At 42.1% G+C, this 71,782-nt stretch overlaps 3 protein-coding genes and 3 long non-coding RNA genes across 12 annotated transcripts in view; 4 read left to right on the top strand and 2 right to left on the bottom strand.

Annotated features, from left to right (window-relative positions):
- The first annotated feature begins 3,007 nt into the window (after positions 1 to 3,007).
- Positions 3,008 to 7,008, top strand: LOC124002764. Of its 2 annotated transcripts, none has more exons than XM_046310490.1 (4): positions 3,008 to 3,295; positions 4,320 to 4,405; positions 5,407 to 5,615; positions 5,935 to 7,008. In XM_046310490.1, the coding sequence occupies exons 1-4, from the start codon at positions 3,270 to 3,272 to the stop codon at positions 6,613 to 6,615; spliced, it is 1,002 nt and encodes a 333-aa protein (XP_046166446.1). In that variant the 5' UTR covers positions 3,008 to 3,269; the 3' UTR covers positions 6,616 to 7,008. The 2 variants fall into 2 exon arrangements, with proteins under 2 accessions (XP_046166446.1, XP_046166445.1); XM_046310489.1 differs by having other exon boundaries at positions 4,224 to 4,405.
- Positions 7,009 to 13,707: 6,699 nt separating this feature from the next.
- On the top strand, positions 13,708 to 20,656 carry LOC124002783 (G-protein coupled receptor 4-like). The gene is made up of 4 exons (XM_046310517.1): positions 13,708 to 15,103; positions 15,771 to 15,983; positions 16,988 to 17,205; positions 19,035 to 20,656. The coding sequence occupies exons 2-4, from the start codon at positions 15,806 to 15,808 to the stop codon at positions 19,575 to 19,577; spliced, it is 939 nt and encodes a 312-aa protein (XP_046166473.1). The 5' UTR covers positions 13,708 to 15,103; positions 15,771 to 15,805; the 3' UTR covers positions 19,578 to 20,656.
- Positions 20,657 to 32,754: 12,098 nt separating this feature from the next.
- Positions 32,755 to 42,164, top strand: LOC124002698 (zinc finger protein 883-like). 5 transcript variants are annotated; one of them, XM_046310361.1, is made up of 4 exons: positions 32,755 to 32,826; positions 33,707 to 33,765; positions 37,467 to 37,629; positions 39,611 to 42,164. In XM_046310361.1, exons 2-4 carry the CDS (start codon positions 33,757 to 33,759, stop codon positions 41,554 to 41,556), a joined length of 2,118 nt encoding a protein of 705 aa, XP_046166317.1. In that variant the 5' UTR covers positions 32,755 to 32,826; positions 33,707 to 33,756; the 3' UTR covers positions 41,557 to 42,164. The 5 variants fall into 5 exon arrangements, with proteins under 5 accessions (XP_046166317.1, XP_046166316.1, XP_046166315.1 ...); XM_046310360.1 differs by having other exon boundaries at positions 32,763 to 32,830; XM_046310359.1 differs by having other exon boundaries at positions 32,776 to 33,018.
- Positions 42,165 to 46,084: 3,920 nt separating this feature from the next.
- Positions 46,085 to 47,486, top strand: LOC124002837. Its single transcript, XR_006833133.1, has 2 exons — positions 46,085 to 47,044; positions 47,255 to 47,486. It is a non-coding gene; the product is annotated as an uncharacterized LOC124002837 (long non-coding RNA).
- A 2,095-nt stretch (positions 47,487 to 49,581) lies between these two features.
- On the bottom strand, positions 49,582 to 52,893 carry LOC124002826. Of its 2 annotated transcripts, none has more exons than XR_006833118.1 (4): positions 52,739 to 52,893; positions 51,783 to 51,842; positions 51,428 to 51,620; positions 49,582 to 49,753 (listed from the first exon to the last, which is right to left on the bottom strand). It is a non-coding gene; the product is annotated as an uncharacterized LOC124002826 (long non-coding RNA). The 2 variants fall into 2 exon arrangements; XR_006833119.1 differs by lacking the exon at positions 49,582 to 49,753 and adding an exon at positions 50,480 to 50,536.
- Positions 52,894 to 69,472: 16,579 nt separating this feature from the next.
- Positions 69,473 to 71,782, bottom strand: part of LOC124002844 — a 6,137-nt gene continuing 3,827 nt past the window's right edge. Inside the window, exon 3 of the long non-coding RNA XR_006833140.1 lies at positions 69,473 to 69,606. This is a non-coding gene — a long non-coding RNA (uncharacterized LOC124002844). The remainder of the gene's footprint in view (positions 69,607 to 71,782) is intronic.

Here is a 71,782-nt window from a genome sequence, read left to right as displayed (position 1 = left end):
GGTTTGCGTACCAAATGGCACCCTATTCCCCATGGGACCTGGTCAAAAGGAGTGTACTACATAGGGAATAGGGTGCCATTTTGGGATGCAGCCTACCAACCACAATGGGCTTCATTCATTAATGGCTTGGGTTGGCTTGTCAGTATGCTTTTGGTGTTTTGAGCCATTCACAATAACAGGGATTCCGACTGGCGTGTGTGTTTCATGATTCACTGGCCCTAAACTAAGGTTTGATCAGGCCACAGCCACATAGCAGTTACTGGTGGTATCTAGTGTTAATTATAACTCTTGGCTAGAGCCCAGGTAGAGGCCTCATTGGTTAACAAAGGCAAAGAAGGTCTGAGTAAGGAATAGTATAGATGTATCTGTCCACCACTGAGTAGATTCAAAGAGGGACTACAGTACCATGAAACTGAGACTGCATCCCAATGGCACCTGGGTTCTGGTCAAAAGTAGCGCACTGTATAGGGAATAGTGCTAATTGGGACGTGACCTCTAGCAGTCCATTGCTACTTCCCACAGACTTGTCAAAATGTTATTTTAGGCACTTGCCTTTCAAAGCACAAAATACTATACCCAACAAAAATGATGGGGAAGCAACTTTGATTCAACCAGCGTGTGCCCAGTGGGGATCATCTCTTTCTACCCCTCTCTCCTCTTCCCTTCTTTCTCTTTCCAACCCCCTCTCTTCTGGCTCTCTCTCCCTCTCTCTCACTCACTACTGTATGTAGGAGTCTAAAACCAGATGACTGGTAGGTCTATTTTCAAGTAGGTCTATTTTAGGCTAACTTTAATCTGAAGCAGGACTTAACCCAGCAACTCTTCAACGCAGTCAGTCACAGGACAAGTGCACTGGTCTGCGTCATAAAGATGGTTGAGTAAACTGAGTTGACTGAGGGGTAACAGAGAAGTGGTAGTGACAGCGTTAGCATTGGCCCTACTTCCCTGAGAGTATATATAGTTCCCTAATCCCCAGCCATCAGCCTGGTAATGAGCTCAGATAATGTCACTGTGACCAGATAATTACAATGTGTGTGTGTGAGAGAGAGAGTGAGCGAGAGAGAGAGAGAGAGAGAGAGAGAGAGAGAGAGAGGGAGAGAGAGACAGAGAGAGACAGAGAGAGAGAGAGAGAGAGAGAGAGAGAGAGAGAGAGAGAGAGAGAGAGAGAGAGAGAGAGAGAGAGATCAGGTAATTAGCCTGAAGGCTCAGGATCAGAGTGAGTCATCTAGGGACATGTCAGTCAGTATACAGACATGTGAGAGAGGAAGAAAGGGGTAGAGCTTAAATAATTAGTTAAATCAAATACAGGTTCCACTGAATGACAACAAAGACAGAATACAATATGTAATTTTATTGAATAGTTTGGGGTAGCCTCATCTCCGTGGAATGTTCCTCAGAGCCAGATGCTGATGACAAGTTGCCCTATGCTGGAAGAACGGGGACGCGATGACAGGCCTTCCGTTGGTGGTGGGGAGGTGGAAGGTTGTTGAAAGGCTGTTGCTGCAAAACAGCAAGTGGGAGACAAAGTTTGAGTTGACATAAATACTCCCCTAGATTCGTGCTCATTGGTTGAAAGAAAGGAAAGTGATTACTGCACGAGTGAGCCCATAGGTTAATCAGCAAGCGGGGTGGGATTGCCTTAGTGTGCCATGCTCATAGGCTGAAGTGAATAGGCGAATGACATTCTGCATTCTTGCTAATAGTAAAGGAGGAGGAGAGACGTGCACTATGCTGATGAGGTAACATTATAGACACTACCATACCTGCTATGCTGATGAGGTAACATTATAGGCACTACCATACTTGCTATGCTGATGAGGTAACATTATAGACACTACCATACCTGCTATGCTGATGAGGTAACATTATAGACACTACCATACCTGCTATGCTGATGAGGTAACATTATAGACACTACCATACCTGCTATGCTGATGAGGTAACATTATAGACACTACCATACTTGCTATGCTGATGAGGTAACATTATAGGCACTACCATACCTGCTATGCTGATGAGGTAACATTATAGACACTACCATACCTGCTATGCTGATGAGGTAACATTATAGACACTACCATACCTGCTATGCTGATGAGGTAACATTATAGACACTACCATACCTGCTATGTTAATGGAGTAAAATGATACGCTCTACCATAGATACCTGTTATTCTTGTGAGGTAACATTATAGTCATTACCAAATGCCTGCTATGCTAATGAGGCAACATTATAAACACTAGCCTTTATACCGGTTGTCTTTATGAGGTAACGTTATAGACACCACCATATGAATAAAAGCGATGTGAATTATATGCGTTTATGAATAAAAAGTAACCATAGACTAGAGTCACTAGAGTCTCTAAAGTGTGTGTGTGTGTGTGTGTGTGTGTGTGTGTGTGTGTGTGTGTGTGTGTGTGTGTGTGTGTGTGTGTGTGTGTGTGTGTGTGTGTGTGTGTGTGTGTGTGTGTGTGTGTGTGTGTGTGTGTGTGCGAGAGGTGTGTAATAAGGAACATATGAGTCACTGTGAAAGAACCAGTGGTATGGTGCCATTCTACACTTCTAGAGAATTGGGGAGGAAGGACGTGAGGTACTGTAATAATATTTTCAAACCTCGACTCAATCAGCAATAAAGATAAACAAAGTAAACTTGTCACGGATAATGTGAACATTTTGGATAATATGATGAATATAAACAAAAGCATCAAAGACCAACAATTGCATTGCCAAATATGTGTGCCTTCCTAGGGTACTCCTCTTTTGTAAACTTTAAAAGTTTTTCTCTCCGTCCATTGTCTGATTTGTGTTGTGCTTTTTAAGTTATGTTAGCAAACATATAGAAATGCACACGTGATCAAAGTAGGCCTCCAAGTCTTTATTTCATAAATGTACACTACCTTCCCGCCTTTTACCTCTAATGCTAGAGTGCCACCTGGCGTCCTTACTGAAAACTACACTTCCCCATTTTTATGAAAACATAATCCCCGTAGACTGTCATGTGACCAGCAAACACGGGGATTGTTCCGACATTGCAGCCGACTGACTGATCTACAAATCACCTTGCATCATAAATAACGATATTATTATTTGTAGATCAGTCAGTCAGCATTTGCTTCACGGTTTTGATGCTCCCGAACAACGGCTTTTGAGAGAAACAGAAAGTTGACCGAACTACGGTTGTTGTTACGGTAGAAACGACGCTGTTACCCAGCGCTCACCTCCATCACTCTTTTGACTGAACACCGTTTTGAACCCACGTTCTTGCTGCATGCTGCTTGCACGGTTTCTACGAAGGTACCGTAAGTCGGTTGACAAACATTTTTGAGATCCATTACTGGGAGTTACAGGCTAGGTACTGTTTGTAGCACAGATCATTTTCGACCAACCTTTACTTGAATGTCCAGTTTCAGGTGGTGGGTTTGAATTTAGAAAATGCTCCGTTATCAAAATAAATACATGTTTTGCTCCATTAAGTAATTCAACAATGTGTATGGCGCCATCTTGTCTATTTAAAATATCTAATTGATTGAGACAGGTCCACCCTAAAGTGCAGGATGTCATGATGACACTTAAAAAAAAGATTTGTATTTTATTAACAACAAATCAATACATAAAGCACATGAGTGAACACAAGCATAGATTACAAACAATGGACAATCGAGCTAGGGGCGGGGCTAGGGGCGGGGCCAGGGGTAAAATATCACATTACAATTACACAAGGACCTTAAGGGACATACATATACTTACAAGTCTAACAGCTTTTTTGTTAGTAGAGCATTTAACTGTCTTAAAATACAGTTACATTTCTTTTTGTAGGGTATGAAAATGTGGTTTTCTGTTTGTAAATTTACATTTGTATATTACATTTGGCCAAAAGAATAATGAAATGAATTACATAAATGTTTCAGCTTATTTCCATTGTATGTAAAGAATCCAAGCAGTACATCTCTCCACAATAGTGTAAAATCTTCATAAATGTGTTCAATTATAAATCTACTGAGGTCTTGCCACAGTTTTCTTACATGCATACAATGCCAAAAAAGATGCAACACTGTTTCTGGGTGGTCATTACAAAAAGAGCAATTTGAGTTGATGTTTTCCTTAAACTTCTTCATATAGTGGTTGGCAGGATAATATTTATGAATAATTTTAAAGGAAACTTCCTTAATTTTGTTAACAAGTAGGTATGTGTGTATCTCTCCTTACCATCCTTGTATTACAGACTTCCCATCTTTCTGTCTCTCTATTTCCCTCTTTCTCCTCCCTCTCCTGACCTCACTCTCTTCCTCCCCCTCTGTCTTTTCCCTTCCTCAATCAGGATGTCATCTCTTCCCCGACCTCGTCATGTGATCTGGGAGACAGAGGAGCTGGTGGCCTACCTCCACCCCCAGCCCTGGACCCCAGGTAGATGCATCTTATTTCCCACAATACCTAACTCTGGTCCAGGGCCCGGTTTCCCAAAAGCATCTTAAGGCTAAGTTAATCGTTAGAACATTCGTAGAAGCGTTGTTAAATATCCAAGCTGTTTCCCTAAACCATCACTATTAACACTGCACTTAAACGCTCGTAATCTAAAGCCTGCCTCAGACCACTCGTAGAACAGCGTCGTTAGATGCTTTGTTTGCCCTCCTGTGTCACTTAACATACAGAAAATCTAAACTAAACATGGATCAACCATGTGATTCTGTCTCTACGACCACTGAGAACAAAAGTTGACTACTAAGAGGAAGTTGCCAATGTCTTTGCAGTTGATACAAACAAGCCACGTAGACAAAGATAGCCTACTGTTTATAGCATATGTGTTTTCAATCAATATGTGACAATATACCCACAGGAAAGTACAATTCCATCATCCTTTCAGAGCGCATGTAGTGCATTCAGATTCCTATCACCTGAAGCATGCATGTAAACATGTGCAAGAACTCGGCAAGTATGCATGTGGCTCATGCATGTATTTTTTTATCTCGTGCGCATGCTTCAGGTGATAGGAATCTAAATGCACTACCTGCGCTTTGAATGGTTGCTGGAATGATACTTTCCTGTGGGTATATTGTCTCATATACCGATCAAAAAGACCAACCACACAGACAACAAGTAAAGTACATAAAAATATAATTGTAATTTTATTCAACATTCTGTCTTGTCAAAGTTGTGAGAGGAAACTGTCCTGATTCAAATGCTAATTTCTGCCCAACGTAGAATTCAATGTAATTCATCGTCAGGATCCCAGCCAAGTAACACACCTCACATCAATCCATTGCCTTTACATTTTATAATAGTCAGTTGCTACGCAACCACTGAACATGTACAGTGAACTGGGCAATCCTTCTATAGTATACTATCATCCTCTATAGTGAACTGAATAGGGACAATCTTTATCTTCATATATGGAATATCAATCACAGGCACTACCATCCTGGAGCCGAAGACCCCCAGGGGCCCAGACGAGGAACCAAGCCCAGCGCAGGGCAGTCTCTTCAGGCTGGGTGAGGGAGCCTACCTGAGGTTGCTGCTGGGGGCCAGGGAGGTGGGGGCCCTGCTGTGTGAGAGGCTGGGGGTGAAGAGATGTGCCCTGGTCTGCAGGCCCCACCCAGACAGTAACAGTCCACCCCAGGTCTGTTGTGTTTGTACCCTACACTCTTTACTATTATTCAACTCCATTCTACTTTACTCTTTTCTGTTTTATTCTACTCTTTTAAATCCTGCTTTCTTCTACTTTACTCCTATTCTGCTATTTTCTATTTTACTCTTCTATTCATTTACATTTAAGTCATTTAGCAGACGCTCTTATCCAGAGTTTTTGAATAAAAACTGACAATGTAATATTTTTGTTCATCAACATAAATTATATTTGTTTAGCTAGCACCATAATTCTGTCCTCCTTTTTAGTATGAACCGGTAGCCTGGTAATAGTCCCTGTTATTGACTCACAGATCCGGGTGCTGCCGCTACACGGCCTTGACAGCAAGTGGCGCCCCCACCTGGCGGGAGATGAGCACTACACCCACCACGACCCCGGCTACGTCACCTCTAAAAGCGGCCCTCGCTGGACTGACACGTCCCTCCAGGAGATCCAGGCCGAGATCCGGGCCCAGCTCCCTTCCCCCAATGCCCTACCAAACCTCACCTTCCTGGGGGAAGACCCATCGCACCCCGGCCTTTTCTCCCGGATCGTCCGTGGAGAGGAGCAGCAGTGGAGGGTGTGGGAGGATGAGGGACACGTGGCATTCCTCACCCCCTTCCCCAACGCCCCCGGCCTCACCGTACTGGTCCCCCGTCGACCGCTGACCTCGGATATATTTAGACTTGAAGAGGCAGATTATACGAGTTTGGTACTGGCAGCCCAGAAGGTGGCCAGGGTTTTGGAAGATGGTCTTGGAGCGTGGGGGGTGGGGTTGATATTCGAGGGGTTTGAGATTGACTATGCTCATGCTAAATTGATACCTCTGCTCTCTCCGCCCTCCTCTCACCAGGTTGATGGAGGCTCCACCACTGGCTCTCTACCTCCTCAGGCCCAGTTTAGTGCCACCTATCCTGGGTTTGTGAGCTCTGAGGATGGCCCTGAGGCAAGCCTGGAGTGTTTGAAGGAGTTACAGGCCAAAATCACACAGTAATGATAATGTAATGTATTGACATGTTATGAAATATGTATGTTATTGCATATTATGAAGGATCTGAAACTGGGTGATTATAGTATTGATCTATTGCACTTGACTCCATACATTCCAATTGGTTGACTTGGTCATGTGATTCATGTACATACTGATTTGGTACCAAATTCTGTAGATGTGACTGTTTCTGTCATGTTATTATGAACTTGAAATAGGACAACAATCAAGAGATTTATTTGATAAACATGTAACGGTTTTAGATATATCCTTTGAGAAGTACTTAAAGAGCACAACAGGCTGAGAAAGAGAAATTGTAACATTGTCAAATGTTACAATACATATGTCATTACTCGTTATCCCTCTAATTGTATTAAATGAGTACAAACAACCATGAAACCAAGCACCTTCATATAGGGCTAGTTCACTCAAATGACAAAATGAAGTACTGGATTCCTTCAAAGGTTTACATTTGAAGCAGGGGCCAGATAGACATACCTTGTACAGACAGTTTATTTATTTTCTTACCCGGTAAGCAATGTAATGTAGTGAACTATCCCTTTAATCATTATATTTCATATGCTTCAGTCATCATTGAATCATCACCCAGCGTTCAATTATGTTTTGCGGGATCTATTTACAGGGTTCAGCACTGGCAACACATCTGCATATTCCCCTAACGAGGTCTTAAGATCTCTGCCTAACAAGGCTTCTAATTGGTCCCTCAGTGTTTCAATTAAGATGTTGAATTAATGAGCAGTTAAGTGGTTAATTAGTGGGTTATAAACAGGGCATTACCCGAGGCTATTGTTATACAAAGACTGGGGCTTCATCTCAATACTATTTCCATGGTTACTAGAGCAACAGACTGGGGCTTCATCTAAATACTATTTCCATGGTTACTAGAGCAACAGACTGGGGCTTCATCTCAATACTATTTCCATGGTTAAGGATAGGATTGAGGGAGGGGAAGCTGATCCTAGATCTTTAACTAGGGGAAGCTTCAACCCGGAGCACGACTTCATTTCGATACTGTCATGGCTTCATTTCGATACTGTCATGGCTTCCTTTCTTTCAGTGCCCCAAACAGGTGAAAGGGCTTAAAAGACATGTCATCCTTTGACAACAAACACGATCTTGAAGGCAATATTATTTGGGTCTCGTTCATTAATGAACACGTATCTAAACTTTTTGCAACTGAAAACTTAAGAAAGCGTTTCTTATTGGACAAGTTCATGATAGTCGTTTGTTTGTCCTCTTTCTTCCGTTTGGTGCTTAATAAACATGACACTGGTCTACCTCCCGATAACAACCCAGGATTGTAAAGAGACAGGATTTCTCTGCACTTCTATCACAGTCTTAGGAAGGGAAGATGGCGTGTAACTCTGAGCAGCGGGGAAACGCTGACACGGCAGCCGGGCAGTTTCCTGGTCCGGATGAGATAACACAGAGGCTGAATGAAACTGCTCATAGAGAGCACCGTGTAGACCACACAGGTCAGTGGTGAGTAGGCCTGCAACGTTTTGATATAGAACCTTAACACAAAGTCAACCAGGGGTTGAATGTAGTGAATGCTAATCAACACAAAAACAGCACTTTTTAAAGGCCTGCTTTTTTGATTGGGTGGAGCTCCTGTCTGCCTGGACCTGATTGGCTCAGGTCTTAAGGACCAGTATGTTGCAGTTTGAGGTGATCGCCATGGCAATGAGGAGGCTCATGAAGACCATCCACTTGCTTTAGGCATTCGCGAACTTCAGCGAGAGGCAGTATGAAGCGCCTAGGGAACACGGCGAAAAACAGACAGATGAAACTTGGGCTTCTTGATTTTCAGAAAGAACAGTGGGTGAAACACGGAGAGCTAGCTGTCCACACATAGACAACATAGCAACAGAGGCCCGCTGAGGTCAGGTGATCAGGTCATTTCACATGCCATGGAATGTATTCATCTTTGGTGAAAGTTCCGGTAGGGTGTATAGAGAGACAAGAGCGTGTGTGTGTGTCTCCTAGTGTGTGTGTGTTTACCCAGGAGGGAGCATAGAAACAGAGCGTGGCCTGGGAGACCCAGGACGGGAACCATGGCGACAGAGAGGAGGATGTAGAGGGTGTAATGGTCGAAGGCAAATTCTTCTGTGGTGTTGTAGGAGGAATGGCTAGAATTGAGGGTCAGGATGTCCATGATGGTGATGAGGACTCCTTATAATGCTGTCTCTGGGAGTAGAGATGGGTCAGGTTGTCCTTGGTGATGATGAGGACTCCTTATAATGCTGTCTCTGGGAGTAGAGATGGGTCAGGTTGTCCATGGTGATGATGAGGACTCCTTATAATGCTGTCTCTGGGAGTAGAGATGGGTCAGGTTGTCCTTGGTGATGGTGCTGATGCTGATGGTGATGAGGACTCCTTATAATGCTGTCTCTGGGAGTAGAGATGGGTCAGGTTGTCCTTGGCGATGATGGTGATGCTGATGATGAGGACTCCTTATAATGCTGTCTCTGGGAGTAGAGATGGGTCAGGTTGTCCATGGTGATGATGAGGACTCCTTATAATGCTGTCTCTGGGAGTAGAGATGGATCAGGTTGTCCTTGGTGATGATGAGGACTCCTTATAATGCTGTCTCTGGGAGTAGAGATGGGTCAGGTTGTCCTTGGTGATGATGAGGACTCCTCTGTCTCTGGGAGTAGAGATGGGTCTGTATGATGAGGACTGGTCTCTGGGAGTAGAGATGGGTCAGGTTGTCCTTGGTGATGATGAGGACTCCTTATAATGCTGTCTCTGGGAGTAGAGATGGGTCAGGTTGTCCATGGTGATGGTGATGATGATGACTCCTTATAATGTTGTCTCTGGGAGTAGAGATGGGTCAGGTTGTCCTTGGTGGTGATGCTGATGGTGATGAGGACTCCTAATAATGCTGTCTCTGGGAGTAGAGATGGGAATAGGTTTTGATGAAATAGAGTTTGAGCAGGGCTGGAGCAAAAGCCTGCACACCCAGGAGCTGCCCTGCTTTTTATGTACACAGACCTATAGACCTACATCTGGTCATACCCAATGCCACCCCTGGCATTTTAATGATGTTCCGATGTTCCATAACATTAGATTCTATCTATTTCAATCAGCGATGAATCAGTTAGTTCCAAGAACTGGCGGAATTCAAATGACCCTCAAACAAATCAAATTGTATTGGTTACATACACATATTTAGCAGATGTCATGGCAGGTGTAGCTCATGCTTGTGTTCCTCATGTTTAGTATGATGTAACTTCCAAACCTGGATAAAACATGTCATAATGTATATATATACAGTTGATGTCGGAAGTTTACATACACTTAGGTTGGAATCATTAAAACTCATTTTTCAACCACTCCACAAATTTCTTGTCAACGAACTATAGTTTTGGCAAGTCGGTTAGAACATTTACCTTGTGCACGACACAAGTCAGTTTTCCAACCATTGTTTACAGATTATTTCACTTATAATTCAAATCCAGTGGGTCAGAAGTTTACATACACTGAGTTGACTGTGCCTTTAAACAGCTTGGAAAATTCCAGAAAATTATGTCATGGCTTTAGAAGCCATGACATAAGGCAAATTTGGCAAATTGGCAAATTGGCAAATTTGCAAATTTAGGCAAATTGGCAAATTTAGGCAAATTGGCATTTTATGTGTCAATTGGTGGTGTACCTGTAGATGTATTTCAAGGCCTATCTTTAAACTCAGTGCCTCTTTGCTTGACATCATGGGAAAATCAAAAGAAATCAGCTAAGACCTCAGATAAAAAATTGTAGACCTCCACAATTCTGGTTCATCCTTGGGAGCAATTTCCAAACGTCTGAAGGTACCACGTTCATCTGTACAAACAATAGTACGCAAGTATAAACACCATGGGATCACGCAGCCATCATACTGCTCAGGAAGGAGACATATTCTGTCTCCTAGAGATGAACGTACTTTGGTGCGAAAGGTGCAAATCAATCCCAGAACAACAGCAAAGGACCTTGTGAAGATGCTGGAGGAAATGGGTACCAAAGTATCTATATCCACAGTAAAACGAGTCCTATATCGACATAACCTGAAAGGGCGCTCAGCAAGGAGGAAGCCACTGCTCCAAAACTGCCATAAAAAGCCAGACTATGGTTTGCAACTACACATGGGGACAAAGATCGTACTTTTTGGAGAAATGTCCTCTTGTCTGATGAAACAAAAACAGAACTGTTTGGCCATAATGACTATCGTTATGTTTGGAGGAAAAAATGGGAGGCTTGCAAGCTGAAGAACACCATCCCAACCGTGAAGCACGTGGGTGGCAGCATCATGTTGTGGGGCTGCTTTGCTGCAGGAGGGATTGGTGCACTTCACAAAATAGATGGCATCATGAGGTAAGAAAATTATTTTGATATATTGATGCAACATCTCAAGACATCAGTCAGGAAGTTAAAGCTTGGTCGCAAATGGGTCTTCCAAATGGACAATGACCCCAAGCATACTTCCAAAGTTGTGGCAAAATGGCTTAAGGACAACAGACTCAAGGTATTGCATCGGCCATCACAAAGCCCTGACCTCAACCCTATAGAAAATGTGTGGGCAGAACTGAAAAAGCTTTTGTGAGCAAGGAGGCCTACAAACTTGACTCAGTTACACCAGCTCTGTCAGGAGGAATGGGCCAAAATTCACTCAACTTATTGTGGGAAGCTAGTGGAAGGCTACCCAAAACGTTTGACCCAAGATAAACAATTTAAAGGCAATGCTACCAAATACTAATTTACTGTATGTAAACTTCTGACCCACTGGGAATGTGATGAAATAAATAAAAGCTGAAATAAATCATTATCTCTACTATTTTTCTGACATTTCACATTCTTAAAATGAAGTGGTGATCCTAACTGACCTAAAACAGGGAATTTCTACAAGGATTAAATGTCAGGAATTGTGAAAAACTTAGTTTAAATGTATTTTGCAAAGGTGTATGTAAACTTATGACTTCAACTGTCCAAATTTTGGACACACCTATATTGTAAAAATAATAGTGAAGTGATTTTACATGGTAGAATCATAGTGAAGACATTAAAACTATGAAATGACACATATGGAATCATGTAGTAACCAAAAAAGTGTTTAACAAATCTAAATATATTTTATATCTGAGATTCTACAAAGTAGCCACCCTTTGCCTTGATGACAGTTTTGCACTCTCTTGGCATTCTCTCAAAAAATGTAACCTTTATTTAACTAGGCAAGTCAGTTAAGAACAAATTCTAATTTAAAATTACAGCCTACCGGGGAACAGTGGGTTAACTGCCTTGTTCAGGGGCAGAATGCCAGATTTTTACCTTGGGGATTCGATCCAGCAACCTTTCGGTTACTGGCCCAACTCTCTAACCACTAGGTTTCCTGCCCCTACGATTGTTCCGTTTGGCCGGGCGGCCAGCTCTTGGAGGTGATCTTCAGTGCTGCAGAAATGTTTTGGTCTGTGCCTCGACACAATCCTGTCTCTGAGCTCTACGGACAATTTCTTTGACCTCATGGCTTGGTTTTTGCTCTGACATGCACTGTCAATTGTGGGACCTTATATAGACAGGTGTGTGCCTTTCCAAATCATGTCCAATCAATTGATTTTACCATAGGAGGACTCCAATCAAGTTGTGGATACATCTCAAGGATGATCAGTAGAATGAGGATGCACCTGAACTCAATTTCGAGTCTCACAGCAAAGGGTCTGAATACTTATGTAAATAAGGTATTTCTGTTTTTCTTTTTTATACATTTGCAAAGATTTGTCATTATGGGGTATTGTGTGTAGACTGCTGAGGATTATATATTTTGTAATCCATTTTAGAATACGGCTGTAATATAACAAAATGTGGAAAAAGTCAAGGGGTCTGAATACCTTCCGAAGGCTATGTGTGTGTGTATATATATATATATATATAAGAATAACTGAGAATCAATATGTAGCCATAGTCTAGTGACTGTAAAAAGTAAATGGATCAATACCCAATAACCCATTCAGGCCACACACTTCACAGTACACGACAGGCCCTGTTCCAGAGTGTAGAACGGTGAGTAAACATCATGTGAAGTGTAGCTGCCTGTAATATGCCACTGTAAGGGACAGATCAAAATGCACTCGCGGAGTGTCGTCAAACCTTTTAAAAAATATAGATTTTTACAAATCTATTTTACTGGGCACAAGGGAGGGTAGTACATTTTGCCCCTGGTTTACATTTGCTCATCTCCTTGTATTTTCTCTATAAACAATCGGTTGACTTACTTTTGATATTAACCTAATACAGTTAAGAAATGTTTGTGAAGGTTTGCTATGGTGTGGCTATTATTAAGCTTTAGCTACTGCAGGTCAATTTGAGGTGAGGTGTGTGTGTGTGTGTTTTGTGTGTGTTGACTGGTTGAGAACTAAATGCCCTAAAGGCATCATTCTTCTGCTAACCTGTGTCTACCCTACAAGACAACCCGAGCCTTGTCTGCAAGATCTTGCGTTGTATTTCTCATGTCTCTGGTGCTACTGTTGACTTGCATCACCTGTTGACAGTGTGGAGGGCCTAGTCTACTTGGCCCTCTAAGTTGCATCAGAGAGAGAACATATTACATTGTAAGACAGCCAAGACGCGTCCCTACTCACTATATAGTCCACTAGTTTTGACCAGAGCCATATGGCCCTATGTAGGGAATAGGGTGCCATTTCGGACACAGGCTTAGTGTATGGACACCATGTTGTTCATCACATCTATCCAACTCTACACCCCACCCCTACCTTTGAGTCATTTCCCGAAACATAATCACGATACCCCTTTCATAGGCACCGCCCATCCTGTTCAGTGCCATCAACCAATCACGACCTTCCGTTGCGGCTGCGCCAAAGAGAGGCCATAATGTTGAGGTCGTCGAGGTTCCCCAGATTGGTCGTATCCATAAGTGTCATCCTCCTACTGTCTCTCTCTCCCTCCCTACCTCTCTCTCTCCCAGGAGACTGTCTTTATTAAGCATTGGCCCCTGTGAGACGGTGCCATATGGAGTAAGGGTCCGGTTTGGCATACAGCTTGGCTTCTGGGGGCCAACGGAGAGATAAAGAGCTCTGCTACGGAGGATAGGGAAGAGCTGTGGCTTTGCTACTTGGAGTCAATTGGCGTGCTCGACTCGATAGTTTCTAATCAACAGTCATTGAGTCCAGGGTTAACTAGACATATAGATTGTAAACGGAAAACACACACTCACTGAAATTGTTTGTGTGAAGGAAAAGTGTGGAGGAGGACCAGTGAAATAGTTTGTTCTACTGAGGGACTGAGACTGAAGGAGAAGATTGGAGGAGGACCAGTGAAATAGTTTGTTCTACTGAGACTGAAGGAAAAGATTGGAGGAGGACCAGTGAAATAGTTTGTTCTACTGAGGGACTGAGACTGAAGGAAAAGATTGGAGGAGGACCAGTGAAATAGTTTGTTCTACTGAGGGACAGAGACTGAAGGAGAAGATTGGAGGAGGACCAGTGAAATAGTTTGTTCTACTGAGGGACAGAGACTGAAGGAGAAGATTGGAGGAGGACCAGTGAAATAGTTTGTTCTACTGAGGGACAGAGACTGAAGGAGAAGATTGGAGGAGGACCAGTGAAATAGTTTGTTCTACTGAGGGACAGAGACTGAAGGAGAAGATTGGAGGAGGACCAGTGAAATAGTTTGTTCTACTGAGGGACAGAGACTGAAGGAGAAGATTGGAGGAGGACCAGTGAAATAGTTTGTTCTACTGAGGGACTGAGACTGAAGGAAAAGATTGGAGGAGGACCAGTGAAATAGTTTGTTCTACTGAGGGACAGAGACTGAAGGAGAAGATTGGAGGAGGACCAGTGAAATAGTTTGTTCTACTGAGGGACAGAGACTGAAGGAGAAGATTGGAGGAGGACCAGTGAAATAGTTTGTTCTACTGAGGGACAGAGACTGAAGGAGAAGATTGGAGGAGGACCAGTGAAATAGTTTGTTCTACTGAGGGACTGAGACTGAAGGAAAAGATTGGAGGAGGACCAGTGAAATAGTTTGTTTTACTGAGGGACTGAGACTGAAGGAGAGTGGAGGAGGACCAGTGAAATAGTTTGTTCTACTGAGGGACTGAGACTGAAGGAGAGTGGAGGAGGACCAGTGAAATAGTTTGTTCTACTGAGACTGAAGGAGAAGATTGGAGGAGGACCAGTGAAATAGTTTGTTCTACTGAGGGACTGAGACTGAAGGAGAGTGGAGGAGGACCAGTGAAATAGTTTGTTCTACTGAGGGACTGAGACTGAAGGAGAGTGGAGGAGGACCAGTGAAATAGTTTGTTTTACTGAGGGACAGAGACTGAAGGAGAGTGGAGGAGGACCAGTGAAATAGTTTGTTCTACTGAGGGACAGAGACTGAAGGAGAAGATTGGAGGAGGACCAGTGAAATAGTTTGTTCTACTGAGGGACAGAGACTGAAGGAGAGTGGAGGAGGACCAGTAGAGGGACGTATCATCTCTATTGAGGTAGGTGAGACTTTGACTTTTTACTGTATTTGATAGCAATTTGTCAGTTTTATAAGTCATAATATTGCTCAGAAGAAATGTAAGTGGCTATCTATTAGATTTGAACGAGTAATGCATTATGATAACAGATTTTTAAGCATCAATTTTAATCGGTGCAGCAAAGCGCAGTGAAATTATAGAAGTGATTTTCTGACATCAGCCAACAATATGGAGGGATTTTTGTGGCAATTTATTTTGGTATGAAAATCCATTCATACAATAAACTGAACAGATCCGTAAATTATATAAAATACTTTTTATGACAACATGCAAAAGTTAATGTAGTGGAATATAATCGCTTGATGATAGCAGGCAGCAGGTCAAAGTCTGTTGGTCCTCAACTCTGTCATACACAATACAGATAATATAATAATAATAATATATGCCATTTAGCAGACGCTTTTATCCAAAGCGACTTACAGTCATGTGTGCATACATTCTACGTATGGGTGGTCCCGGGAATCGAACCCACTACCCTGGCGTTACAAGCGCCATGCTCTACCAACTGAGCTACAGAAGGACCAGAGAAAATGATATACACTACAATTATATACAGCTATACAGTATATATTATATGCAATTATACATTTGTAACTCATGTCAATTGTTCCCTTTTCCTCCTGTTTAGATCCAAATCTCTTCTCCACTTTGACCCTACCTTCCATGGCGATGATTGCTAACTCCACGGGGATGACCTCCAATGACCTCTCCCTGAACTCAACGTCGACCCTTAGTCCGGAACCTTGGACCCCGCCTCCTTGGTACCAATTCCACGTCTGCTCCGTGGCCCCTTACGGATTCATCTTCTACTTTGGAGTCAAAGTCTTCAACCTGGCCATAGGTGTAGTAGCATGATATACTACATTACCCACAATGCTGTGGTAGTAGGTGTAGTAGAATGAAATACTACATTAAACATAATGCTCTGGTTGTATTTGTAGTAGGACAAATGTATTACATTACCCATAATGCTCTGGGAGTAGGTGTAGTAGAATGATATACTACATTACCCATAATGCTCTGAGAGTAGGTGTAGTAGAATGATATACTACGTTACCCATAATGCTCTGGGAGTAGGTGTAGTAGAATGTTGTTTATGATGAAAATGAAAATGTTACAGTTTGACACTTTCACGTAGTTGGATTAATAACTTGTTCAACTACTTAAGACATTGGCTGGAATCTAGGTTGTGCCTTTTAGATTTAGCAACAATGAACAACTAAGAAAGAGTTTCCCTTCTCTCATTGATTTCTCATATCCCAAACCCTGGCCTGATCTGCTTGGTCTGCTTCCCGGAAGTCTTTCAATCTTCCGCCTTTTGGTTGAGAAACTATGTGGCAGCATGATGTACTACAGTACCCATAATGCTGTGGTAGTAAGTGTCGTAGCATGATGTACTACAGTACCCATAATGCTGTGGTAATAGGTGGAGTAGCATGATGTACTTCAGTACCCATAATGATGTGGTAGTAGGTGGAGTAGCATGATGTACTACAGTACCCATAATGATGTGGTAATAGGTGGAGTAGCATGATGTACTTCAGTACCCATAATGATGTGGTAGTAGGTGTAGTAACATGATGTATCTTTTCACCAGAACCCTATGAAGTAGTGCTCTGTATAGAGGGCTCTGATCAAAAGTAGTGCACTATACATGGAATAGGGAAAGTAGGACACTATATAGGGAATGGGTGCCATTTTGGACTCAGCCTTGGTAAAGATATTCCTGTCACTAACACAGTGGTGTCCCTACTGTCTATGGGGTCTGGTCAAAAGTAGTGCACGACATAGGGAATAGGGTGCCATTTGGGATGCATCCTAACACAGTCCTTATTGATGCAACAGGCACACCCTGCAATATACTGGTCCTGTGGCACATCTCCAGCAGGAAAAGTGACTCGTCCACGTCTGACATCTTCATCTTTAATCTGGCTTTAATGGACACCTACTTCTGCCTCATGGGGCCCATAGACATGGTCAACAGGCTGGTCCTGGACCACCAAGGCATCTGGTACTTCCAACGCTTTGCCTACGGGGTCAAAGACACAGGACCCCTCTTCCTGGTGGGTATATAATAAGGCCTAGGTAGTTATGTTATATAGACCTGGGTTATGTTATAATCTGGATTATGTTATAATCTGGATTATGTTATCTTGTCCTGGGTTATATTATACTGTGGGTTATGTTATATAGACCTGGGTTATGTTCTAATCTTAGTTATGTTATATAGACCTGGATTATATTATGGGTTATGTTGTAATCTGGGTTATGTTATATAGACCTGGGTCATATTATAATTTTGGTTATTATATAATCTGGGTTATGTTATATAGACCTTGGTTATGTTATATAGACCTGGGTTATATTATAATGTGGGTTATGTTATATAGACCTGGGTTATATTATAATGTGGGTTACATTATAATCTGAGTTATGTTATATAGACCTGGGTTATATTATACTGTGAGTTATGTTATATAGACCTGGGTTATATTATAATATGGGTTATGTTATATAGACCTGGGTTATATTATAATGTGGGTTATGTTATATAGACCTGGGTTATATTATAATGTGGGTTATGTTATATAGACCTGGGTTATATTATAATGTGGGTTATGTTATATAGACCTGGGTTATATTATAATGTGGGTTATGTTATATAGACCTGGGTTATATTATACTGTGGGTTATGTTACACAGACCTGGGTTATATTATAATATGGGCTATGTTTAAACCTGGATAGTTCATCCAATGCTTTGCCTACAGGGTCAAATCACCGCACCACTATTCTTGGTGGGTAGAAAATCTCAAATCTAAACATGACTGTGTAGATCTGAAAAGATTGGTTTGTGAATGAAATGACCTTACAACTGTAGGTTTTGATGAGGGAACTTGTGACATTAGGGTCTTTAAAATACATTGTATGGAACATTATATATTTTTTCTTGGTGTAACGGCTTTCGTCTGTGGAAGAAGGAGAGGACCAAAGCGCAGCGTGGTTAGTGTTCATCATGTTTAATAAAGACGATAAAACGTGAACACTACAAAATAGAAAACAACAAATGTGAAAAAAACCAAAACAGTTCTGTCTGGAGCAGACAAACGAAGACAGAGACAACCACCCACAAAACCCAACACAAAACAGGCTACCTAAATATGGTTCCCAATCAGAGATAATGACTAACACCTGCCTCTGATTGAGAACCATATCAGGCCAAACATAGAAACGGGAAAACTAGACACACAACATAGAATGCCCACTCAGCTTACATCCTGACCAACACTAAAACAAAGAAAACACAAAAGAACTATGGTCAGAACGTGACACTTGGGTCACGTTATAATCTGGGTTATGTTATATAGACCTGGTTTATTATGTTATATTATATATTATTATGTTATATTATAATGTGGGTTAGACCTAATCCCTCTCCATCTCTCCCCTCCCAGATGTGTATTTGTCTAGACCTGGGTGGTTATGTTATAATAATCTGCGTCAGGTAGCCTAGCAGTTAAGAGCAATGGACCAGTAACCAAAAGATCGCTGGTTTGAATCCCTGAGCAGACTAGGTGAAAAATCTGTCAGTGTCCTTGAGCAAGGCACTTAACCCTAAATGATCCTGCAAGTCTCTCTGGATAAGAGCATCTGCTAAATTACTCAAATGTAAATGTAAAAAACTGTTATAATTTGGGTCATATTTGAATCTGGGTTATGTTATAATCTGGGTTATGTTATAATCTGGGTTATGTTATAATCTGGGTTATGTTATAATCTGGGTTATGTTATAATCTGGGTCATGTTATAATCATAATTATGTTATAATCTGGGTTATATATTGAACTGGGTTATATTATAATCTGAGTTATATTCCATCTCTCTCCTCCCAGGTGTGTATCTGTCTGGACCGCTACGTGGCCGTGGTCCATCCGGTGCTGTTCACCGGTATCCGTGACAACAAGATCCGCATTGGCGTCTCCGTGGTAACCTGGGCCCTCATCCTGGCCTACAGCCTCACAAAGAGCATCCTGGGAGTCATGTCTGTCAACGAGGTGTTCAGCGGCCTCATCCTCTTCGCCTTCGCCGTCATGATCTACTGTAACCTCTCCATCATATGGGTCCTACGCCGCTCCGTAGCCGGGAAGGAGGTGATGCACCCCGTGAAGAAGAAGGCCTTCAAAATGGTGCTGGTCATCTTGGGTATAATCTTCGTCAACTACCTTCCTCCTGTGGCTCTTGTTCCGTTCTTCTCCTACTACACGTTCGTCCAGTTCCGCTGTCAGGTGACTATCAGTGTGTTCGCCATCATGGATCTGAGTTGTAGTATGGAGCCACTTCTGTATATGACCAAGATGGACAGGCCTGCGTGTGTACCTGGCTGGTGCTGTGCGGGGGAGAGCTCGGCCAAGAAACCCTACGAGGTTAAAGTGTGATGGGGCTCATCACTATCCTGCCAAGTTACAAAGTCAGAAGGCCAAATCATTTCTACGATTCCTCTTCTTAAACTCCGATTTTAAACCTTAACTTTAACCGAACCTTAACCACACTGCTAACCGTATACCTAACCCTAACCTTAAATTAAGACCAAAAATAACATTTCTGTTGGCAGACATTTTTACGATAAAGCCAATTCTGACTTTGCAGCTTGGCCATCTACTGGGAACCATGTGATGAGGGAGAGAAGAAGAGGCTGGTGGGTGGAGCTATACGAGGATGGGTTCATTGTAATGGCTGGAATAAATGGAATGGACCATGTGTTTCATGTGCGTGATTCTGTTCCATTTATTCTATTCCAACCATTACAATGAGCCTGTCCTCCTATATCTCTGCCCACCAGCCTCCAGTGGGGTGACCATCTACCAACTACCAACTCCTGTCCTGGAGAGCCACTGCTGTGCAGGCTTTAGGTCCAGCCCTGCAGTACACATTATATTCAGCCTGCACAGTCCTGGCATGTCTTAAATTAGGTAGGCCGCAATACACACATTTAGATATATCACAGGGTAAATGTATTGTGTGTGGACATGTATACTGCTGTATTGCCAGTTAATATTATTAATATGTATTATTATTATTATCATTAATAATGAATAATCATTTGTGATTTCCTAGAATGTGTTTATTTATTTCTACTTCATTTTGGGCTCCGTGGTCGCAGCGGCACTGCATCTCAGTGCTTGAGGCGTCACTACAGACAGCCTGGTTCGAATGCAGGCTGTATCACACACGGCCATAATTGGGAGTCCCATAGGGTGGCGCACAATTGGCCCAGCGTCGTCCGTGTTTGGCCGGTGTAAGCAATCTTTGTAAATAAGAATTTGTTCTTAACTTACTTGCCTAGTTAAATAAAGTTAAATAAAAAAATATTTTAAAAATTCACCATAGTTGGCCCATAAGCAATGTCTCCCAGTGTAGATCTCCCATTTGGACCGGATCTGGCCTGTCTAATGCTTCACATTTCCAGTGTAGATCTCCCATTTGGACCGGATCTGGCCTGTCTAATGCTTCACATTGCCAGTGTAGATCTCCCATTTGGACCGGATCTGGTCTGTCTAATGCTTCACATTGCCAGTGTAGATCTCCCATTTGGACCGGATCTGGTCTGTCTAATGCTTCACATTGCCAGTGTAGATCTCCCATTTGGACCGGATCTGGTCTGTCTAATGCTTCACATTGCCAGTGTAGATCTCCCATTTGGACCGGATCTGGTCTGTCTGTTTCACATTGCCAGTGTAGATCTCCCATTTGGACCGGATCTGGTCTGTCTAATGCTTCACATTGCCAGTATACAGCCAAAATAAAGGAAACACTTCAAATCCCTAAATAAGGGATACAAAGTATATTGAAAGCAGGTGCGGTTCCTTAGTTAATTAAGCAATTTTTGGCTACACTCTTAGAATAGGGGATCACAATGGAAACAAGTCTTTGACTTTTTGTTTGTATAATCTTGGGAATTTTTGGTACATGGATTGGTTGCCTGGTGTGGCTTCTTTTTATTTATTTATTTTTTTTACCCCTTTTTCTCCCCAATTTCGTGGTATCCAATTGTTGTAGTAGCTACTATCTTGTCTCATCGCTACAACTCCCGTACCGGCTCGGGAGAGACGAAGGTTGAAAGTCATGCGTTCTCCGATACACAACCCAGCCGTACTGCTTCTTTACACAGCACGCATCCAACCCGGAAGCCAGCTGCACCAATGTGTCGGGGGGTACACCGTGCACCTGGCAACCTGGTTAGCGCGCACTGCGCCCGGCCTGCCACATGAGTCGCTGGTACGCGATGAAACAAGGACATCCCTACCGACCAAGCCCTCCCGAACCCGGACGACGCTAGGCCAATTGCCCCACGGACCTCCCGGTCGCGGCCGGTTACGACAGAGCCTGGGCGCGAACTCAGGGACTCTGATGGCACAACTGGCGCTGCAGTACAGCGCCCTTAACCACTGCGCCACCCGGGAGGCCTGGTGTGGATTCTTTATGTATTTTAAATTGTCAAATTACCATTATAAAAATATATGTGATAGAGCAATCTGATGCCCATCTGCAAACTCGATAACGTGTTGCGTAACCATTAGTTACAATGCAACGTCTGCAATGTATTCGGCCTGGAACCTTCTAGTACCATGTCTCAGAGAGGAAGGAAATGACATAAGCCCTGACTACATTTAATATGTATACCACATTCGCTCGGTAAGTACACTTGATGATATCTTATAATATAGTGTTTGATAGTATGTTTTTAGTGATAGACAATACACTGAGTGTACAAAACAATAGGAGCACCTGCTGTTTCCATGACATAGACTGACCCGGTGAATCCAGGTGTCACTTGTGAAATCCACTTCAATAAGTGTAGATGAAGGGGAGGAGACGGGTTAAAGAAGGATTTTTAAGTCTTGAAAGAATTGAGACATGGATTGTGTGTGTGCCATTCAGAGGGGTTGTGGTAGTAGGTGCCAGGCTCACCGGTTTGTGTCCAATGCCGCTGGGTTTTTCACTCTCAACAGCTTCTTGTGTGTATCAAGAATGGTCCACCATCCAAAGGACATCCAGCAAACTTGACACAACTGTGGGGAGCATTGGAGTCAACATGGACCAGCATCCCTGTGGAACGCTTTCGACACCTTGTAGAGTCCATGCCCCAATGAACTGAGGATGTTCTGAGGGCAAAAAGGGGTGCAACTCATTATTAGGAAGGTGTTACTAATGTTTTCTACACTCTGTGTATATTCTGTTAATAACTGGACTCAATGCTACAGTCAAGATTGTACAAATTAAATGGATTTGAAGCAATAAATGAATAATTTACATTTACATTTAATTTAAGTCATTTAGCAGACGCTCTTATCCAGAGCGACTTACAATAATGATGTGTAAACAGTGCTATAGACAGATCTTACTTCGTTTGATGTATAAGGTGTAGTAATTCACCAGCTACAGTTGACTACCTTCATGTTGCTAAGACTGTAGGTTGGGAGATGCAACAATGGTCTTGAGAACAGCACAAAGTGTGTTGGTGGTCTTTCTCTGGTCTGTGGTAGGTACGGTCTCATTCATAACTTTTCAGTAATAAGCTTTCTCCTATCCTTTGCTTTTCAATCTATAGACAATTGCTATATAACAATTCACAATAAGTAGTTTCCGAAGGTTTTTCCTGGTGTGCATTGTTCATTTCCTTGTTCATATTCATAATGTCCCAAGCGGAACAAATATATTTAAATATACTTCAATTAATATATTTTATTATATTTAAGTATGTCTGTGACAAATATACCTAAGTATATTTAACATGATCTAAATTGGAGCAATTTTAAATAAATGTATTAAATGTATGTGTATTTTTTAGCATTAAGTATATTAGAATGAATTTAAAATGATTTAAATTGGGACACATTTTTTGTACTTCAGTATATTCTTAGTGTATTAGATAAAGAGCAAAACAAATACTTCGAAACACCTTAAGTACATTTTATGAACTGTACCAGTCAAAAGTTTGGACACACCTACTCATTCAGGGGGTTTTCTTTATAGTTTCTTCAAAGTAGCCACCGTTTGCCTTGATGACAGCTTTGCACACTCTTGGAATTCTCTCCACCAGCTTCACCTGGAATAACTTTCCAACAGTCTTGTAGGAGTTCCCACATAAGCTGAGCACTTGTTGGCTGCTTTTCCTTCCCTCTGCAGTCCAACTCATCCCAAACCATCTCAATTGGGTTGAGGTCAGGTGATTGTGGAGGCCAGGTCATCTGATGCAGCACTCTATCACTCTGCTTCTTGGTCAAATAGCCCTTACAGAAACTGGAGGTGTGTTGGGTCATTGTCCTGTTGAGAAACAAATGATAGTCCCACTAAGCGCAAACCAGATGGGATGGTGTATCGCTGCAGAATGGTATGGTAGCCATGCTGGTTAAGTGTGCCTCGAATTCTAAATAAATCACAGACAGTGTCACTGGCAAAGCACCCTACACCATCACACCTCCTCCATGCTTCACGGTGGGAACCACACATGTGGACATAATCCGTTCACGTACTCCGCGTCTAACAGAGACACGGTGGTTGGAACCAAAATTCTCAGATTTCAACTGGTCTAATGTCCATTGCTCATGTTTCTTGGCCCAAGCAAGTCTCTTCTTCTTATTGGTGTCCTTTAGTAGTGTTCTTTTTGCAGCAATGCGACCATGAAGGCCTGATTCATGCAATCTCCTCTGAACAGTTGATGTTGAGATGTTACTTGAACTCTGTGAAACATTTTTTGGGGCTGAAATGTGTGAGGCTGGTTACTCTAATGAACGTATCCTCTGCAGCAGAGGTAACTCTGGGTCTTCCTTTTCTGTGGCAGTCCTCATGAGAGCCAGTTTCATCATAACGCTTGATGGTTTTTGCGACAGCACTTGAAGAAACTTTCAAAGATCTTGACATTTTCCGTATTGACTGACCTTCATGTCTTAAATGAATGATGGACTGTCATTTGTCTTTCCTTATTTGAGCAGTTCTTGCCATAATATGGACTTGGTCTTTTAACAAATAGGGCTATCTTCTGCATACCACCCCTACCTTGTCACAACACAACTGATTAGCGCAAATGCATTAAGAAGGTAAGAAATTCCACAAATGAACTCTTAACAAGACACACCTGTTAATTGAAATGCATTCCAGGTGACTACTTCATGAAGCTGGTTCAGAGAATACCAAGGCTGCGGTCCAAACCCTTAAAAAACACAATGATTCGCCAAGCAAGGGAAGTTTGCAATGTAAGCCCCTCAGCCCTTATTTTTAGTGGGCTTTACGAGTGTGCAATTATGTTCACTCCGGGGCCTGATACTCCCCATAATTCAATTTGCGACGATTGTACATCAGCTAAGAAAAGTCAGCCAAAACTTAAAAACAACATCAATGGAGAAGTCACCATACAAGTGTAAGTGAAATAGAATGCTACTAATAAACAAGTGTAAGTGAAATAGAATGCTACTAATAAACAAGTGTAAGTGAAATAGAATGCTACTAATAAACAAGTGTAAGTGAAATAGAATGCTACTAATAAACAAGTGTAAGTGAAATAGAATGCTACTAATAAACAAGTGTAAGTGAAATAGAATGCTACTAATAAACTAAATAAACAAGTGTAAGTGAAATAGAATGCTACTAATAAACAAGTGTAAGTGAAATAGAATGCTACTAATAAACAAGTGTAAGTGAAATAGAATGCTACTAATAAACAAGTGTAAAAATAGAATGCTACTAATAAACAAGTGTAATAAATACTACTAATAAACAAGTGTAAGTGAAATAGAATGCTACTAATAAACAAGTGTAAGTGAAATAGAATGCTACTAATAAACAAGTGTAAGTGAAATAGAATGCTACTAATAAACAAGTGTAAGTGAAATAGAATGCTACTAATAAACAAGTGTAAGTGAAATAGAATGCTACTAATAAACAAGTGTAAGTGAAATAGAATGCTACTAATAAACAAGAAGTGAAATAGAATGCTACTAATAAACAAGTGTAAGTGAAATAGAATGCTACTAATAAACAAGTGTAAGTGAAATAGAATGCTACTAATAAACAAGTGTAAGTGAAATAGAATGCTACTAATAAACAAGTGTAAGTGAAATAGAATGCTACTAATAAACAAGTGTAAGTGAAATAGAATGCTAATAAACAAGTGTAAGTGAAATAGAATGCTACTAATAAACAAGTGTAAGTGAAATAGAATGCTACTAATAAACAAGTGTAAGTGAAATAGAATGCTACTAATAAACAAGTGTAAGTGAAATAGAATGCTACTAATAAACAAGTGTAAGTGAAATAGAATGCTACTAATAAACAAGTGTAAGTGAAATAGAATGCTACTAATAAACAAGTGTAAGTGAAATAGAATGCTACTAATAAACAAGTGTAAGTGAAATAGAATGCTACTAATAAACAAGTGTAAGTGAAATAGAATGCTACTAATAAACAAGTGTAAGTGAAATAGAATGCTACTAATAAACAAGTGTAAGTGAAATAGAATGCAAATAAGTTAGAAATGGTGCAACTAATGCACATGAAGGCCCAAACACGTGCGTTAAAAAGTAAATGTGTTTTTACTTGGTTCTTTTGGAAATTGTAGAAATAAAACATTTGGAAAACAGAAAGTAAAACACTGCTGCTCATGCTCCCAGGTGACATTTATTTACAATGTTTCCACCTTTAGGTCTTCATCAGGCATCCATATCCCAGGTGGGGGTGGAAGGTAACTATATATAGGAACAGTATTCTGTGACATCACTTCCTGAAACAGGAGGTAAAAAATTTATAACAGTTTCACAATATTAACATTCAATGCATAGAGAGAGAATGTCATCAATATTTATAGTAATATACATACACATACAACATTCAATAAGGATTTTAAAAAACACAAGAAGAATTTGAATTATTGAAACTATAAAAACGTTTTCAAGTCAAGCTCCTCGTTAAGGCCAACAGTATCTCTCATGTTTGGAGGTAATTTAAAAACCATACGTGGGTTTCAATTGTGGGTCGGTATCAATAATGTGCCAGTGCTTCCTGATAATGTCCTTAAATGCCTTCCCCATTGGTGAGTATTGGATAAAGCAGGATGGGACACGTTCTGCTTTTTCTTTTACTTTTGGTTTTAAGCTTTCCAACTGTGTCCGTCCTTCACAACGATCATTGGCATGTTTTACCCAATTGTCTTTGTACCCCCTTTCCTTAAATCTTTGTGTTGAGGTCCGTGGTCTATTTCAGATAAGCAGCATCAGAGCTGCATGTTCTTCTGATACGACTGAATTGACTGATAGTGAGATTTTTAATAAGTGGACGTGGATGAAAGCTGTCACCTCTAAGGAGGGTATTTCTGTCCGCAGGTTTCCTATAGAGATCTGTGGAGAGGGATATTTTGTCCTTAATAACCATCACACCAAGAAAACTGATTTGCGATAGGTCATAGTTAATGCTGAAGTGAAGGTGTTCATTCATAGAGTTTAGGTAAGCATGGAATTCCAAAAGTTCTTCCTGGGTGCCTGTATAGATCGCAAAAATGTCATCCAAATATCTCAGAATTAGGAGAATATTGGAGAGAAAAGGGTTACGGTCTGGATTCAGCACCACCTGTTTTTCATACATACCTAGATACAGGTTAGTATAAATAGGAACATAGTGCTCCCCATCACTGTCCCTTTGGTCTGGAGGAAGAAGTCTCCTCTGAAGAGAAGATAGTTGGAGGTACCAGTTCACCCAAGTCCACCATACGATTTGTGCTGGGAAGAGCATTACGGGGACGTTCATTGAGGAAGATCTTGAGGGCCTCTTGGCCGCCCTGATGGGGGATGTTAGTATACAGGCTGGTAATATCAAAAGTCCACAGAATAGAATTTTCAGGTGATAAATTGCTAAAATCAATAGTCCCTAGTATACGTGGGGAGGGAGATCGCCCAGGGTTTCACAGAATGGTCTACAAAGGTAGAGATATTCTCTGTCAGAGATCCATTACGGCTCACAATAGGCCTGCCTGGTACAGGTAGAGTCATGCTCTTGTGAATTTTCTGTAGAGCGTATATGACAAGTGTGGTTGGGCAGTCAACTTTCATATACTCATATTCTGTCTTTGTAATTTCCCCTTCATTCAACTATTTTTACAATTTATCATGGATCAGAGACTTGAATTGATTAGTAGGGTCCTTTGGGAGTCTTCTGTCAAATTCATCATCACTAAGTTGTCTCGGAATTTCCTTTTCATAGTCTGTGGCATTTAGTATCACTATTGCACCTCATTTGTACATGTACGTAGATATGGGCGAAGTGACTCTGCATAGATAATAAACAGCAAGTACAAAACAAATGGAGGGGAGAGGCTTGCCAATGTAAATAGTCCAGTGGGCATTTGATTAATTGTTCAGCAGTCTTATGGCTTGGGGGTAGAAGCTGTTAAGGAGCCTTTTGGTCCTTAACACCATCTCCGGTACCACTCTGGTACTGCTTGTCGTGCGGTAGCAGAGAAAACAGTCTATGACTTGGTTGACTGGAGTCTCTGACAATTTTATGGGCTTTTCTCTGACACTGCCTATTATATAGGTCCTGGATGGCATGAAGCTTGACCCCAGTGATATACTGGGCCTTCCTCTGACTCCACCTATTATATAGGTCCTGGATGGCATGAAGCTTGACCCCAGTGATATACTGGGCCTTCCTCTGACTCCACCTATTATATAGGTCCTGGATGGCATGAAGCTTGACCCCAGTGATATACTGGACCATACGCATTACCCTCTGCATCGCCTTATGGTTAGATGCTGAGCAGTTGCCATACCAGGCGGCGATGCAACCAGTCAGGATGCTCTCGATGGTGCAGCTGTATAACTTTTTGTGGATCTGGGAACCCATGCCAAGTCTTTTAAGTCTCCTGAGGGGGAGAAGGTTTTGTCGTGCCCTCTTCATGACTGTCTTAGTGTGTTTGGACCATAATAGTTCATTGGTGATGTGGACACCAAGGAACTTGAAACTCTCGACCCGCTCCACTACAGCCCCGTCTATGTTAATGGGGGCCTGGTTGTCCTGCCTTTTCCTGTAGTCCACGATCAGTTCCTTTGTCTTGCTCACATTGAGAGAGAGGTTGTTGTCCTGGCACGGCACTGCCAGTTCTCTGACCTCCTCCCTATAGGCTGTTTGTCGGTGATCAGGCCTATCACTGTTGTGTCGTCAGTAAACTTAACCTTGGGATAGGGGGCAGTATTGGGAAGTTTGGCTGAATGTGTTGCCCAATGTAAACTGCCTGTTACTCAGGCCAAGAAGCTAGGATATGCATATGCATGGATAGAAAACACTCTAAAGTTTCAAAAACTGTTAAAATAATGTCTGAATATAACAGAATTGATATGGCAGGTAAAAACCTGAGGAAAATCAACCCAGGAAGTGGGATTTTTTTTATGTGAGTGGTTTTGAATATCTAATGGGTTAGGGCCCAGATTGCAGTTCCTATGGCTTCCACTAGATGTCAACAGTCTTTAGACATTGTTTCCGGCTTGTTTTCTGAAAAATGAAGAATAATGAGACCTTTCTGTCAGGGGACTGGGGAAGCATGCAGTACTGGTTTGTGCGTGTAATTGTGTGCACGCCCTTTGTTGTTGAACTTTCTATTGAATACGCTATTGTCCGGTTGAAATATTATTAATATTATTATTAATTGACAATTAATTGACAACCTGAGGATTAATTATAAACATCGTTTGATATGTTTCCATAAACTTTACCGGTACTATTAGGATGTATTCGTCTGCATGTTTTGACCACATTTGAGCCAGTGGATTACTGAACAAAACGCGCCAACAAAGTGTTTGGGATATAAAAAGGGACTTTATCGAACAAAATTACCATTTATTATGTTGATGGACCCTTGTGATTGCAACCATATGAAGATCTTCAAAGGTAAGCGATTAATTTTATCGCTATTTCTGACTTTCGTGACTCCTCTACTTGGTTGGAAAATGTTTGTATGCTTTTGTAAGCGGTGCACTGTCCTCAGATAATCGCGTGGTATGCTTTCGCTGTAAAGCTTTTTTGAAATCTGACAAAGCGGCTGGATTAAGAAGAAGTTCATCTTTAAGACGATGTATAACAGTTATGAATGTTTATTGTGACTATTTCTGTAATTTGAATTTGGCGCTCTGCAATTTCACTGGATGTTGTCGAGGTGGGTCGCTAGCGGCATGCGTAGCCTACAGCGGTTTTAACCACACACAGCAATGGTGTTGGTCAGGTGGCCTACTCCCTTCTCATGGTCTCCTTAGATTTGGAAAACAAAATAGATTAGTTGAAAGGCACACTTCAGGTCAGGATTTGATAAACACTAAACTAATATAGAAAATATTGTTTTCAATAATTAACTTATCTAAAATGTTAAACATGCAACAGCCCCCTTACAGTGTCTGGTACTGTCCCCTGAAGGAATATAATCATTCTCAATTGTACGTCTTCTGACGATTATTACATTAAAGGACAGCAGGGGGATCTGATAGGTGCTCACCTCTCCTGTAATATATTGAGGGGAGACCACAATAGAAGTGTTTAATGCAGAATAAAGCATCTCTCATGATGATTGGATGTCAAATAAATCCTTGCCAATAGTTGAGAAGAGCTGCTGTTGCTAGGCGAGTCCCAGATCTGCAAGTCCACTCACCCACATCTACGAATCATAGACCAGGGGGTCAATCTGAAATTATAGAAAGGATTATAAGAGGGAGAGAATTCACCATCAAAGTAGGAGTGCTGATCTGGGATCAGGTTGACTCTGTCCATATAATACTAGTATTCATTATGATCTGATCTTTGGTCAATTCTTAGTCTGGATTGTTGTCTTGGGTCAAAATGAACCCTGTACATTTAAGAAATCTGATTATTAAAGTTCCTAATGCATGTAGAATACTTGTAGCAGATGTTATAGATATATTTGACAATGCTGAGTTTGGTGGCCTAGTGGTTAGAGTTTTGGGCCAGTAAACGAAAGGTTAATGGATTAAATCCCCGAGCTGACAAGGTAAAAATATTTTGTTCTGCCCTGGAGCAAAGTAGTTAACCCACTGTTCCCCAGGTGCCGAAAATGTTGCTAAGGCAGCCCCCCCGCACCTCTCTGATTCAGAGGCTTTGGGAAATACCTAGTCAGTTGGACAACTGAATGCCTTCAACTGAAATGTGTCTTCCACATTTAACCCAACCCCTCTGAATCAGAGAGGTACGGGGGGCTGCCATAATAAACATCCACGTCTTCAGCGCTCAGGGTATTGTGGGTTAACTTCCTTGCTCAGGGGCAGAACGACAGATTTTTACGTTGTCAGCTCGGGGATTCAATCCAGTTACCTTTCAGTTACTGGCCCAATGCTCTAACCACTAGGCTACCTGCCGCCAATGTAGGAGCTCCCTAGGTGAGCCCTCCTTACCTTTACTCGACTCAGGTTTAGATATGCTCTAACCACTAGGCTACCTGCCGCCAATGTAGGAGCTCCCTAGGTGAGCCCTCCTTACCTTTACTCGACTCAGGTTTAGATATGCTCTAACCACTAGGCTACCTGCCACCAATGTAGGAGCTCCCTAGGTGAGCCCTCCTTACCTTTACTCGACTCAGGTTTAGATATGCTCTAACCACTAGGCTACCTGCCGCCAATGTAGGAGCTCCCTAGGTGAGCCCTCCTTACCTTTACTCGACTCAGGTTTAGATATGCTCTAACCACTAGGCTACCTGCCGCCAATGTAGGAGCTCCCTAGGTGAGCCCTCCTTACCTTTACTCGACTCACGTTTAGATATGCTCTAACCACTAGGCTACCTGCCGCCAATGTAGGAGCTCCCTAGGTGAGCCCTCCTTACCTTTACTCGACTCACGTTTAGATATGCTCTAACCACTAGGCTACCTGCCACCAATGTAGGAGCTCCCTAGGTGAGCCCTCCTTACCTTTACTCGACTCACGTTTAGATATGCTGTCCATGTTCATAGATCTCTATTCTTGCCAAAACTGAAAAAAATATAAAAACATATGTACAGTTGAAGTCGGAAGTTTACATCCACTTAGATTGGAGTCATTAAAACTCGTTTTTCAGCCACTCCACACATTTCTTGTTAACAAATTATAGTTTTGGCAAGTCGGTTAGGACATCTACTTTGTGGATGACACAAGTCATTTTTCCAACAATTGTTTAGACAGACTATTTCACTTATAATTCACTGTATCACAATTCCAGTGGGTCAGAAGTTTATATACGCTTGGAAAATTTATTTAACAGCTTGGTTTATTTAACAGCTTGGAAAATTCTAGAAAATGAAGTCATGGCTTTAGAAGCTTCTGATAGGCTAATTGACATCATTTGAGTCAATTGGAGGTGTACCTGTGGATGTATTTCAAGGCCTACCTACAGTAAGTACTGTACTCCATGTTCACCCATGACTGCGTGGTTCAAGCACGCCTCCAACTCAATCATCAAGTTTGCAGACGACACAACAGTAGTAGGCTTGATTACCAACAATGACGAGACAGCCTACAGGGAGGAGGTGAGGGCCCTGGCTGAGTGGGGCCAGGAAAATAACCTCTCACTCAATGTCAACAAAACAAAGGAGATGATTGTCGACTTCAGGAAATAGTAGAGGGTGCACCCCCCTATCCACATCGATGGGACCGTAGTGGAGAAGGTGGAAACATTCAAGTTACTTGGTGTACACATCACTAACAAACTGAAAAGGTCAGCACAGGTGCATCAAAGCTGGGACCGAGAGACTGAAAAACAGCTTCTATCTCAAGGCCATCAGAATGTTAAACAGCCATCATTAGCACATTAGAGGCTCCGTTCCTATAGACATAGCCTAGAAATCACTGGCCACTTTAAGAAATGGATCATTAGTCACTTTGATAATGTTTACATATTTTGCATTACTCATCTCATATGTATATACAGTATTCTATACTTTTCTATTGTATCTTAGTCCAATCTGCTCTGACATCACTCGTCAATATATGTATATATTCTTAATTCCATTCCTTACTTATATTTGTGTGTATTGGGTATATGTTGTGAAATTGTTAGATATTACTTGTTAGATATTACTGCACTGTCAGAGCTAGAATAACAAGCATTTTTTGACACCTGCAATAACATCTACTAAACACGTATGTGATCATTACAATTTGATTTTAATATGACATTTGAAATGTCTTTATTCTTTTGAAACTTATGTGAGTGTAATGTTTACTGTCAATTTTTTATTGTTTATTTCACTTTTATTTATGATCTATTTCACTTACTTTGGCAATGTAATCATATGCTTCCCATGCCATTAAAGACCCTTAAATTGAATTCAGAGAGAGAGAGAGAGAGCAGGGTTGTACCCCGAAGTTGAATGGCAATTCAGTACGTAAGTTCCAAAATGGTGACAAATACTGTCATTACATGACTCTCCCCTGGACTAAATAAATAAAATACTAATCCCTCCCCAGACTGAAATTGAAAAAGCATGACACTCGTCCATTTTCCACCGAGAAATACAGTAATTGCGTACATTTCTGCCTGTCCCTGAAGTATAATGGATTTATACTAACGTCCAGTTGGGGGCGGTAATGCAAGATATTGGATGCCACCCACCATTAAAGCCCACTGAAGAAGAATACATCGAATCTGGTCATTGCAAATCTTTTACGGCATGTGAGATAATTTACTTGTTCTCTGTAATATCGTATAGATTTGGAATCGGGACATTATTTATTGCGGAGGAAAATATGCAGGTTTCTCGACTCATTCCCTGACTATGAGAAGGGATTGAGTGACGATTCGTTTAGCAACCTTGTGACCCAGCATGACACCGTGAACAAGATTGGTCGACCGTCTGCTGGGTGAGGCGATATACGTTCCTCCATTCATTAATGGGGTTCCTATATTCTCATTTCTTTAAATATCTCTACTAGGAACTATTAAATCGAGATAGCTGTGTATTTTGCTACTGCATGGCCAGTGTGAGCCAGAATACTAACTAGCCAGCTTGTTGTTATTTCAAATGCGATGGTCAGTGGATAAACTAGCTGAGTTGAACATTTGTCAGAAAACGAACTAGTAGCCAGTTGTTGTTGTCCATGGTGGAATAATATCAAACCCACAGGCTCCTGAAGCACATATGTCCCACACGAACTCCCGAGTCTAGTTAACATTTCGCTACCTAGCTAGGCTGTTTGATGACCAAACGGATGATCTGAATCAAACACTAACGTTAGTGGGGCAGGAATGTAAGATTCGTGTTTTAACTTTATGTTAATTGTCATTGGAGTTGATGTTTACTGTTAGGTTTCAGATCCGACGTAAGATAAATTGTCCGCCATGTTTTGTTTGGTTTAGGCCTCAGTAACGTCAAGCACTTAAGATAACTCAACCAGTCACCCAGTGGGTTTTATGTAGAGGGTTATGAATATACATGATATTGCCCCTTACTGCTGAAGGAAATCACGCCTTCCGGCAGACCTCTTGTGAACACTTAAACAAAGTAACTATACTACTGTTGACTTGTTTTTTTTGTTTTTTGCAATTCAGGATATCATTTATATAACACGTTGTCTGATAAAGGAGCAATAGCTTCCTCAATGGATCCGGTAAGTCTGGTTTCCCTTTAACAGTATAGGTCTGCTGTGTTGTATAAATGTCTAGGCCTAGTTTTCATCATCTTTGTTCCTCCACATTTCTGTGTTTGGCTTAAATAACTGGACAAAAAAACATGAGGATAAAACTCGTTTTTTTTTTCTTCAGAAAAGTCACCTACTAATGTATCATGTGTAGGAATCTGTGTTTATTACTTGATTATTTATCCTTCCTCCCAAAGTGTGCACTTGTTCATCACTGATTTGAAAGTCAGATTATCCATATCAAACTCAATTCCTGTACCCCTTTCTCCCTCATACTAGATCAGTCTCTCTGTTTCCCCATCATACTGCCCACACTGTATCAGTACATTCTCCACTGTCTCTGTTTCCCTATCATACTGCCCACACTGTATCAGTACATTCTCCACTGTCTCTGTTTCCCTGCCCACACTGTATCATACATTCTCCACTGCCTGTTTCCCTATCACACTGTCTCTGTTTCCCTATCAGTACATTCTCCACTGTCTCTGTTTCCCCATCATACTGCCCACACTGTATCAGTACATTCTCCACTGTCTCTGTTTCCCTATCATACTGCCCACACTGTATCAGTACATTCTCCACTGTCTCTGTTTCCCTATCATACTGCCCACACTGTATCAGTACATTCTCCACTGTCTCTGTTTCCCTATCATACTGCCCACACTGTATCAGTACATTCTCCACTGTCTCTGTTTCCCTATCATACTGCCCACACTGTATCAGTACATTCTCCACTGTCTCTGTTTCCTGGCAGTAATCACATCTTCCTGTTGAATGATTTCCTATCACATTTAATCACTTATTCAGCTGGCTGTGTCCTACTCTTAGCCTTGTAAGGAAAGCCTCCTCTCTTCTGTCAATTCCTACCATCCTCCCCTACTTTACTGTACCTGGAATAGGGGTGGCAGGTCGCCTAGTGGTTTAGAGCGTTGAGCCAGTAACCTGAGCCGACTAGGTGAAAAATTATGTTTGTGTGCCTTTGAGCAACTTAACCCTAATTGCTCCTGTAAGTCGCTCTAGATCAGTGTCTGCTAAATTACTCAAATCCTGCCATCTCTGTCACAGTGAATAGAGGCACAATGAATAGAGGCCTGTCCTTAGTGTCACTGTTCCACTGCTCCTGCCATCTCTGCATCACCACAGTGAATAGAGGCCTGTCCTTAGTGTCACTGTTCCACTGCTCCTGCCATCTCTGCACCACCACTGCCCATATCATTCCCTTAGCCTCTGCCTTGCTCATTGGCACCTCCACTTCCTGTCTCCTAAGGGCCTGTTTAGCTAGCACATCTAATTCCTCATTCCCTTCCACCCCCACATGGGCCGGGATCCAAGCAAAGCTTATATGGACACCTATAGTGGGGAGAACAAGTATTTGATATACTGCCAATTATGCATGTTTTCCTTCTTACAAAGCATGTAGAGATCTGTAATATGTATCATAGGTACACTTCAACTGTGAGAGACGGAATCTAAAACAAAAATCAAGAAAATCACATTGTATGATTTTTAAGTAATTAATTTGCATTTTATTGCATGCCATAAGTATTTGATCACCTACCAACCAGTAAGAATTCCAACTCTCACAGACCTGTTAGTTTTTCTATAAGAAGCCCTCCTGTTCTCCACTCATTACCTGTATTAACTGCACCTGTTTGAACTCGTTACCTGTATAAAAGACACCTGTCCACACACTCAATCAAACAGACTCCAACCTCTCCACAGTGGCCAAGACCAGAGAGGGTGTAAGGACATCAGGGATACAATTGTAGACCTGCACAAGGCTGGAATGGGCTACAGGACAATAGGCAAGCAGCTTGGGGAGAAGGCAACAACTGTTGGCGCAATTATTAGAAAATGGAAGAAGTTCAAGATGACGGTCAATCACCCTCGGTCTGGGGCTCCATGCAAGATCTCACCTCGTGGAGCATCAATGATCATAAGGAAGGTGAGGGATCAGCCCAGAACTACACGGCAGGACCTGATCAATGACCTGAAGAGAGCTGGGACCACAGTCTCAAAGAAAACCATTAGTAACACACTACGCCGTCATGGATTAAAATCCTGCAGCGCACGCAAGGTCCCCCTGCTCAAGCCAGCGCATGTCCAGGCCTGTCTGAAGTTTGCCAATGACCATCTGGATGATCCAGAGGTGGAATGAGAGAAGGTCATGTGGTCTGATGAGACAAAAATAGAGCTTTTTGGTCTAAACTCCACTTGCTGTGTTTGGAGGAAGAAGGATGAGTACAACTCCAAGAACACCATCCCAACCGTGAAGCATGGAGGTGGAAACATAATTCTTTGGGGATGCTTTTCTGCAAAGGGGACAGGACGACTGCACCGCATTGAGGGGAGGATGGATGGGGCCATGTATCGCAAGATCTTGGCCAACAACCTCCTTCCCTCAGTAAGAGCATTGAAGATGGGTCGTGGCTGGGTCTTCCAGCATGACAACAACCCGAAACACACAGCCAGGGCAACTAAGGAGTGGCTCCGTAAGAAGCATCTCAAGGTCCTGGAGTGGCCTAGCCAGTCTCCAGACCTGAACCCAATAGAACATCTTTGGAGGGAGCTGAAAGTTCGTATTGCCCAGCAACAGCCCCGAAACCTGAAGGATCTGGAGAAGGTCTGTATGGAGGAGTGGGCCAAAATCCCTGCTGCAGTGTGTGAAAACCTGGTCAAGAACGACAGGAAACGTATGATCCCTGTAATTGCAAACAAAGGTTTCTGTACCAAATATTAAGTTCTGCTTTTCTGATGTATCAAATATTTATGTCATGCAATAAAATGCAAATGAATTACTTAAAAATCATACAATGTGATTTTCTGGATTTTTGTTTTAGATTCCGTCTCTCACAGTTGAAGTGTACCTATGATACAAATTACAGACCTCTACATGCTTTTTAAGTAGGAAAACCTGCAAAATCGGCAGTGTATCAAATCCTTGTTCTCCCCACTGTATCTGTCTCACCTGGGCATGAATTTGAATTCCCTCATGTAGTGCTCCTTGTCTGCTATGTGAGCTAAATGATTGTAGACTCATCAATGCAGCACATGAGTCAGAACATATAACTACACTGTCTGGTTTGACTTCTTCTGTCCACTGCAGTACGGTCATCAGCTCTGCCATGTACACAGCCAGGTGGTCTGTAATACGTCTCCTGACTGCCACCTCACTTTCCTGTTCAACAAAGGCTGGTCCAGTCTGACCTGTCCTTGGGTCTTTTGATCCATCTGTATATTGGGGCGACAGGGTAGCCTAGTGGTTAGTGTTGGACTAGCAACCGGAAGGTTGCAAGTTCAAATCCCCGACTTGACAAGGTACAACTCTGTCATTCTGCCCCTGAAGAGGCAGTTAACCCACTCTTCCAAGGACGTCATTGAAAATAAGAATTTGTTCTTAACTGACTTGCCTAGTTAAATAAAGTTTAAAAAAAATACATGTGAAAAAAAATAAAGTAGTTTTGAAAGGTAATGACTGGTATAATACATATGGTGGAAACTAGCCCATGCCTCCACCAACCCAATACTATTAGATTAGTAGGAAGTTGTGAACGATTGAACATTTAAGCAAAAAGGTGATATTCTAGGGATGCACCCAAATTAGAGGTGTGGACTAAATTAATAAAATATTTGGTTTAATGATACTGTTTAATATTTATTGTGGCCAACAGGACAAAGCTATTCCCTTCCCCTCCACCTTCCCGGAGTCCCCAGGTCAAACGTCTCCCAGGACCGCTTTACTGCTGGGTCTGGTTGACTGCAGGAAAACACCGGGGCAGAGAGGAGAAGAAGAGAAGGAAGATGGAGATGTGATTTCATTAAGTAAGAACCATGGTGTGTAGATTAGACTACAGTTCTGAAACGATAGCAGAGTTACTCCTTTTGCTGAGTTCACTGTATTCTACATTGCTCTCCTTTACTGTTTTGTTGGTATGGACATTAGCACATTTAACATGATCCCAATTTTAGCTTCAAGATGGCGGTGATTGTAGATTTATTGGAACATTGTTCAATGTCGCTCACCGTAGTTTCAGAACTCAGTGGATAGTGCTAAAACAGTGACGTCATAATCAGAATCCTGCCATCATTATGCACTTTAGTCATTCATTGATAAATTATATATGAAAATATCTGGGTCATTCCACCCATTTTTAAATGTGTAAAAAATGCACCTAATTTTACCATTCTGTAATAGAGCACATGTTCAACTTCATAAAAAACAAGACATTGCATAAAAATATGACTACACTAAGTGCCAATGTGCCACAAAAAGTAACAGGGTTGGCCGTAACAGGGGACAACTGAAAACAACAGAACCACCAGATTACATGGATAAAACAGTCCTTTAAACCAGCCATGAATCTGCTTGTGACGGGGGGAATGGAAGCTAGTATTGTGCAACAGGAAGTAGTAATTGAATGCAGTCTTCACATAAAAAGTTATTGTTAAAACATCTCTATCATGTCTGTGTCTGGATAGAAGGGTTGAGATGCTCAGTTTCCCACCACAAAACAGCAGTAAATCCATAGAGTAGAACCAGCTCACCTGCTTTTACTCTGATTTGACTATTAGATGTTCAGTGTTTCTTTTGAAAACCTTTTTTTTTAAAGAATAGTTTCACCATATTAAAACAAGAGTTCAGTTCATATAACAGGGTGGACCTTAAAATGAGGGACAGACGTAAATTAATTACTAATCACATCCATAATAACCTTCAGAAATGACTTTGTCAAGGCAACAAAATAACTAGCGCTTTACAATGAGTACGTTTATATGTGTTAGGTTGTGAACAAACAGAGTAAAAACTCAGAACTTGGAAAGGCTCAATCCAAGATTCTTCACCCACTGGGTCCTACAGCTGCAAAGACATCATTACACAGGAACATCTATTTATATCCTCCTACTAGGCGGAGCACATCTAAACAGCCAATACATTTCTGTTGCTCGGCAGGAACTTAATTGGTTCCTCTCAATGGTGTTGTCATGGCCTTGCCTGATGCTATAGAACCGTCGTGGGCGTGGAAGTATGTGTCAAGTAGGACTGTTTCTCCTCACTCCACTTCATCGGCCTACCCCAAATGATTCCTCGCTCCTCTCTAATCCACAGTTGTCCAATTTATCAGTGACTGAAACCAGACTGTTGCCCTTTGCCTCCCTCCTTAGGAAAGAACATGTTTTGAGAGTGTTAACTTTCTGCACTCCCCCTTGTCTCACTCAATAACTTTCCATACACTTAGTTCCTATCCACCCTCCATTGACCCCAACATATACATTCCTTCTACATGCAAAGTAATCAACAAGTTCTAGTATGGTAACATGAATAGGTATATTAAAAGCAAGAAGCCAACACATCCACACTCATCATTTGACATTAAACTAGTTGTGGCAGTAGGCAGAGTATGGCATTAGTCATGTAAACACCTTACTCTGCTTATCTTAATTGGCTTAAGTTGACAATCGAAGTGACGCTGTTAAAAACACCTGGTTTTCTGAGCAATTTTTAAAATGTATTAGGCCACGTAAAGGCCTTCATCAGATTCATAGAGGCATTTTTAATCTGCACATGTTCTAGCACGAGCAGCGCAAGCTTCCTCCTTTTGTTCGAGTGCAGTAAGTTCAGGGAAACTGAAAGTATACATCTTAGAAATAGTTTTCACATACAAACTTAATATGTCCGAAATCGGAATCAAATATGCTTCTAAAAGGTCACTGTGGTAGTTCATTTATTTTGATTGGCAATTTTCAGCATTTATCAAAGTCCCATCAGGTATCCTGATTTCAGATGGCCATGCTATTCAATATCTTTGTTTCACAGGGGACAGCCCTAACCGTTGCTCTCTCAGTGGGAGGGGCTTATCATCTGCGGAGCCTCGACAACGTGATGATGCTGACAAGACTGAGAAGAGTCTCTCCAGACCAGAACACCTCAAGAAACACCATCAGAGACTTACAGGGAAGAAACCTCACCACTGCTGCTTTGACTGTGGAAAGAGTTCTGCTAAACAGAGGGAATTGGACATTTACAAGCAGATTCACACTGGGAGGAAAATGTACCGCTGCTCTCAGTGTGGGAAGAGTTTTGCTGCATCTAAAACCTTACAATCTCAGAGAATTCATACAGGGGAGAGGCCTTACCCCTGCTTTGATTGTGGGAAGAGCTTCAGTCAATCAAGGGCCCTGACAACACACCAACGCATACACACAGGAGAGAAGCCTTACAGCTGTGATCAGTGTGGGAAGAGCTTCAGGAACTCAGGACACCTGACTAGACATAAACGCATACACACAGGAGAGAAGCCTTACAGCTGTGATCAGTGTGGGAAGAGCTTCCGGAAGTCAGGACACCTGACTAGACACCAACGCATACACACAAGAGAGAAGCCTTACAGCTGTGATTGGTGTGGAAAGAGCTTCAATCAATCAGGAGATCTGGCAACACACCAACGCATACACACAGGAGAGAAGCCTTATAGCTGTGATCAGTGTGGGAAGAGCTTCAAGAACTCAGGACACCTGACTAGTCACAAACGCATACACACAGGAGAGAAGCCTTACAGCTGTGAAGAGTGTGGGAAGAGCTTTGCACTGTCCGGAACTCTGACTACACACAAACGCATACACAAAGGAGAGAAGCCTTATAGCTGTGATCAGTGTGGGAAGAGCTTCAATCATTCAGGATCCCTGATTACACATCAATACATACACACAGGAGAGAAGCCTTATAGCTGTGATCAGTGTGGGAAGAGCTTCAATCATTCAGGAAATCTGACTTCACACCAACGCATACATACAGGAGAGAAGCCTTATATCTGTATTCAGTGTGGGAAGAGCTTCAGGAAGTCAGGACACCTGACTGAACACCAGTGCAAACACACAGGAGAGAAGCCTTATAGCTGTGATCAGTGTGGGAAGAGCTTCAATCAATTAGGAGACCTGACTAAACACCAACGCATACACACAGGAGAGAAGCCTCATAGCTGTGATCAGTGTGGGAAGAGCTTCAATCATTCAGGATCCCTGGTTACACACCAACGCATACACACAGGAGAGAAGCCTTATAGCTGTGATCAATGTGGGAAGAGCTTCAATCAATCAGGAGACCTGACTCTACACCAACGCATACACACAGGAGAGAAGCCTTATAGCTGTTATCATTGTGGGAAGAGCTTCAGGAACTCAGGACAACTGACTGCACACCAGCGCACACACACAGGTGAGAAGCCTTATAGCTGTGATCAGTGTGGGAAGAGCTTCAGTCAATCAGGAGTCCTGACTAAACACCAACGCATACACACAGGAGTGAAGCCTTATAGCTGTGATCAGTGTGGGAAGAGCTTCAATCAATCAGGATACCTAACTATACACCAACGAATACACACAGGAGAGAAGCCTTATAGCTGTCATCAGTGTGGGAAGGGTTTTGCTCAAGCTTCCACCCTGACTGCACACCAACGTATACACACAGGAGAGAAGCCTTATAGCTGTGATCAGTGTGGGAAGAGCTTCAATCAATCAGGATCCCTAACTAAACACCAACGAATACACACAGGAGAGAAGCCTTATAGCTGTGATCAGTGTGGGAAGAGTTTTGCTCAAGATTTCGCCCTGACTATACACCAGCTCTCACACACAGGAGAGAAACCTTATTCCTGTCTATGTGGAAAGAGCTTTGCTCATTCAGGGTCACTGAAAAAACACCAGAAATCACAAACATGTTTTCTTTCATCTCCCTCCTCTCCGGCACCGGTTCCAGATCCCTAAAAGCTTCAATAGAAAACATCTTGTAAAGAGTCATCCATTTCCCATTCTCTAACTAAGTCTGGTTACCATGGTAACCTGTGTATCATAATATGCAGCTCTGGATCCATATGTATCAAGCGTCTTGGAGTAGGAGTCCTGTGTGTGGGGGGGTTTTCAGAGCTGTATCTTTTTTCATCAACTCCTGTTATCCATTAAAGAACTGTATAATGTAGAATAATGTTTCAACAATACTCTGTGTGTATTCATGTTTTCAATAGATTAATAATTAAATCCATTATCTGATCAACGTCTGCTTATCACATTACAGACTTTTAAAATCTATAATAATTCATTTTTTATAAGGAGCATAGGCCTCTTGTATAATTTTTGTTGGTCCTAAAGATGTTAACATTTCTTTTTAAAACCCTTCATCAGGTTTTACTGTCGCTTATGAGACATAAGGAAGTGTGGTCAAAAATACTATTAGTGTGGTCAAATGATGTTGTTGCATTTGTTTTCAATTATTTTAATGGGTATGTCTTTCAACTTTCCTTATTGTACAGTACCAGTCAAAAGTTTGTCCACATTTAATCATTACAGGGTTTTTCTTTATTTGACTGTTTTCTACATTGTAGGATAATAGTGAAGACATCAAAACTATGAAATAACACACATGGAATCATGTAGTAAGCTTTGCACACTCTTGGTATAATCTCAACCAACTTCATGAGGTAGTGACCTGGAATGCTTTTCCAACATTCTTGAAGGAGATGTCGTGGAGGATCGTTACAAAATATAACACTTACACGAACTTGTGAATTCAATATAGGCTTTTAATACAAACATATCAGAAGCCTAGATGGTCCGCGGAACACACACTTTTCCAGAGCACTGGCTCTGATTTATACACATACAACATATGAGTCCATCCCACATGCAAATGAAGTTATTTCCCTCAGTCCATCTGCCACCATTATATCCCAATCTGTGCATCCTGCTTGTTCACGCCCAATAACGCCCATATCTGCTTTCAGTCAAGTTATAATGGTGACAGGACCTCTTCATGTCCCAAAAATAATACATGCCCATCTTATCCTATGGGCCCCTTATGTTTGGCTTGTCCTTATTAGGACTAGTAGACTTTGTCTCTTCTGTTCATGTCCTAAAAATATATGCCCTATGTCTATAGTCCATCAGTTGGTCATTTGGCTGACCCCCTCCTTTGTATGTCCCTCTGACCTTGGTATGTCCAGCTGTCCTATGCTCTCATGGCCTTACTTTGGCTTCCTGTCCTATACAATAGACAATGCATTTTACCAGAATGGCAAATACACTCTTAAGTGTATCTTTCTCTTTTGGTACAGTATTGTTTCTTCCTATATGTACATCTTGCTCCCACAGAGTTCCCACATATGCTGAGCCCTTTTTGGCAGCTTTTCCTTCACTCTGCAGTCCAGCTCATCCCAAACCATCTCAATTGGGTTGAGATCTGGTGATTGTAGATGCCAGGTCATCTGATGCAGCACTCCATCACTCTCATTCTTTGTCAAATAGCCCTTACACAGCCTGGAGGTGTGTTCTGGGTCATTGTCCTGTTGAAAAACAATGATAGTCCCACTAAGCGCAAACCAGATGGGATGGCGTATTGCTGCAGAATGCTGTGGTGGCCATGCTGGTTAAGTGTGCACCTTGAATTCTAAATAAATCACAGACAGTGTCACCAGCAAATCACCCCCACACCGTAACACCTCCCTGCTTCACGGTGGGATCCACACATGCAGAGATCATCTGTTCACCTATTCAGAGGGGTTGGGTTAAATGTAGAAGACACATTTCAGTTGAATACATTCTGTTGGACAACTGACTAGGTATCCCCCTTTCCCTTATTCTGTGTCTCACAATGATGTTTGGAACCAAAAACCCAAATCTGGACTCATCAGACCAAAGAACAGATTTCCACCGGTCTAATGTCCATTGCTCGTGTTTCTTGGCCCAAGCAAGTCTCTAATTCTTATTAGTGTCCTTTAGTGGTGGTTTCTTGCCTGCAATTCGACCATGAAGGTCTGATTCACACAGTCTCCTCTGAACAGTTGTTTGAGATGTCTGTTACTTGAACTCCGAAGCATTTATTTGGGCTGCAATTTGAGGTGCAGTTACAGTGCCTTGCGAAAGTATTCGGCCCCCTTGAACTTTGCGACCTTTTGCCACATTTCAGGCTTCAAACAAAGATATAAAACTTTATTTTTTTTTGTGAAGAATCAACAAGTGGGACACAATCATGAAGTGGAACGACATTTATTGGATATTTCAAACTTTTTAACAAATCAAAAACTGAAAAATTGGGCGTGCAAAATTATTCAGCCCCCTTAAGTTAATACTTTGTAGCGCCACCTTTTGCTGCGATTACAGCTGTAAGTCGCTTGGGGTATGTCTCTATCAGTTTTGCACATCGAGAGACTGACATTTTTTCCCATTCCTCTTTGCAAAACAGCTCGAGCTCAGTGAGTTTGGATGGAGAGCATTTGTGAACAGCCGTTTTCAGTTCTTTCCACAGATTCTCGATTGGATTCAGGTCTGGACATTGACTTGGCCATTCTAACACCTGGATATGTTTATTTTTGAACCATTCCATTGTAGATTTTGCTTTATGTTTTGGATCATTGTCGTCTTGTTGGAAGTCAAATCTCCGTCCCAGTCTCAGGTCTTTTGCAGACTCCATCAGGTTTTCTTCCAGAATGGTCCTGTATTTGGCTCCATCCATCTTCCCATCAATTTTAACCATCTTTCCTGTCCCTGCTGAAGAAAAGCAGGCCCAAACCATGATGCTGCCACCACCATGTTTGACAGTGGGGATGGTGTGTTCAGGGTGATGAGCTGTGTTGCTTTTACGCCAAACATAACGTTTTGCATTGTTGCCAAAAAGTTCAATTTTGGTTTCATCTGACCAGAGCACCTTCTTCCACATGTTTGGTGTGTCTCCCAGGTGGCTTGTGGCAAACTTTAAACAACACTTTTTATGGATATCTTTAAGAAATGACTTTCTTCTTGCCACTCTTCCATAAAGGCCAGATTTGTGCAATATACGACTGATTGTTGTCCTAGGGACAGAGTCTCCCACCTCAGCTGTAGATCTCTGCAGTTCATCCAGAGTGATCATGGGCCTCTTGGCTGCATCTCTGATCAGTCTTCTCCTTGTATGAGCTGAAAGTTTAGAGGGACGGCCAGGTCTTGGTAGATTTGCAGTGGTCTGATACTCCTTCCATTTAAATATTATCGCTTGCACAGTGCTCCTTGGGATGTTTAAAGCTTGGGAAATCTTTTTGTATCCAAATCCGGCTTTAAACTTTTTCACAACAGTATCTCGGACCTGCCTGGTGTGTTCCTTGTTCTTCATGATGCTCTCTGCGCTTTTAACGGACCTCTGAGACTATCACAGTGCAGGTGCATCTATACGGAGACTTGATTACACACAGGTGGATTGTATTTATCATCATTAGTCATTTAGGTCAACATTGGATCATTCAGAGATCCTCACTGAACTTCTGGAGAGAGTTTGCTGCACTGAAAGTAAAGGGGCTGAATAATTTTGCACGTCCAATTTTTCAGTTTTTGATTTGTTCCACTTCATGATTGTGTCCCACTTGTTGTTGATTCTTCACAAAAAAATACAGTTTTATATCTTTGTTTGAAGCCTGAAATGTGGCAAAAGGTCGCACAGTTCAAGGGGGCCGAATACTTTCGCAAGGCACTGTAATTACCGATTTCTGAATCTGGTACCTCTAATGAAATTATCCTCTGCAGCAGAGGTAACTCTGAGTATTTCTTTCATGTGGCGGCCCTCAAGAGTGCCAGTTTCATCATAGCACTCAATGGTTTTTGTGATTGCACTTTCCGGACTGACTGACCTTCATGTCTTAAAGTCATGATGGACTGTCGTTTCTCTTTGCTTATTTGAGCTGTTCTTGGCATAATACTTGGTATTTTACCAAATAGGACTGTCTTCTGTATAGCAACCCTCAAAGTTGCCAGGATGTCACACGTCCTACTTTTACCAATACACTCCTAACAACCAACTCGTTACGAAATGTATATGATCAAATAAGCCAGAAGACAGATTTTGGGCCCAGTTATCCCTCTTGCTTCTCCTCTTCTTCACTGTTTGATAGGAAATGACTGGTATATGAAATATGGTGGAAACTAGCGCATGCCTCCACCAGCCAATGCTCTTAGATTTGCGGGTCGTTTTGAACGAGTGAACATTAAAGGAACAACAGATATTCGAGGGACGCACCCAAATCCGAGGTATAGACTCATTTTAAATTCCTTATATTAGGCAAAGCAGACAGTACCATTTTCTTATTTTTTAAATTTACAGATAGTCAGGGGCTCAATCCAACACTCAGACATCATTTACAAACAAAGCATTTGTGTTTAGTCAGTCCACCAGATCGGAGGCAGTAGGGATGACCAGGCATGTTCTCTTGATAAATATGTGAATTGGACAATTTTCCTGTCCTGCTAAGCATTCAAAATGTAATGAGTACTTTTGGGTGTCAGGAAAATGTATGGAGTAAAAAGTACATTATATTCTTTAGCAATGTAGTGAAGTAAAAGTTGTCAAAAATATGAATAGTAAAGTACAGATACACAAGAAAACAACTTATGTAGTGCTGTAAGTATTTTTACTTCAGTACTTCACACCACTGGTAACCAAATAACTAGGGCTTTACATGCACACTAATCATTTCCTATTAAACTGATTATGGCAGTAGACAGAGTATGACATTCGTCATGTAAACATCTTACTCTGCTGATCTTAATTGGTGTGAGGTCATAACAGAAGTAAGGATTCACCTTTAAAAACACCTGGTTTTCTGAACAATCTTTAGAATGATTAGGACATGTAAACACTTTAATCAGAGTTATAGAGGTGTATTTAATCTGTGTATGTGCTAACACAAGCAGCGCCAGCTAACTTCTTTTGACTGAGTTCAGGAAAAACTAAAAGTATACAGTTTAGAAATTGTTTTCACAAACAAACTTTTTTCTCCAAACTCAGAATTAAATATGCTTAAAAAGAATTATATGGTTGGTGTGGTGGTACGTTTGATCCTCGTCCCAGTCAGCAGTGAGGATACAGGCAGAAACTCCTGTACAGTAGAAGGCTACAATGATCTCAACTTTCCTGTGTTGTCTGTGGGGGAACAATCGTCTTTGAAGGAAGCAGCTGTAGGAATCATAGTGTATGTTCTGATTCTCATCCTCTGGCTTTAAGTGGTTCAGGTGAGTGAGAGGAATTAACCCCTTTTCATATTCTGTTTTATAATCATTGATCTCAATATTAAACTTGATTTTAATTTCTGAATTAATTCATCCAATCATCTGTTCATTTATTTATTCTTTCCATCATTCGCAAAAACAGGGAGAAGGCCTCCAAATCCACCTCTGACAGAAGAGACACAGCAGAGAATGGACTTGTGAGTCTGTTGGAATCAGCTGACTGACAACGGTATGTGTGAATCACCCTTAGCTGCTTGGCAAAGTGGATTTTTCTGGTTTTCAGGGATAAAGCATTTAACCTAACTACCGTTTCTTTTGAAAAACGGAAGTGTGCTGACAAACGGAAGTGTGCACTCTGCTCAGGCATCTTTCTATGCCAATGACTGTGGCGTTACTGTATTTTTCAACCGTAATGTTATCGGTCTTCTTTCCCCATCAGCGAGACGCTAGTCCAATTTATGTCAACGGCTCAGGCATGGCCATGACCCCTTCTGCAGCACAGACAGCAGACACAGATGATCAGGATGATGTTCACAACATCAGTATTCACCACAGAAACCAGAAAGTGCCTCTATATTCCACCGTCCAACTGCCTCAAACCCAGAAATAGGTTGGGTTCTTCTATGTGTGTATTGGCAGTTTTTAAAATAAATTAAAAAGGTGCAAACTGCCGTCATCTGTGCTGGAGTCTGTATCGTCTGAACAGGTGCAAAGTCAAGGTTGGTGATTTCCTGCCACCTGCAGTCATGGAATGTTTGCTCAGGAGTATAATTAATTAGCAGACCCTTCATGCTGACCTGGATATACTTTTTTTTATCCTTCCTGAACTCATATCAAGTCCCACCTAGTCGACTACTTCAAAATGGTGAAAACCCTCAATGCTGCTATCCATGCTAAAATAGGCTTTGGTCCAAGTGCTCCCTCTACCTACCTCTATGGTTTGAGTCAGCTGTTGACTGCTGTCAGCTGTTGACGGCTGTTGTGTTGAGATGCCAGAAGAGAGCACTGTGGTCCAATTATATTGTAGGATTTTAATAGGGATATTTTACAACTCTCCTTCTTGTAGAATAGCTTGACTGACTTAAACCCTTGGCTTCTAGAAGGAACATAGGCCTCTTGTATAATAAGTGCTCCATAAGAAGTTAATAGATTTGTTGAAAAGCCCTTTACTGACATGTTGGTTGTCAGGAGAAGACATGACAGGAAGAGAGCACTTCATCACCATTTTAGCCTCTGTACATCTGGATGGTGTCAACCACAGACCTCAGACTTTGTTTCACACATCCAATAAGGCATTCTATCAAAACTCTCGCTCTCTCTTCACTCTGTAAGTACACTTGATAATAACGTATACCCTACCGTTCTACTTTTTATTGGGGATTTGTTCTGCAGAATGAAAGCTTGCATGTAAATCCAAATGTAAAATAGACATCTATAGTGTGGTGTAATGTATTTTGTTATGTTGAGTTGAATTACATAGAAGAGACCAGGATATATTGTGTGCCTGAGTTCCAAAACAACAATGCTATAGTCATGATAATGAGAATAAAATAAGTTTGAAACAATTGATGGAGAAACATGTCTTACAGGAGCTACACATTTGCTACAATAAGTGACCACCCTCCCCTCCCGTGCTTAGTTGCAGTATGACGTGTAATCTACATAATATTAACCATCTACAGTCGTGGCCAAACGTTTTGAGAATGACACAAATATGAATTTCCATAAAGTTTGCTGCTTCAGTGTCTTTAGATATTTTTGTCAGATGTTTAATATGGAAAACTGAAGTAAAACTAAAACTACAAGCATTTCATAAGTGTCAAAGGCTTATGTTGACAATTACATGAGGTTGATGCAAAGAGTCAATATTTGCAGTATTGACCCTTCTTTTTCAAGACCTCTGCAATCCACCCTGGCATGCTGTCAATTAACTTCTGGGCCACATCCTGACTGATGGCAGCCCATTCTTGCATAATCAATGCTTGGAGTTTGTCAGAATTTGTGGGTATTTGTTTGTCCATCCGCCTCCTGCGGATTGACCACAAGTTCTCAATGGGAATATGGTCTGGGGAGTTTCCTGGCCATGGAACCAAAATATCGACGTTTTGTTCCCCGAGCCACTTAGTTATCACTTTTGCCTTATGACAAGGTGCTCCATCATGCTGGAAAAGGCATCGTTCGTCACAGAGAAGTTGCTCTCGGAGGATGTGTTGGTACCATTCTTTATTCATGGCTGTGTTCTTAGGCAAAATTGTGAGTGAGCCCACTCCCTTGGCTGAGAAGCAACCCCACACATGAATGGTCTCAGGATGCTTTACTGTTGGCATGACACAGGACTGATGGTAGCGCTCACCTTGTCTTCTCCGTACAAGCTTTTTTCCGGATGCCCCAAACAATCGGAAAGGGGATTCATCAGAGAAGATGACTTTACCCCAGTCCTCAGCAGTCCAATCCCTGTACCTTTTGCAGAATATCAGTCTGTCCCTGATGTTTTTCCTGGAGAGAAATGGCTTCTTTGCTGCCCTTCTTGAAACCAGGCCATCCTCCAAAAGTATTTGCCTCACTGTACGTGCAGATGCACTCACACCTGCTTGCTGCCATTCCTGAGCAAGCTCTGTGCTGGTGGTACCCCAGACCCCGCAGCTGAATCAACATTAGGAGACGGTCCTGGCGCTTGCTGGACTTTCTTGGGCGCCCTGAAGCCTTCTTCACAACAATTGAACCGCTCTCCTTGAAGTTCTTGATGATCCGATAAATGGTTGATTTAGGTACAATCTTACTGGCAATGGTTCCAAGCACCACCCTCCTGAAGCTTCCAGTCTGTTATTCAAACTCAATCAGCATGACAGTGATCTCCAGCCTTGTCCTCGTCAACACTCACACCCGTGTCAACGAAAGAATCACTGACATCATGTCAGCTGGTCCGTTTGTGGCAGGGCTGAAATGCAGTGGAAATGTTTTTGGGGATTCAGTTCATTTGCATGTTAGAGGGACTTTGCAATTAATCTGATCACTCTTCAATACATTCTAGAGTATATGCAAATTGCCATCATACAAACTGAGGCAGCAGACTTTGTGAAAATTAATATTTGTGTCATTCTCAACTTTTGGCAATGACTGTACTCTATTAAAGGGGGCACTGATCTGTGGGCCTATGTGACATGTGACATCATTAGTTGCCTTTCATCAAAAAGATCATGCATGTTAATATCTTAATAATGTGTCAAAATATATGTCTTATAATGTGTCAAAAGTATTAGAACACCTACTCATTCAAGGGTTTTTCTTTATTTTTTACTATTTTCTATATTGTGGAATAGTAGTGAATACATAACTATGAAATAACACATGGAATCAAATAGTGAGCAAAAAGTGTTAAAACAAATCAAAGTATATTTTTGATTCTTCAAAGTAGCCACCCTTTGCCTTACACTGCTTTGCACACTCTTGGTATTCTCTCAACCAGCTTCATGAGGAATGACAGAGTGATTCATTCCTCATGAAGCTGGAGAGAATGCCAACAGTTTTGAATGATTCCTATATATGCTGAGCACTTGTTGGCTGATTTTCCTTCACTCTGCGGTCCAGCTCATCCCAAACCATCTCAATTGGGTTGAGGTTGGATGATTGTAGAGGCCCGGTCATCTGATGCAGCACTCCATCACTCTTCTTATTGGTCAAATAGCCCTTATACAACCTGGAGGTGTGTTGGGTCATTGTCCTGTTGAAAAACAAATGATAGTCCCACTAAGCACAAACCAGATAGCATGGCGTATCGCTGCAGAATGCTGTGGTAGCCATGCTGGTTAAGTGTACCTTGAATTCTAAATAAATTACCGACAGTGTCGCCAGGAAAGCACCCCCACACCACCTCCTCCTCCATGCTTCATGTTGGGAACCACACATGGGGAGATCATCTGTTCACCAACTGTGTCTCACAAAGACACAGCGGTTGGAAACAAACATCTCAAATGTGGACTCCTCAGACCAAAGGACAAATTTCCAACGGTCTAATGTCCATTGCTCGTGTTTCTTGGCCCAAGCAAGTCTCCTCTTCTCATTGGTGTCCTTTAGTAGTGGTTTCTTTGTAGCAATTCGACCATGAAGGCCTGATTCACGCAGTCTCCTCTGAACTGTTTACGTTAAGATTTGTCTGTTAGTTGAACTCTCCAAAGCATGTATTTGGGTGGCAATCTGAGGTGCAGTTAACTCTAATGAACTTATCCTCTGCAGCAAAGGTAACTCTGGGTCTTCCTTTCCTGTGGGGGTCCTGATGTGAGCCAGTTAGCGCTTGATAGTTTTTGCAACTGCACCTGCAGAAACTTTCATAGTTCTTGACATTTTCCGGATTGACTGACCTTCATGTCTTAAAGTAATGATGGACTGTCGTTTCTCTTTGCTTATATGAGCTGTTCTTGCCATAATATGGACTTGGTCTTCTACCAAATAGAGCTATGTTCTGTATACCATCCCTACCTTAACACAACTGGAACCCAAAAGAGTTCTCCTATGGGGACAGCTGAAGAACCCATTTGGAATCCTGTTTTCTAAGACTACCCTGCATGTGTCACAGGTGTAACCAAGGTCTTATAATGAGTGACATAATCCTCACCTCGTCCATGGAGGCTACACTGTTGATCCTGGCAACGGCTCAAAGGTTCTGAGCACGGTTGCTAGGCGATGGTCCAGGGTGGAGAGGGGCCACGGGAATAGAGGATCATGAAAAAGAGTCCCTCATGACATCAGACTGTACTGGGGCAGGGAGAGGAGACGCAGACAGACACAGGAGGGTAGAGTGACAGATCCTAGAGAAGGAGAAAGAGAGCGAGAGAGAAATGAAGTAAAAGTTGAGAAAGAAGAGGAATAAATTATATTTTTCATTTAACATGTTCTCTCCTCTAGGTGAGTATATATATTCATGATAACACAACTTATGTCTTAATTTTTTATCATGTACCGTGTTATACCTGCAGCACTGCTCCAGAGGTGTCAGGATAGAGGGTCCATCTGTAGAGTGACGTCCAAACCTGTAGTCAGCACACAGTGTCAATGTTACAATCAACTAACGTTAGTTAAACCTGTAATCAGCACAGTGTCAATGTTACAATCAACTAACGTTAGTTAAACCTGTAGTCAGCACACAGACAGTGTCAATGTTACAATCAACTAACGTTAGTTAAACCTGTAGTCAGCACACAGTGTCAATGTTACAATCAACTAACGTTAGTTAAACCTGTAGTCAGCACACAGACAGTGTCAATGTTACAATCAACTAACGTTAGTTAAACCTGTAGTCAGCACACAGTGTCAATGTTACAATCAACTAACGTTAGTTAAACCTGTAGTCAGCACACAGACAGAGTCAATGTTACAATCAACTAACGTTAGTTAAACCTGTAGTCAGCACACAGACAGTTCGTTAGCTAGCATTCAAGGGCTGACTGTTCTCTATTTGTGCAGAGTAAAAATAAAATGTTGATAATTTGTGTAGTCTTACTACTGCAGTAGGCTACTGCTTGTCCATGTGATCGCTAACAGCAAGAAACCCAGACGAGAGAAACGTGAAAGCATTCAGGCAGCAGAGATGAGCTTGTCATTAGCTAGCGAACGTTTGCTTTATAGCTACAATATAGCTTTATTTGTTATTTTGAAATTGCATCTTTATTGTTTATTTATTGTATACAAGTTATATACATAGACAGAAGGGAGTTAGTTATAAATACAATACATTTGACTGTAGTTTAGTTTAGAAGAAAGACTTACGCAGGGGTGTAAAGTACTTAAGTAAAAATACTTTAAATTACTACTTTAGTAGTTTTTGGGTGTATCTGTACTTTACTATGTATATATTTGACAACTTTCACTTCACTACATAGTAGTATAAGAACATTTTAATTATTCATACTTATATTTGAACAATTACCTCAAAGTTGTATCTTTCCATAATTCCTCTCCGTGTAAATAGATTCCCACTAATATGAACTAATTGGCGCACAAGGACAATGTTGTTCGAGAACCAGATACTCCCTCGCGAGAGAGAAGCCTGTTGAGATACTTCCTCTTTGCGCATGTGTTCCAAGTGGCTGTCAGGTAAAAGTAGACGATATCAGACAACAGGATTCTTAGGGAAAGGGGTGTTGAACGTTTTCTTCACTTTAATAGATCACGTCAAATTTTATCCAGGAACTTTCTGAAGTAATATTAGGCTACATGAGACGTTTATTTGTTCTAACTTATTTACGTTTTGATATTTAAATAGATGTTTGATTGCTCTGGTCTAGGGGCGCATCAGTCGCAGCCTTGAGAATCATTATCTGAACACTACAACAAAGTAGTTCAACTGTACTGTACCCTACAACATGTCACGCCATACAAATAAACACTAGCTTCCACAATGGATCGGGTAAGTCTATATGCCTGCTGTGTTGTACAAAATGTTTAGGCCTAGTTTTCATCATCTTGGATCCTCCACATTCATGTGTTGAGTTTAAACGGCTGGACAAAAAAACCATGACGGAAAAACTTGTTGGGATTTTTTTCTTCTTCAACAAAGTAGCCTACTACTACTACAATATCATGTTTAGGAATCTGTGACTGACCTAATTATCTCTCCTTCCTCCCAAAGTGTTCACATTCCTTCGCTGATTTCGAACACATTGTCCATTATTTGACCTGATACTCAAGTGGCCGCTCAAACAAAGAAAATACATGTCTTTAAAAATGGAAGGAAATCGGAAAAGGGCGAGATCAGGTGGGACCATTATAGCCAACGAGAGGGCAGACATGCGTGTTGCAACAGAGTCTAACTTCTATTTAGCATTTACATTTATGTCGGATTAGGCATAACGCTAGAAGTGTTGTTCAGGTTAGGGTTAAAATCACATGTTAATAAGGACAATGGTAGAAATGGGCGTGGTTTAGGGATTTGTTTGCGGTAACTAGTGTCAAGTCACTACTACCATATAAAGTGTCCTATTTTTATCAATACACTCTTAACAACCTAATCGGTACGAATTTTATATTTGATCAAATGAAACAGAAGCCAGATTTTGGGCCCAGTTATCCCTCTCGCTTCACCTCTTCATCGCTGTTTGAAATCAAATGACTGGTATGAGATATATATGGTATGAGATATATTACATTTACATTGAAGTCATTTAGCAGACGCTCTTATCCAGAGCGATTTACAATGGTGGAAACTAGCCCATTCCTCCACCAGTCAATGCTCTTAGATTAGTGGGAAGTAGTGAATGATTCAGCATTTGAGGAAAAAGGAGATATCCTAAGGATGCACCCAAAATCAGAGGTTTGGAATAAATTAATAAAATACTTGGTTTAATGTTAATCAATGTAGAATACTTATTGTGGCCAACAGGACAAAGCTAGCCCGTCCCACTTCACCCCCCTGGAGTCCCCAGGTCTAATGTCTCCCTGTATTTTACTGCTGGGTCTGGTCGACTGCAGGAAAACACCGGGGCAGAGCGGAACTGAGAGAGGAGAAGAGGAACATGGAGATGTGATTTCATTACGTAAGAACCATGGTGTGTGGATTAGACTACAGTCTGCTTCTGTAACAAATAATTGATTTAAGCATATATTGATAAAAATATCTGGTCGATTTTAAGAAGTGTAACTTGGTAAAAAAGAAGTTTGATTTCAACATAATTTTAACATTCTGTCATGAAGAGCAAGTGCTCAACTAAATAAAAAAACAAGTTTCTCATCTCAAGAGGTTACATAGAAATAAATACTATAGTAAGTGCCAAATAAAGTAACCGGGTTGACTTAACAGGGGACGACTGAAAACAACAAAACCGCTGGATTACATGGCTAAAATAGGCAAGCAGCGCCAGCTAACATCTGTTGCTCGAGTCCGGTGAGTTCAGGAAAACCTGAAAGTATGCAGCTTTATTTATCCGAACTCAATCAAATATGCTTAAAATAACATGGTCGCTGTTGTAGAAAGTTTATTTTGATCGCCTATTTTTTGCATTTATCAAAGTCACAGCCTGATTTCAGATGTGTCCATATAAACAGGTTTATGAGGGAAATTGTTCTACTTTCCAAGCCTGTCCATGTTTAAATCAAACTCCTATACTAATTGACTATTCACAATAGTCATATTATTCTGCGCTTGTAACCGTACTCAATGATGGTAAACCTACGAGTTATTATTGTATTAGGTGGGTTAAAATCTTCCTAGAAGTTTTGACGGAGGGACCTGTCAAAATGCTGAATTGTGTCACTTTGGCAAGTCTTTATTCATAAAACAAATCTAATTATTCAAATACTCCATCCATGTGTTCCGTATTAAATGGCACTTTATTTTATATAACAGAGATTTAAAATGGAATATTGGTGCACAATTATTACTGGAAAAATATCAGAAGGACGCAAAAGGCATTCATTTAATGGAAATACCGATCTGTTTATGGACCCATATTTGCAGAACTTAATGATTTAATGTCTTTGTTTCACAGGGGACATCCCTAATCGTTGCTCTCTCAGTGGGAAGGGCTTATCATCTGGGGCACCTCGACAACATCATGATGCTGAGGAGAAAGAGCAGAGTCTCTCCAGATCAGAACACCTCAAGAAACACCAGCAGAGATGTATAGGAAGAAACCTCACCACTGCTGCTTTGACTGTGGGAAGAGTTTTGCTAAACAGAAGGAATTGATCATTCATGAGTGGATTCACACTGGTGAGAAACTGTACCACTGCTCTCAGTGTGGGAAGAGTTTAGCTGATTCTAAAACATTAAATTCTCATCAGAAAATTCATACAGGGGAGATACCGTACCCCTGCTTTGATTGTGGGAAATACCTCATTCAATCAGGAGCCCAGGCAACACACAAACACGTATACTCAAGAGAGAAACCTTATAGCTGTGATCAGTGTGGGAAGAGCTTTAATAAATCAGGACACCTGACTATACACGAACGCATACACACAGGAGAGAAGCCTTATAGCTGTGATCAGTGTGGGAAGGGCTTCAGTCGATCAGGAGACCTGACTAGACACCAACGCATACACACAGGAGAGAAGCCTTATCGCTGTGATCAGTGTGGGAAGAGCTTCAATAATTCAGGACAACTGACTACACACCAACGCATACACACAGGAGAGAAGCCTTATAGCTGTTATCATTGTGGGAAGACCTTCATTCGATCAGGAGACCTGACTACACACAAACGCCTACACACAGGAGAGAAGCCTTACAGCTGTGATCAGTGTGGGAAGAGCTTTAATCAGTCAGGACACCTGAACACGCACCAACGCATACACACAGGAGAGAAGCCTTATAGCTGTGATCAGTGTGGGAAGAGCTTGCTCGAGATTTCACTCTGACTACACACCAGCGAACACACAGAGGAGATAAGCCTTATAGCTGTGGTCAGTGTGGGAAGAGCTTTGCTCGAGATTCCACCCTGACGACACACCAACGCATCCACACAGGAGAGAAGCCTTATAGCTGTGACCAGTGTGGGAAGAGCTTCAATCATTCAGGATCCCTGATTATACACCAACGCATACACACAGGAGAGAAGCCTTATAGCTGTGATCAGTGTGGGAAAAGCTTCAATCATTCAGGATCCCTGACTGAACACCAACGCATACACACAGGAGAGAAGCCTTATAGCTGTGATCGGTGTGGGAAGAGCTTCAATCATTCAGGATCGCTCACTACACACAAACGCATACACACAGGAGAGAAGCCTTATAGCTGTCATCAGTGTGGGAAGAGCTTCAATCAATCCGGAGACCTGACTACACACCAACGCCTACACACAGGAGAGAAGCCATATAGCTGTGATCAGTGTGGGAAGAGCTCCAATCAGTCAGGACACCTGAACACACCAACGCATACACACAGGAGAGAAGCCTTATAGCTGTGATCAGTGTGGGAAGAGCTTCATTCAATCAGTAGAGCTGACTAGACACCAGCGAATACACACTGGAGAGAAATCTTACTCCTGTCTTTGTGGAAAGTGGTTTGCTCATTCAGTGTCACTGATAAAACACCAGAAAGCTCAAACATGTTTTCTTTCATCTCCCTCCTCTCCGGCACCGGTTCCAGATCCCTAAATACAGTTTCAATAGAAAACATCTTGTGAAGAGTCATCCATCTCCCATTCTCTAACAGTTTACTAAGTCTGATTACCATGGTAACCTGTGTAGCATGATATGCAGCTCTGGATCCATATTTACCAAGCGTCTTGAAGTAGGAGTCCTGTGTGTGTGGTGGCGTGTTCAGAGCTGTATCTATTTCATTAACTCCTACTATCCATCAAATAATGTAGAATAATGTTTCAGAAATGGTAGGTGCATATTCATGTGTGATGGAAATGTTGTCTGAAGAGAGTCTTGAATTGTACATTGTCTCATACACTCATTGGTTCCTGTAGGTGCTGGGTAGAGATATGAGGGGGAGACGGTCATGACCCCCTCAGACCTTTTGGCAGAATGCCCAGTATATGTTCTGTAAGTTAAGATAGGAGACGGTTCCAGTCACATGCAGGATCCAAACGTTAATGATGAGTAATGTAAACCATGCAAATATAACTTGTCTGTGTTAGCAGTGTATAAGAGAACTAACGGGACTGCCCCGAAAGAGCTCCGACCGACATTACTATGGTGGCATTAAGTTTGTTGGAATCTCTCTATCTTGCTGATAATAAATAATGATTAATTTCAGTTTATTTGAGGCCCTGCTGGTAATTTCCATGACACGTATTCAATACAAAAACAAATGATGTGAAGGAGATGTGTCACGCTGCATGAGGCACTGACTGATACTGAGGCACTGACTGGCACTGATACTGACTACCTTTTTTAAGGGATCTATGACCAACAGATGCATATCTGTAATCCCAGTCATGTGAAATCCATAGATTAGGGTCTAATTCATTTAGAACAGTTTACTGATTTGTTTATATGAACTGTAACTCAGTAAAATCTAACAAATTGTTGCATGTTGTGTTTCTGTTGTTTTAGTGTAATAATTATAGAAGAAACTAATTGAATAAATGAATGGGCCTCCTACTGTTTTAGGTGTTTTGGGTCAGAACTCTTTCAACGTGACTTACACCCATCAGAGTATCTGTGCCCTGGAACAACTTACTGTCACAGGTAATATATAATATATACAGGTAATATATAATATCTACAGGTAATATATACAGTGCCTTGTGAAAGTATTCGGCCCCCTTGAACTTTGCGACCTTTTGCCACATTTCAGGCTTCAAACATAAAGATATAAAACTGTATTTTTTGAAGAATCAACAACAAGTCGGACACAATCATGAAGTGGAACGACATTTATTGGATATGTCAAACTTTTTAACAAATCAAAAACTGAAAAATTGGGCGTGCAAAATTATTTAGCCCCCTTAAGTTAATACTTTGTAGCGCCACATTTTGCTGCGATTACAGCTGTAAGTCGCTTGGGGTATGTCTCTATCAGTTTTGCACTTCGAGAGACTGAAATTTTTTTCCCATTCCTCCTTGCAAAACAGCTCGAGCTCAGTGAGGTTGGATGGAGAGCATTTGTGAACAGCAGTTTTCAGTTCTTTCCACAGATTCTCGATTGGATTCAGGTCTGGACTTTGACTTGGCCATTCTAACACCTGGATATGTTTATTTTTGAACCATTCCATTGTAGATTTTGCTTTATGTTTTGGATCATTGTCTTGTTGGAAGACAAATCTCAGTCCCAGTCTCAGGTCTTTTGCAGACTCCATCAGGTTTTCTTCCAGAATGGTCCTGTATTTGGCTCCATCCATCTTCCCATCAATTTTAACCATCTTTCCTGTTGCTGCTGAAGAAAAGCAGGCCCATACCATGATGCTGCCACCACCATGTTTGACAGTGGGGATGGTGTGTTCAGGGTGATGCGCTGTGTTGCTTTTACGCCAAACATAACGTTTTGCATTGTTGCCAAAAGTTCAATTTTGGTTTCATCTGACCAGAGCACCTTCTTCCACATGTTTGGTGTGTCTCCCAGGTGGCTTGTGGCAAACTTTAAACAACACTTTTTATGGATATCTTTAATAAATGGCTTTCTTCTTGCCACTCTTCCATAAAGGCCAGATTTGTGCAATATACGACTGATTGTTGTCCTATGGACAGAGTCTCCCACCTCAGCTGTAGATCTCTGCAGTTCATCCAGAGTGATCATGGGCCTCTTGGCTGCATCTCTGATCAGTCTTCTCCTTGTATGAGCTGAAAGTTTAGAGGGACGGCCAGGTCTTGGTAGATTTGCAGTGGTCTGATACTCCTTCCATTTAAATATTATCGCTTGCACAGTGCTCCTTGGGATGTTTAAAGCTTGGGAAATCTTTTTGTATCCAAATCCGGCTTTAAACTTCTTCACAACAGTATCTCGGACCTGCCTGGTGTGTTCCTTGTTCTTCATGATGCTCTCTGCGCTTTTAACGGACCTCTGAGACTATCACAGTGCAGGTGCATTTATACGGAGACTTGATTACACACAGGTGGATTGTATTTATCATCATTAGTCATTTAGGTCAACATTGGATCATTCAGAGATCCTCACTGAACTTCTGGAGAGAGTTTGCTGCACTGAAGGGGCTGAATAATTTTGCACCCCCAATTTTTCAGTTTTTGATTTGTTAAAGTTTGAAATATCCAATAAATGTCGTTCCACTTCATGATTGTGTCCCACTTGTTGATTATTCACAAAAAAATACAGTTTTATATCTTTATGTTTGAAGCCTGAAATGTGGCAAAAGGTTGCAAAGTTCAAGGGGGCCGAATACTTTCGCAAGGCACTGTAATATCTACAGGTAATATATAATATCTACTGGTAATATCTACAGGTAATATATAATATCAGATTATAATAATTCAGTAGAATCATTCAGAGCTGCAGGTGAAGGTGTCTTCCTCCACAGAGGAAAATAAGAGAACACTGACCTGTAGCACCACCTGTCTTCTGACAACGTCTCACCAACCCAAATACCAAAATAACTACCTAGACCCAGTCAGCAGTAAGGATACAGACAGATACTCCTGTTCTGTAAACGGCCATGAGGATCTTCTCACTGTCACGATGTGGCCTTTTGGGTGTAGATTGTGGCTCCCCCCTTCTCTCTCTCTCCCACGTCAGGTTTTACAACTGTCATAAATACCTGGTGGAAACTCCCATGCAGTATTGAGGAGAGAGTCTACCAGAGCAAAGAGCTTCTCTTTAATCCCCAAAATGGGAGAGCTAAACCATTTCTATTTTTGAGAATGTGGGAATTGCCCGTGGACATTTAAAGAACAATCCTGTCAAAGTTGTTTGACACACAACTATATCTCTTAATGTGTACATTTCCCAGCTGTCAGATTTACATATATATATATTGAGAAACGTATGTGATTAAACATGAAACTATTTGTGAAAATATGTCATGTGATGTTAACCTTCTAAATTAGTGGTTTTCATATAAAGATTCCAAGAACACAGGATGAGATGTTAGTATCCTTTGTGCAAGCACTTCCAAGAGTTAATGAACAGTGAGCCTGGTGAAATTTGGGGAGCCCATCGTCAGTAGTGTACCTTTGGTTCCTAGGGTGTTTCGGCCTTTCACACTATACACCCTCCCCAAAGGCGGCCAGCGACAGGGTGATCAATCCTACGCTTTCCTCCCATTCCCAATTAGTCATAGGACTTGCCTTGTTGTTGATAGCCAACATCCCATGGGACTATGCATGGCAGGGGCGTCCTCCTCCCTGAGTCAAGCATTGTTGACTGCATACCTCCTGGCCCTCCCACTTCGGGGCCCAGCTGGGGTTTTTCCTCTTCATGCAGAGCCACTGACTGCCGCCTTCTGCCGCCTCCGATACAGCTTTGATTGCCGAACGCTGGCTCTGGCCCTTAATTCCCAGGTCTCTAAGCAGTCTGGCTGTAGATGTTGCCACAAAACCTCTCCAGCCCACCTCCACTGGTCGGACTTCTGTGTTCCAGCCATGATGCCGTGCTTCGGCAGCTAGATCGTCATAGCGCAGATGTTTTCGCTCATAAGCCTCATCTACTGAGTCCTCCCAGGGTACTGTGAGCTCAATGATGAAGACCTTCTTGAGCGAACGGGACCAGAGCACCATGTCAGGTCTTAGGGTGGTGGTTGCGATCTCCGGAGGAAACACAAGTTGCCGGCCAATGTCAGCTAGCATTTTCCAGTCGCGGGCCAAGCGCAGCTGGTCTCGCTCTACACCATGGTGTAGAGCCGCTCTTCGGAGGTTTAGCCCCTTCGCGGACAAAGTTCGTCCGTAAGGGTGTGATGCTGCTGGGGGTGCTAGGGAGTTGGTGGCAGCTCGCTTGTCCTCCAGGGCGGACGCAAGGTTTTTAAGGACTTGGTTGTGACGCCAAGTGTTGCGTCCTTGGGTGAGGCTTGTTTTACACCCTGTGAGAATGTGCCTGAGGTTGGCTGGCTTGGAACAGAGGGCACAGTCTGGATCTTCACCATACCATTGGTGAAGATTAACTGGTGTTGGAAGGATGTCATATGTTGCTCTGATGGAAAAGCTCAACCGCCTCGCTTCCATGGCCCACAGATCCTTCCAGCTGATCTTTCTCTTCTCCACACTGTCCCATCGAGTCCACTGTCCCTGTTTGGGAAGAGAGACTGCCTTGGCCCATCTTGCAGTCTCTTCCTGATGGCGTACTTCCTGCACTACCATCTTCCGCCGCTCTGGTGCAGTGTCCTTACTCCAAGCAGCAAGGCTAGTTAGCCCAAGGCCTCCTCTCCCTTGCTGAACATTACACACAATGTCAGCATGTCTGAGGGCTGCTGTTGCCTCCTGGACTGCTTTTCCTGGCCTCAATTTGCGCCCAGTTGCCAAAGTCGGTGCGTTGTTGCTCACCACTGGGTCTCGAGATTCATTCACTGTCATCTGGAGCCTGGTTTTTGCACACTTGAATTCCTCTGTTAGACTGGTGAGGGGCAGCTTGAGGACACCATCTCCATAGAAGCCTATGGTGGTAAGGCATCGTGGAACTCCGAGCCACTTCTTTAAGTAGCCTGTGACTCCTCTTTCCATCCTCTCCACTGTTGAGATTGGAACCTCAGACACTGCTAAGGGCCACAACACCTGGGGTAGGAGACCAAACTGCAGACACCAGGCCTTTAACTTTCCAGGTAGCTGGGTGTTGTCGATGGACTGTAGGCTACTACTGATGTCTTTGCGCAGCTGTTGCACCTGGTCTTTGTCCTTCAGGCTTGCATCATACCACCTTCCAAGGCTTTTTACCGGCTGCTCAGACACTGTTGGGATTTGGTCATCTCCGATGAAGAATTTCAGGTCAGAGAGTACTCCCTTCACAATCGAGATGCTGCGTGACTTGGATGGTTTAATCTTCATACGGGCCCAGCTGATGTTCTCCTTGAGTTTTCTGAGCAGTCTCCTGGTGCATGGGACAGTGGTGGTCAATGTTGTAATGTCGTCCATGTAGGCTTTGAGTGGAGGGAGGCGGAAACCAGAGTCGACTCGCTGTCCACCAGCAACCCATTTTGAGGATCTGATGATAACCTCCATTGCCATTATGAATGCCAACGGAGAAATGGTACATCCTGCCATTATACCTACATTCAGGCACTGCCATTAGGTGGTGAACTCTGAGGTGGTGAAGCAGAACTGCAGATCCTGGAAGTACGACTTCACCAGGGTTGTGATGGTGTCCGGTATGTGGAAAAATCTGAAGGCAACCCACAGGAGTTCATGGGGCACAGAGCCAAATGCATTGGCGAGGTCGAGGAAGACTACATGGAGGTCCCTTTTCTCCACCGTAGCCATTTGGATCTGGTGCCAGATCATGCTGGAATGTTCCAAGCAGCCAGAGAACCCTGATATTCCTGCCTTCTGTACAGATGTATCGACGTACACATTCCTTTGCAGGTACTCAGCCATCCTCTGGGCAATGACCCTAAAGAAGATTTGGGCGGAATTGGCTGATGTTCACTGCATCCTTCTCCTTAGGGATCAGGACCACGCCTGCCCTACGCGACACTTTGGGTATTATCTTCTTTTGCCAAGCTGTTCTCATAAGCCTCCAGAGGAACCTCAGGACGTCTGGTGCGTTCTTATACACTTTGTACGGGACTCCATTTGGCCCAGGGGCTGATGCTGTTCTTGCCCGTCGAACTGTGTTTTCCACCTCTTTCCATGTCAGAGGGCTGGTCTCAATATGATGTTCTGGGGGTTCAATGGGTGGGATATCTGATGGGATGGCCAGATGTTTATGTCGCTTTGAGTCAAAGTTTGTTGTTCTCAGGTGCTCCTCTAGGTCTTTCTTTGTTGTTTTTAGAGCTCCACTTTTTTCCTCCGTGAAGAGACTTTTAAGGAACTTGAAGGGATCTTTATAGAATCGAGTTCTAGTTTGTTCTTTCTTCCTTCTGCGTTTCCGTAGCTTCCGAGGCCTTCTTCCACTGTTTCTTAAGCTGTCGCCTTTCTTGAACGAGGCGCTTGATTTCTTGTTGCCTCCTGGAAACTGGTGGGGTTGGAACCTTTCTCCCGCCTTTTGCCTCTTTCACTCCAAATCTTTCTGTCCCGTACTCATAGATGATGTCCCCCATCCTCTCCAACTTCTTCTCCACTGTGCCTCGAAGTTTCTCGAGGGTCAAGGTAAGGTCAGTATTCACTGTTTCCCACAACTTCTTGTCACTGGCGCCAGGCCACTTCACATACGGTCTGTGACCTGGTAGTCTCCTCTTGACTGCAGGTCTGGGAGGCTGGGTGATTACAGTTGAAGTCGGAAGTTTACATACACCTTACTCAAACACATTTAAACTCAGTTTTTCACAATTCATGACATTTAATCCTAGTAAAAAAATTCCCTGTCTTAGGTCAGTTAGGATCACCACTTTATTTTAAGAATGTGAAATGTCAGAATAATAGTAGAGAGTGATTTATTTCAGCTTCTTTCATCACATCCCAGTGGGTCAGAGGTTTACGTACACTCCGTTAGTATTTGGTAGCATTTGGTAGCATTTACATTTTTTAATTTGGGTCAAACTTTGTCGGTAGCCTTCCACAAGCTTCCCACAATAAGTTGGGTGAATTTTGGCCCACTCCTCCTGACAGACCTGGTGTAACTGAGTCAGGTTTGTAGGCCTCCTTGCTCGCACACGCTTTTTCAGTTCTGCCCACAAATGTTCTATAGGATTGAGGTCAGGACTTTGTGATGGCCACTCTAATACCTTGACTTTGTTGTCCGTAAGCCATTTTGCCACAACATTTTTTTTTTCACCTTTATTTAACCAGGTAGGCTAGTTGAGAACAAGTTCTCATTTGCAACTGCGACCTGGCCAAGATAAAGCGCAATTCGACACATACAACAACACAGAGTTACACATGGAATAAACAAAACATACAGTCAATAATACAGTAGAACAAATAAAACAAAAAGTATATATACAGTGAGTGCAAATGAGGTGAGATAAGGGAGTTAAGGAAATAAATAGGCCATGGTGGCGAAGTAATTACAATATAGCAATTAAACACTGGAATGGTAGATCGGCAGAAGATGAATGCAGGTAGAGATACCGGGATGCAAAGGAGCAAAATAAATAAATAAATACCAGTATGGGGATGAGGTAGGTAGATGGGCTGTTTACAGATGGGCTATTGATAGAGGAAAATATGTTTGAAATGACAGGTGCAAATGTGATCTGTCCCTTTCACAAATAATGCTGCTGAAGGTCTGACAGGTGGTGCTTAAAATGCTAGTGAGGGAGATGTGAGTCTTAAAGGGGCCCTCTGTTTGTGAAACGAACGCAGAGATTTTTGTTTAAACCTTTGTTGTGAGCATTCAGTACATCAAGAATAAATGGAACTTGTTTTTTAAGACTGGTCTCTTGAATTCATGCAAATGATAAACTGGGAGGAATTTAATTGAATAAAACATAAGAATTTAAAATTCCTCTAAGCTATGTACAGGTGCAGTGATCTGTAAGCTGCTCTGGCTGCTTAAAGCTAGTGAGGGAGATGACTCAGTGAGATATTTGTTCCAGTCATGGGCAGCAGAGAACTGGGAGGAAAGACGACCAAAGGAGGAATTGGCTTTGCCAGTGAGATATACCTGCTGGAGCGAGTGGGTGCTGCTATGGTGACCAGTGAGCTGAGATAAGGCGGGGCTTTACCTAGCAGAGACTTGTAGATAACCTGTAGCCAGTGGGTTTGGCGACGAGTATGAAGCGAGGGCCAGCCAACGAGAGCATACAGGTCGCAATGGTGGGTAGTGTATGGGGCTTTGGTGACAAAACGGATGGCACTCTGATAGACTGCATCCAGTTTGTTGAGTAGAGTGTTGGAGGCAATTTTATAGATGACATCATCGAGGTCGAGGATCGGTAGGATGTTCAGTTTTACGAGGGAATGTTTGGCAGCATGAGTGAAGGATGCTTTATTGCGATATAGAAAGCAGATTCTAGATTTAATTTTGGATTGGAGATGCTTAATATGAGTCTGGAAGGAGAGTTTACAGTCTAACCAGACACCCAGGTATTTGTAGTTGTCCACGTATTCTAAGTCAGAGCCGTCCAGAGTAGTGATGCTGGACGGGCGAGCAGGTGCGGGCAGTGATCGATTGAATAGCATGCATTTAGTTTTACTTGCGTTTAAGAGCAGTTGGAGGCCACGGAAGGAGAGTTGTATGGCATTGAAGCTCGTCTGGAGGTTAGTTAACACAGTGTCCAAGGAGGGCCCAGAAGTATACAGAATGGTGTCGTCTGCGTAGAGGTGGATCAGAGAATCACCAGCAGCAAGAGCAACATCATTGATGTATACAGAAAAGAGAGTCGTCCCGAGAATTGAACCCTGTGTCACACCCATAGAGACTGTCAGAGGTCCGTATGGAAGTATGCTTGGGGTCATCGTCATTTTAGAAGACCCATTTGCAACCAAGCTTTAACTTCCTGATTGATGTCCTGAGATGTTGCTTCAATATATCCACATAATTTTCTTTCCTCAAGATGCCATCCATTTTGTGAAGTGCACCAGTCCCTCCTGCAGCAAAGCACCCCCACAACATGATGCTGCCACCCCCATGCTTTATGGTTGGGATGGTGTTCTTCGGCTTACAAGCCTCCCCTTTTCCTCCAAACATAACGTTGGTCATTATTGCCAAACAGTTCTATTTTTGTTTCATCAGACCAGAGGACATTTCTCCAAAAAGTATGATATTTGTCCCCATGTGCAGTTGCAAACCGTAGTCTGGCTTCTTTAATGCGGTTTTGGAGCAGTGGCTTCTTCCTTGCTGAGTGGCCTTTCAGGTTATGTCGATATAGGACTCGTTGTACTGTGGATATAGATATTTTGGACCTGTTTCCTCCAGAATCTTCACAATTTCCTTTGCTGTTGTTCTGGGATTGATTTGCACTTTTCGCACCAAAGAACATTCATCTCTAGGAGACATAACGCATCTCCTTCCTGAGCGGTATGACGGCTGCGTGGTCCCATGGTGTTTATACTTGCGTACTATTGTTTGTACAGATGAATGTGGTACCTTCAGGCATTTGAAAATTACTCTCAAGGCTGAACCAGACTTGTGGAGGGCTACAATTTATTTTTCTGAGGTCTTGGCTGATTTATTTTGATTTCCCATGATGTCAAGCGAAGAGGCACTGAGTTTGATGGTAGGCCTTGGTCCACAGGTACACCTTCAATTGACTTAAATTATGTCAATTAGCCTATCAGAAGCTTCTAAAGCCACGACATAATTTTATGGAATTTTCCAAGCTGTTTAAAGGCACAGTCAACTTAGTGTATGTAAACTTCTGACCCACTGGAATTGTGAAATAGTAAGTTATAAGTAAATAATCTGTCTGTAAACAATTGTTGGAAAAATTACTTGTGTCATGCAGAAAGTAGATTTGTGGAGTGGTTTAAAAATGAGTTTTAATCACTCCAACCTAAGTGTATGTAAACTTCTGACTTCAACAGTATATTACCTGTGACAGTCAGAGTTGTTCCATGGAAGCTGTACCCCCATTCTGCATACTGTGTTTTAAATCTGAACATGTACTCAGCTGAATCTCTCTCAGGTCTGTGATTCTCAGGGTGCAGTCTTTCTCTTTAGTCCCAAGGTACTCAGCATGAACGTGCATACTCTGGCACCGAGGTCAGGATTTTAGGCACCTCATTACATTTCTCTTGTTTAAAACCTCCTAGCACACGGATCCCGCTAGCGGGATCAAATTCGACGACATCCGGTGAAATTGCAGAGCGCCAAATTCAAAATATAAAATCGTAATATTAAAAATTCATGAAAATACAAGTGTCTTACATGGTTCAAAAGCTTAGAATCTTGGTAATCGAACTGCATGGTATTCAATTGTCTGAGGACAGCGCCTCACATTAGCATATTTTCCATATTTCCCAAACCATCACAGGCATCACAAAAGAACAAATAAAGATACAATGAATCACTTACTTTTGCAGATCCTCTGTTTGCAATCCTAAGGGTCCCAGCTACACAATGAATGGTTGTTTTGTTCGATAAAGTCGTTCTTTATATCCTAGAAACGCTGTTTTAGTTGGCTCCATTGAATTCAATAATCCACTCCTTCAACATACATACAAAGGATTCCAAAAGGTTACCAGCAAAGTTGATCCAAATAAGTCAAACAATGTTTTTTATTAATCCTCAGAATGTCTAACATCTAAAAAAAAACGATAATATTTCAGACTGAGATTACTATGTCCAATAGGAAAGTAAAAGAACGAAGAATGCTCTTCTGCTGACAATGCAGTTTTTAAAGAAATGTCCTGATGTTTGCAGAGGTCATATTTGCATTGGCGCTCACCTTGGAAAGACTACAAATACTTCTTCATTTAAAAAACAACAAGCCTAAAGCCTTGTATAAAGACTGTTGACATCTAGTGGAAGCCATTGGAACTGCAACCTGGGAGGCAGAAATTATATATTCCATTAGTTTCTTAAATTGTTATTGCACTCAACAAAAATATTAACGCAACATGCAACAATTTGTACGATTTTACTGAGTTAAAGTTCATATAAAGAAATCAGTCAATTTAAATTAATGAATTAGGCCCTAATCTATAGATTTCACATGACTGGGAATACAGATCTGTTGGTCACAGATACCTTTAAAAAAAAGGTAGTCAGTATCTGGTGTGACCACCATTTGCCTCGTGCAGTGCGACATCTCCTTCACATAAGACAATAGATTTAATGTATTTTTGTATTGAAGACATGTGTTCTGAAAATTACTAACTGGGACTCAGTGAAACTTCAATTAATAATTATTTATTATCAGCCAGCTGGAGAGGTTCCAACAAGCTTAATGCACCAGAGTAAACATCGATCTGGAGCTCTTTCAGGGTAGTCTTTAGTTCCCTAAAATACTGCTTACACAGACAAGTTATATTTGCATGATTTACATTATTCATAACTAATTCATCATTAACGTTTGGATCCTGCATGTGACTGGAACTGCATGTGACTGGAACTGCATGTGACTGGAACTGCATGTGACTTGAACCGTCTCCGATCTTAACATATAGAACATATTCTGAGCCTTCTGCCAAAAGGTCTGAGGGGGTCATGACCGTCTCCCCTCATATCTCTACCTACAGGAACCAATGACTGTATGAGACAATGTACAATTCAAGACTCTGTCTTCAGACAACATTTCCCCCACACATGAATATACAACTACCATTGTTGAAGCATTATCCTACATTATTTAATGGATAACAGGAGTTAATGAAATAACATACAGCTCTGAAAACCCCCCACACACACAGGACTCCTACTCCAAGACGCTTGATAAATATGGATCCAGAGCTGCATATTAGCAACACAGGTTACCATGGTAATCAGACTTAGAGAATGGGAGATAATAACTCTTTACAAGATGTTTTCTATTTAAACTTTATTTAGGGATCTGGAACCGGTGCCTGACAGGAGGGAGATAAAAGGAAACATGTTTGTGCTGCATTGTGTTTTTTCAGTGACCCTGAATGAGCAAAGCTCTTTCCACATAGACAGGAATAAGGTTCCTCTCCTGTGTGTATTCGCTGGTGTGTAGTCAGGGTGAAATCTAAAGCAAAACTCTTCCCTCACTGATCACAGCTATAAGGCTTCTCTCCTGTGTGTATGCGTTGGTGTGTAATCAGGTCTCCTGATCGACTGAAGCTCTTCCCACACTGATCACAGCTATAAGGTTTCTCTCCTGTGTGTATGCGTTGGTGTGCAGTCAAGTTTCCTGAATAATTGAAGCTCTTCCCACACTGATCACAGCTATAAGGCTTCTCTCCTGTGTGTATGCGTTGGTGTGTGGTCAGCGCTCCTGAATGATTGAAACTCTTCCCACACTGATCACAGCTATAAGGCTTCTCTCCTGTGTGTATGCTTGGTGTATAATCAGGGATCCTGAGTGATTGAAGGTCTTCCCACACTGATCACAGCTATAAGGCTTCTCTCCTGTGTGTTTGTGTTTAGTCTGGGCTCCTGACTGATTTAAGTATTTCCCACAATCAAAGCAGGTATAAGGCCCCTCCCCTGAATGAATTCTCTGAGATTTTAAGGTATTAGATGCATGCTCTAGAGTGTGAATTTGCACATGAATTTTCAAGTCTTGTTTAGCAAAACTCTTCCCACAGTCAGAGCAGTGGTGAGGTTTCTTCCTGTACCTCTATGCTGGTGTTTGAGGTGTTCTGATCTGGAGAGACTCTTCTCTTTCTTGTCAGCATCATAATGTTGTTGAGGCTCCCCAGATGATAAGCCCCTCCCACTTAGAGAGCAACGATTAGGGATGTCCCCTGTGAAACAAAGACATTGAATAGTTAGGTTTTGCAAAGATGGGTCCATAAACAGATGGGTCCTTCCATGAAATTAAGGCCTTTTGCTTCCCTTTCATATTTATCCAGTAGAAATTGTACATCAGTATTACATTTTAAACCTGTTATTAAATAATATGAATAAAGACTTGCTAAAGTGACAATTCTGAATTTTGACAAGTCTCTCCATCAACCCTGTGTCACATCAACCCTGTGTCACATCAACCCTGTGTCACTTCTAGAAAGATTTTAACCCAACTAATACAATATTTTCTCCAAGTTTTACCATCGTAGAGTAAAGTGGCGCCGACTGAGATGGCCGCCTCGCTTCGCGTTCCTAGGAAACTATGCAGTTTTTTGTTTTTTTACGTGTTATTTCTTACATTAGTACCCCAGGTCATCTTAGGTTTCATTACATACAGTCGAGAAGAACTACTGAATATAAGATCAGCGTCAACTCACCATCAGTACGACCAAGAATATGTTTTCCGCGACGCGGATCCTGTGTTCTGCCTTACAAACAGGACAACGGAATGGATCGCATGCAGCGACCCAAGGAAACGACTCCGAAAAAGAGGGAAACGAGGCGGTGTTCTGGTCAGACTCCGAAAAAGGGCACATCGCGCACCACTCCCCAGCATTCTTCTTGCCAATGTCCAGTCTCTTGACAACAAGGTTGACGAAATCCGAGTAAGGGTGGCATTCCAGAGGCACATCAGAGACTGCAACGTTCTCTGCTTCACGGAAACATGGCTTACTGGGAAGACGCTATCCGATGCGGTGCAGCCAACGGGTTTCTCCACGCATCGCACCGACAGAAACAAACATCTTTCTGGTAAGAAGAGTGGCGCGGGCATATGCCTCATGACTAACGAGACATGGTGTGTTGAAGGAAACATACAGGAACTCAAATCCTTCTGTTCACCTGATTTAGAATTCCTCACAATCAAATGTAGACCGCATTATCTTCCAAGAGAATTCTCTTCGATTATAATCACAGCCGTATATATCCCCCAAGCAGACACATCGAGGGCTCTGAACGAACTTTATTTAACTCTTTGCAAACTGGAAACCATTTATCCGGAGGCTGCATTCATTGTAGCTGGGGATTTTAACAAAGCTAATCTGAAAACAAGACTCCCTAAATTTTATCAGCATATCGATTGCGCAACCAGGGGTGGTAAAACCTTGGATCATTGTTACTCTAACTTCCGCGACGCATATAAGGCCCTGCCCCGCCCCCCTTTCGGAAAAGCTGACCACGACTCCATTTTGCTGATCCCTGCCTACAGGCAGAAACTAAAACAAGAGGCTCCCACGCTGAGGTCTGTCCATCGCTGGTCCGACCAAGCTGACTCTACACTCCAAGACTGCTTCCATCACGTGGACTGGGACATGTTTCGTATTGCGTCAGATGGAAATATTGACGAATACGCTGATTCGGTGTGCGAGTTCATTAGAAGGTGCGTCGAAGATGTCGTTCCCATAGCAACGATAAAAACATTCCCAAACCAGAAACCGTGGATTGATTGCAGCATTCGCGTGAAACTGAAAGCGCAACCACTGCTTTTAATCAGGGCAAGGTGTCTGGTAACATGTCTGAATATAAACAATGCAGCTATTCCCTCCGCAAGGCTATTAAACAAGCTAAGCGTCAGTACAGAGACAAAGTGGAATCTCAATTCAATGGCTCAGACACAAGAGGCATGTGGCAGGGTCTACAGTCAATCACGGACTACAAGAAGAAACCCAGCCCAGTCACGGACCAGGATGTCTTGCTCCCAGGCAGACTAAATAACTTTTTTGCCCGCTTTGAGGACAATACAGTGCCACTGACACGGCCTGCAACGAAAAGATGCGGTCTCTCCTTCACTGCAGCCGAGGTGAGTAAGACATTTAAACGTGTTAACCCTCGCAAGGCTGCAGGCCCAGACGGCATCCCCAGCCGCGCACTCAGAGCATGCGCAGACCAGCTGGCCGGTGTGTTTACGGACATATTCAATCAATCCCTATACCAGTCTGCTGTTCCCACATGCTTCAAGAGGGCCACCATTGTTCCTGTTCCCAAGAAAGCTAAGGTAACTGAGCTAAACGACTACCGCCCTGTAGCACTCACTTCCGTCATCATGAAGTGCTTTGAGAGATTAGTCAAGGACCA

Source organism: Oncorhynchus gorbuscha, linkage group LG18 (genome assembly GCF_021184085.1).
Source record: "Oncorhynchus gorbuscha isolate QuinsamMale2020 ecotype Even-year linkage group LG18, OgorEven_v1.0, whole genome shotgun sequence".
Classification (NCBI taxonomy): Eukaryota; Metazoa; Chordata; class Actinopteri; order Salmoniformes; family Salmonidae; genus Oncorhynchus; species Oncorhynchus gorbuscha.
This window is presented reverse-complemented; position numbering and strand designations above follow the sequence as displayed.

Excerpts from the sequence above, each read along its gene's own strand:
- LOC124002764 (XM_046310489.1), top strand. The coding sequence starts at position 3,270 with ATGCTGCTTGCACGGTTTCTACGAAG. Across the intron at positions 4,406-5,406 it reads CCCCCAGCCCTGGACCCCAG|GCACTACCATCCTGGAGCCG; the intron begins GTAGATGCATCT and ends TATCAATCACAG. Across the intron at positions 5,616-5,934 it reads ACAGTAACAGTCCACCCCAG|ATCCGGGTGCTGCCGCTACA; the intron begins GTCTGTTGTGTT and ends ATTGACTCACAG.
- LOC124002783 (XM_046310517.1), top strand. The coding sequence starts at position 15,806 with ATGGCGATGATTGCTAACTCCACGGGGATGACCTCCAATGACCTCTCC. Across the intron at positions 15,984-16,987 it reads AGTCTTCAACCTGGCCATAG|GCACACCCTGCAATATACTG; the intron begins GTGTAGTAGCAT and ends TTGATGCAACAG. Across the intron at positions 17,206-19,034 it reads ACACAGGACCCCTCTTCCTG|GTGTGTATCTGTCTGGACCG; the intron begins GTGGGTATATAA and ends CTCTCCTCCCAG.
- LOC124002698 (XM_046310357.1), top strand. The coding sequence starts at position 37,434 with ATGATACTGTTTAATATTTATTGTGGCCAACAGGACAAAGCTATTCCC. Across the intron at positions 37,630-39,610 it reads TTCATTAAGTAAGAACCATG|GGGACAGCCCTAACCGTTGC; the intron begins GTGTGTAGATTA and ends TTTGTTTCACAG.